The following is a 71,018-nucleotide window of genomic DNA, read 5'->3' on the forward strand; positions in this document are numbered from 1 at the left end:
TCCCACTACCAAGAGTAGGAGCCGAGGCTGACTAGCACAAACTAGCCTAGGGTCACTGCAGAATGATCAAAATCAGGAACTTCAGCTGATCTTGACACACAAACTCAGACCATGAAGCTCAATTCTACTTTTCCCAAATGAAGTTTCTGTGCTTTGTCCTTTGAGTTGCTGTCGCTCTCAGCTCTTTAACCTGACAATGTAAGCAGCAGCCAGTTAGGCAGCGAATTGTATGTGCTCTCCTATATGGTATTCCTGATGTCCCATTTAATCCCAAAGGACAATTTATATTCAACAGTTTGTTTCATTGAAAGGTACAACCATCACAATCTATCTCTGGATGCAGTACGTATCTGCAAGTATTCACACAAAATCAGTCAAACAGAGCTCTATGTTCCCAGCATTGTTCCTTCCTTACAGCAAACCTAATTACCATTGTGATCCTGGCTGGTGGAAAGTGCGGTCTCTCAAAGTGTGTCACTCGCTACTTGGTGGCCATGGCAACATCCGATCTACTGGTCATTATCATCGATCTGATCTTGAGGCACATTCCAATTCTTTATTATGACCGTTTTTTCCCTCTGCTTTACCTCCCTGTGTGTAATATCCATGCTGTCCTGCTGTATGCAGCCACAGACTGTTCTGTCTGGTTCACTGTCATGTTCACCTTTGATCGGTTCGTGGCCATTTGTTGCCAGAAGGTGAAAAATAGCTACTGCACAGAGAAAACGGCAGCTGTGGTTCTTGGAACTGTGTCTGTGCTGAGCGCTTTGAAAAACATCTTCTGGTATTTTATGTTTACAGGTCAATACTATATGGATAATACCCCTTGGTTTTGTGACACAGCACACGGTGCTCTGTTTTCAATTGTATGGTCAGCAATTGAACTTGTTCATTATGTTATAACCCCTGGGATCCCCTTTTTACTGATTCTACTGCTCAATGTTTTAACTGTCAGATATATTGTATTGGCTAGCAAAGCCCGCAAGAGAATACGCTGTCAAAACAGTGGAAAGGGTCAAGAGATGGACCAAGAGATGGAAAGCCGAAGGAAATCCATCATTTTACTGTTTGTGATCTCATCAAATTTCATACTGTTATGGTCCATGTTTACGCTGTATTTTATATGGAATAGAGTACAATTTTTGGGAGACCGGGCTGTATGGGTGCATCGTTTTGTGCAAGAAATAGGATTCATGCTGCAGCTCCTGAGTTGCTGCACAAACACCTGCATTTATGCCGTGACCCAAACCAAATTCAGAGGGCAGTTGAAGAATCGTTTTAAATATCCTTATGCTGCAATTATAAATTTGATTAAATGCTGAGAAGAACCAAACATTTCCTGCATCATAGGTCACCTCATTATCCTGTGGGCATGCTCCCCTGTATTTGACCACTTTCTCCCCCGCTTGCCCTTTATCACCTCACTTTCAATCTCTCTCTTTCCCATCACTCATTCGCTCTCTCTCCTAGGTTGCTTCACCTCTCTTTCATTCATTCTTTACCATCGCTCGCATATTTCAACCAGAATTTTACTGTCCCCCCCACCAAGAGAATCGAAGTGCGAGAGGGGCAGACCATGGAAAGGTCCCTTGACCTTGAGTGGGATTTTACGGTTTCGGGATGAGCAAAGCTGTAAATTCCCACCCATAGTCACTCCCACTTAGGATCATAGAATCATAGAATCCCTGCAGTGCAGAAAGAGGCCATTTGCCCCATCAAGTCGATACTGACTCTTCAAACATCACCTGACCCAGGCCCTGTCCCAAAGTATTTTGCCTGCAATCCCCCTAGCCTACACATCTTGAGACACTAAGGGACAATTTAGCATGGCCAATCGACCTCATCTACACATCTTTAGAATGTGGGAGGAAACCCACACAGATAAAGGGAGAACATATAAACTGTACACAGTCACCCAATGCCTTAATCAAACCCGGGTCCCTGGCGCTGTGAGGCAGCAGTGCTAATCGCTTGTACGCATCATTTTTCTTGCTAATTAATGCTTATTTTACACCCTTGGCCACAGGACTGGCTGGTGAGTCACAGTTGATTGGACATTAATGTACCATATCTGAACAGTTCAATGTCAGCAGAAATCTAGCAGCTTGTGTATGAAGGCTGTATGCTGCATCAGAATGAAAAGACAAACATGGAAACAGAATCTCGGAGACCCAGGAATCAGCAGATCCAAAGCCACACAACTGACCCATAATTAAAAGAGAAGATGCGGGAAATACCAGCACGCCTGGCAGCATCTGTGAGAGAGACACAGAATTAAAGCTTCAAGTCCAATCGGACTCTATTGTTCTTCTAGCATTTTCTTCTCTTTCAGATTTCCAGCATCTGCAGAATTTTGCTTTTGGAATTACGGCCACCGTGTTATTTTGTTTGAGCCAGCCACAGTTTTTCCAATGTAATCCTGCTAATCAGGGCCCGATGGTACAATGAAACACGGACAATTCCATTCATCCGGAGACACTGACCTGGTTTGAATGGGGAAATGGATCAAGGAGATTTATTGCAGGGCGGTAATTATTGGCTTCCATCAGTGTCCCTTTTCTGTGTAAATAAAGCACAAGAGGAAATTCCTCCAGCGTGGAAATTGTCGGGATATTAGCTACATGTTAACTGATATGATGGCTCCTGGGGCGTGAGCGAGGAGTACTTACATGGAGAATGGGAACACATGGAGAATGGGAACGCTGCTCTGCTTTGATATCTCACTGACATTCATAAAGTCTTACTGATACTGAATAAAATATACACACTTTCACCAAAAGAATCATCACCATTGTGAATCTTTTCAGAACTCGGTGTGGGGTTTAAGGAGTTAATTGACCCCAAATCGCCAAAATGTCAACAAGTGGCGAGTCAGAAAGGAGTGGTAAATCAGTCAGATTTGAAGTTAATATTCTCTTCAGTGTAAATGAGATCCCAGAGTGCGAGGCCTTTTAGCAAGTGTCCGAGGAGGGGAAATCGATCAACGCCCTAGGGGTTACCATTGACCAGAAACCAAAATGGACGTCAGATTAATACTGGGGTTGGAAGAGCAGGTCAGAGGCTAGAATCCTGCAGCGAGGAACTCACCTCCTGACTCCCCAAAGCCGGTCCATCATTGACAAGGCACAAGTCAGGAGTGTGATGGAACACTCTCCACTTGCCTGGATGGGTGCAGCTCCAACAACACTCAAGAACAGGACAAAGCAGCCCACTGGATTGCACCCCCCAACCTCCCTGCCCATCCACAAGCATTTACTCCCTCCACCACCGACACAGTGGCAGCCGTGACTGTCACCATCTAGAAGTCTCACAACACCAGGTTAAAGTCCAACAGGTTTATTTGGTATCACAAGCTTTCAGAGCACTGCTCTTTCCTCAGGTGAGTGGGGCCACTCACTGTGCCTTCACTGTCGCTGGGTTAAAATCCTGGAACATCCCTAACAGCACGGCAGGTGTATCTACACCACAGGGACTGCAATGGTTCAGGAAGGCAGGTCACCACCACCTTCTGGAGGGCAAATAGGGATGGGGAATAAGTTCCGGCCTTGGGTCACTGTCTGTTTGGAGTTTCCACATTCTCTCCGTGTCTCCGTGGGTTTCCTCCCACAGTCCAAGGATGTGCAGGTTAGGTGGATTGGCCATGCTAAATTGTCCCTTACTGTCAGGGGGATTAGCAGGGTAAATAGGTGGGGTTATGGGGATAGGGCCTGGCTGGGATTGTTGTTGGTGCATGCTAAATGGGGTGAATGGCCTCCTTCACTGTAGGGTTTCTATGTTTCTAAATGCTGGCCGAGCCAGCAAGACCCATATCCTAAAAATGATTTTTTTTAAATCTAGGGATATTTTATCAACCAGTAGTGCAACAGTCAGAACCCGGGTTCAAATCCCGCCACGGCAGATGATGGAATTTGAATTCAATAAATATCTGGAATTAAGAATCTACTGATGACCATGAAACCATTGTCGATTGTTAGAAAAACCCATGTGGTTCACCAATGTCCTTCAGGGAAGGAAATCTGCTGTCCGTACCCGGTCTGGCCTACATGTGACCCCAGAGCCACAGCAATGTGGTTGACCCTCAACTGCCCTCGGGCAACTAGGGATGGACAACAAATGCTGGCCCAGCCAGCGATGCCCACATCCCAAGAATGAATCATAAAATTTATATTTGGGAAATGGAGGTGTCCAATGAGGTACTAGACCAAGGTGTGCACACAGTATGGAGTCTTGCTGTGCAGTGAGAACAATCTCCATGATGAGAAGGAGAGGCTGAATATATACTTTGTGAATTCTGAGAGTTAGGAAACGTTAACTCAGCTGTGACAAACTAACATTATGGGCGGAATTGTCCCAGAAATGGGCAAAGGCCGATGTTGAGCAGGAGGAACGGTGCTGAAGCCATGGACAGAATGGTGGCTTTTTCTGCCGTGTACTCTCACACTAAAGACGGGATTTTCCAGCCCCAGTCATGGTGGAAGAGACAACCCACTGCCAGTGACAGGGCACTGCTGGTCCCACTGCTGTCATTGTTCACACCCTCTGTGGGTCACTGCCCTCCAGTCCCATCACATAACGCTGGCCGGGCAGCATCTGATTCGCCAGTCCCCCAAAGATTGGGATGTCATTTATAAAGTCGATCCCAGTGTGGATGCCTCAGAACTGCCTGGGTGCTGCTCCAGTGTAACCCTCTCCCACCTCAGCACTGTGCTCACTGGAATCCCTCTGGGAGTTCTGCTCTGCGGGTGCTCACCTTGGGAGATCAGTTGTTATTCACTCTGTTCTGCTCTCACACTGACGTGAATGCGGTGATGATTCAGCCGTAGCGATCTGATCCACTCAAATGATACTTCTGACATTGTGTCTGGAAACACACCCCAGCACTGACGGGGGAGGGAGCAACCGCAACTCCTGTTTACATCAGTGGGATTTGGGAATTCTCCTGAGGTTTTTCGCTCATATCACTGAAACCACCCGGAAAAAACGGGAATGGAGAATCGCAGCCTGTGATTTTGAGCAGAGAGGTCATGTTGGGGTCGGAGAGAACAAGACACAGCAACAGCAGTTCATTCATTACACCGTTTCCTCAGTCTGAGCAACAACTTACATTCACAGCCGGGGGTCCCCGGAGAGGGAGGATTATTTCATGTTTATTCATTCACTAGTCACAAGTAAGGCTTACATTAACACTGCAATGAAGTTATTGTGAAATTCCCCTACACACACTGGCGCCTATTTGGGTCAATGCACCCTAACCAGCACGTCTTTCAGAATGTGGGAGGAAACCCACAGACAGTGACCCAAGCCGGGAATCGAACCCGGGTCCCTGGCGTTGTGAAGCAGCAGTGCTAACCACGGTGCCATCGTGCTCCCATTCTATTGGATGGGAAATCACATGGTCTGAGATTTGCCTAACCTCGGCTGATAAAGTCACATGATCACCAGGGTTCACCACAGCATTGGTATCAAACTGGTTGGTATGGAGGGGATGGTTTACACTTGACCCAGATGTTAGGGCCACTGTTATTCCTGCCAGGCTCATGATGGACATTTGATTTATTAGAATACACTGAAAAGTATTGCTTTTTGCACACTCTATAGAAAGCATACTGTAGATAGAGAAGGAAAGGAGAGAGTGCAGAATGTGTTACAGTCATAGCTAGGGTGTAGAGAAAGATCAGCTTAGTGCAAGGTAGGTCCATTCAAAAGTCTGACAGCAGCAGGGAAGAAGCTGTTCTTGAATCATTTGGTATGTGACCTCAGACTGAGCTTGGAGCGAGAATGCTACTCACTTGAGGAAAAGGAATAATACTCACTTGGGCAGCACGGTGGCAGTGGTTAGCACTGCAGCCTCACAGCACCAGGGTCCCAGGTTTGATTCCTGGCTTGGGTCACTGTCTGTGCAGTCTGCATGGGTGTTCTGGGTGCTCCAATTTCCTCTCAGTCTGAAAGACATGCTGGTTAGATGCATTGACCGGAACAGGTGCCAGAATGTAGCGACTGGGGAAATTTCACTGTAACTTCATTGCAGTGTTAATGTAAGCCTTGCTTGTGACTTCAAAGTGAGGAAGAATCAACTCATCTTAGTCAAAGACCTAGTAGGATTTGTTTAAATATATTAAGCACTGCTGAGGTTTGATGGGAAGGATGTAGGAGCCTTTTTCATTTCAGTTGAGAAAATAGATAAACAATTAAAATGGCCACAGACCATGTGGGTATTGTTGGTTTAAAGAAAGTTGATAGGTGGAGCTAGTGAGGTGTTGCATCACTATCAGAGGAGGTATCTGAGGATTATGATGTGAGAGAGAGGCCATCTTAAGTGCTTATCAACTAGTGCCAGAAGCCTACAGACAGAAGTTTAGGAATCTAAGGAAGGAAGGAAGTCAGATGTTGGTAGAATTTGAGAGAATCAAAGTAATTTGGACAGGTGGATAAGAGGATTGAAAAATCAACCTGTTACACGATGTTTTCAGGGAGATGATTGTTTTGGAGGGATTTTAAAATTCCCTCCCTCTGCCATTTCTATGCCCCAGTCTCCAATCTATTGATATTCTGTTCTATCTCTGACAATCCCAGTACTATCAGCAACTGCACCAATCTTCAGGTCATCCGCAAACATATTAAATCAGACCACCCGCATTTTCCACCAGATCATTTATATATCCTACAAACAGCAGTTCCAGCACTGATCCCTGCAGAACACAACTAGCTACAGATCTCCATTCTGAAAAACACTCTTCCACCACTACCGTCTTCTATAACCAAGCCAGTTCTGTATCCATCTAGCCAGCCCACTCTGAATCCCACGTGGATTTGAGTTTTTGTATCAGTCTGCCATGTGGGACCTTGTCAAACAACTTACTAAAGTCCAGATAAACTACATGCACAGCCCTTCCCTCAACTTTCTTTGTCACCTCTTCAAAAATCTCAATCAAGTCCAAGGGTGGAAGAGAGGTAAGAAGCATTAAATGTTTTCATTTTAATAAAGTTGGACACCAAGTCAGTGTTGGTGGCTTAAGAAAAGTACTGGGAAGATGGACGTAGTAAAACAGGGCAAGACAGTGGAGTTTGTTTAATTGGCAAAGGAAAGCCCAGTTGAAGCTGAAGAGATGCCAATGTACAACCTGTTCAGAGGATGAAAAGAATGTCCATCACGTAAACCAGCCTCCCATCCATTGACTCAGTCTACAATTACCGCTGCCTCGGCAAAGCAGCCAGCATAATTAAGGACCCCACACACCCCGGACATTCTCTCTTCCACCTTTATCCGTCAGGGAAAAAAAGAAATAAAATCTGAGGTCACGTACCGACCGACTCAGGAGCAGCTTCTTCCCTGCTGCCATCAGACTTTATGGACCTACCTCGCATTAAGTTGATCTTTCGACACACTAGCTATGACTGTAACACTACATTCTGCACACTCTCCTTTCCTTCTCTATGAACGGTCTGCTTAGCGCACAAGAAACAATAATTTTCACTGTCTACTAATACATGCGACAATAATCAAATCAAAGCCTGTTCAGAGAATGAAAAGAGTGTACAACCTGTTCAGAGGGTGATTGATAAGCAGGTGTCAGATTTTTAAAAAGATTTTATTTGCATGGGTAAGTTTTACTTTGTGTACAAGGAGTCGTCGGTAAAGAGGTTAAGATCTTAAAGCATACAGGGACAAGTCAATCTTGAGTGATGGAGATATGTAGTTTGGAAGGACCATTGCCAGGAATGGTGGCAATATGTAGAATTAGCGGTGAAGGGAGTAGCCTTTTGTTATGCAAGGTACCTCTTTCTGGGACACATTATAATCCTGGGTAGCGCTACAGATGGGAGCTATGGAAAAATGGGGAGTTCCCAATACCATCAATGAAAACTGCTGAGGTTCCTGGGTATGAGTGGTTGCTACAGGAAACTTGTGCCAAATTTTAAACTGAGGTTTCTTGACTGACTGAAGTGCTGAAAAAGCACAGGAAATTTCAGTGGATGCCAGAAAGCTGTTAACCACTGCAGATTTTAATGCTGAATTATGCAAAGCAATTCAAGGTGGCCATTGATGTGGGACTGTTACAGAGAAGAGAGAGTAGAAAGATCTATTGGCTATTTTTCCAGAAAATTAAATATTCAAAAGAAATATTCAACCATCCAGAATGAGAAATTGTATTATTTTAACATTGATGTTCCCAGCAATTGAGAGAATTATTTACACTGACCATAATCGAGGTTTCTGGAGAAGATAAACATGTGTTTAGATAGAGCTTATTGTTACAGCCATTTAATCTGATTGTACACGTGGCAGGAGAACAGGATTGGAGATGCATTCTCATGACTTTGATACGCAAAAGGATCAAGTGCTCAACATTGTAGTTCTGTATCTTTTCCACTGTTAAAGTTGCATTGCTTACATACAAGATAAATATCTCAAAACTAGAGGCTTTAGAAAAATGAAGCCACCTTTAATTTTGGTAAATTTTCTTTTAAAAAAGGGGAGGTATGATGACAGATGCTGTTTTTATGTTTAAAAACATCAGCTTCATGCTACAGGCAGTCAGCGTGGCTGGAAGGAATGCAACTTAGATGAAGACAGCAAGATTCTGCAGGCTTTTGGAACTTCCAGAAAGTATATTTATGGTTGGGAATTATATTTAAACTAACTACTCAGTTGGATTGTCCCTGAAAGTATCCTCTTCTCACATTTATGCCAATACAAGAAGTTCTCATTTTCAGTCTTGCAGCCTAACCCGACTTGGATTTTTGATCTGGAACCCCAACAGTTAGATTAATTAATCCTGTCTTGTTACATATTCCAGCTTCCACCCCCCCCCAGATATGTTCAGCAAACTTTCCTCAAGCTTCCTTTGCCAATGTGATTGCATGAATATTAAAATTAATCATGATTACTGAAGCACCTTTCTGCCAGGCTCAGTTTGACAGACTCTAATGCAGCTTGTTTAGGGTCACACTCCCATCACCAAGTTCTTTCTATTGTCATTCTGAGCTGCAGATCAATTCACCATCTTGACTTCCAAGCCAGTACAAATGGAATTGGATTCAATTATCTGACTTGAAATTGATGCATGGCATTAGGTTACAGGGTGTTACTTGTTATGAAGTATTTTCCCCAAAACTGCTGTTCCAGTGAACCAGCTTCTTCCAGAAACTTGAGTGGGAGATAGATTTGGATTCTTCTTCAAGCATGAAGTTACCACAATTGAGGAATAGATTGAACTAGAATGGGGTCACTGATAAAAAGGCAGCAGTGATACTTGCTAGTTTCACTGCCTGGCTAATGCAGGCTGCTCACGCCCCAGGAAAGACTGGAGGGAACTTGTCCAATCAGTGCTTAAAACAGATTAGTTTTCTATTCTGCACCTGTAATGGAGGAGCAGAGTTACTCAACATCTTTCCCAATGATAGGGGAGTCTCAATCTCAAGGGCATAGGTTAGGTAAGGGGTGAGATATAAAAGAGTGCAGAGGGGCATTTCCACAGGGTGTTGAATGTAGATAGAATCCCTACAGTGTAGAAGGCAGCCATTTGGACCACCAAGGCTGCAGCAACCACAATCCCACCCAGGCCCTATCCCCATCACACCAAGGGGCAATTTAGCATGACCAATCCACTGAACCAGCACATCTTTGGTTTGGGATGAAACCCACAGACATGGGGATAGTGAACTCCAGAGACCCAACCTGTGAATTGAACCTGGGTCCCTGGTGCTGAGGCAGCAGTGCTAACCACTTGTCAGGAATAAGTTGTAATTTTGTCTCTTGCATTTGGACTGATATTAGGGGAGAGGGAAATGGGCCAAGTGCAAGCAACTGGGACTAGCTTAATGGTAAAAATTGGATGCCATGGACAAGTTGGGTCAAAGGGCCTGTTTAAATGCTGTCCCCCTCTGACTCCATCCTGGGGTATTTATGAATACAGTAGAATATCTAAGTGCTGTACTTGTACCTCCATCTTGAATCTCCAATTCCAAATTGGACACTTTTCCAGCAGAAACAAATCTCAATCTATAGAGCACTGAGCAAGCAGTCAGTAAAATGCATTTACAACAGCGCACACACAATGGTGATGTGAGTTGGAGCACTACCTGGCTGAAAGATCCCGAGTAATCCCAGTACAACACCAACAAGACAAAGGAGAATCAAGTGACCTGGAGCACATTTTGGGTTGGGCCCTGGCAGAAGTTAAAGTGTGAAGGCTCATGGTATAAAGGTCTTCAGGTGACTAGCTTTGATCATGGAAAAGTCACGTGGGCTCAGATCAGTAAATGAGCTGGTCACAGAGTTCTCAGGTGCTAAACAAAAACAAATTCACTTCAAATTAACACTTGGCCGTGTGGGTGACAACCACTAGTCACAAACCTTCCAATAGACTGGGCCCACTCCAGGGGGGTGAGCATCACCATTGGAGAGGAGGCAGTCCCAGCAGCCAGACTGAGTGGCACAAGGACATCCCCAGACCTGATCACACCCCCTCCCCACACTGGGCTCTGAAACAGACAGAAAACCAGCAGCCATCCCATCAAATCCAGAGAGTTAGTGTTTCTCAAAAATCAGTGAACCAATCATTCAGGAGGCCCAGTTCTGTGCTGGGATTGGCTCACCCCAGCCATCAGTCCCATGGAGCCATTGAACTAACATGGAGGATGCATTGACCAATCAGCACCCAGACACTAGAAACAAGGAGTCAGTGCTTTATTGATCATTTGATGACTGGTTGAACAGAGTTTGTTTGTGTTTCCTGTACAGGAACAAGGTGATCAATGAAGCAGAGATCAGAGAGACAGCTGTCACAGTCAGGGTCACAATCAGGACCACCTCAGACTCCACACCTACAAAGCAATGAGAAACCAATGGTTAGTGAAGCTAACACTGAGGGGGAAATGGAAACCAGCAGCCAGCCAACTCACCCCCTGGAGACCTCTCCTGTATCCTTCCCTCAGCCTCATTCAGGGAGGCTGTTGCCAGGTTGGTCACATCAGGATCCAGAATGAGCAGGGGTCCAAGTGAGGCCTCAGCCTCCCACTTCAATCCAGCTTCACTCTCTGCAATATCAACCATTCCAGTTAGAGAGGGGAAAGGGGGAAGCTCCCACATCTAGAGGATCAATGTCCTACCAGCTTCAGCTACAAGATCTCTCCTTCCTCTGGATCCAAATCCCAAATCCCTTGTGGCCCCACAGTTCCCCACATGGCAACAGGCACAAATGTCAAAGCTCGATTCCTCCAATGGGCTCCAGCTAAACAAGAGAATTCAGTCAGTCAATCCACCAGGTTGTTCATCACTTCTCCACACAAACACTTCCCTGAGGGAGAGAGGGAACTTACACATTCTGCATCTTCTGCCAAGTACAAGCTTTGTTCCTGGAATCTCTCTGATCCACTGGAGCAACTTTCAGGTGACAGGTGATGAAAATCTGAGGGACACATTCAACACAAGTGGTTATTTAGTGACTCCCTCCCAACATGGAGACCCCAATGATCAGCTTCCTCTTACCAAGGGACGCTCATCTCCAAAGAAACGGAAGGCATCCAGGTCAAAGCGGAGCTTGTCCGGCTCCCGCTCCTCTCCTGGCAACACAAAGGTTGAAAAGGAGTCCTCAGCTTTGCTGTCCAGGAGGCAACTGAAGAAAGATGGAAAAAGGGACAAGTGAATCCAGAGAAGCCATTGAGATGGGAGCAGCTGGAGCAAGCTCAGAGCTCCTTACCCATTGTAATCAATGATGCTGTATCTCGGGGTGGAGTCCTGGCCTGGCCTCAATGTAGCTACACAGCGGTCAATGTAGAGCTTCAGGGCCATGTGGTTGCTCATTGAAACAGAGGCCTCAATGTGAATGAGCTCACCCAGGTAGTAGACAGTCGAAGTGCGCTCTGTAAGCCAGTCACCTGAAGGACAAGAGGACAAGGGTTGGAAACAGTGGGTGTAACTCCCAGTGAGTGAGGACAGGAAATCGCTCACCATCCACCCATCACATACCATTCATTAGGCACAGTGAGAATGACAGATGCCCTTCTCCAGACCTGGTGGAGCTGAATGGGATCCAGGTGGGCTTGATGGGGTTACTGCTCACATTGCCCTTCCTGGAAAAACAATGGAGCCATTTTAGGACAAGGTCAGAGGTCACTAGCAGCTGGAGATCTTATTGACAATCGATTAAAGATTCTCACCTAAAATAACGACACTCAATGGGAACGACAGCTCCATTGGTTCTCACAATAACAGATCCATGATACTCTGGCCTGTGGGTCAGGTGGGTGCTGTAGATCAGGAAATCTCCAGTCATCTGAAAGAAAGCAGTTTAAGGAATAAGGAACTTATCTGAAGTGAGAATGTTCTACATTGGGGTTAACAAGGAACTCATCCCATTAAAACAATTCTTCAGGGGGATTGACAGGGTCATTGTGAAGAGGCTGCTTCCCCCAAGCTGGAGAGACTATTAGAGGAGAGTCATCTCAGGACAGGGGTCAGTCATTTAGGATTAATGTGATGAGGAATTTCTTCATTCAGCTGTTGATGAATCTTTGGAATTCTCTCCAGCCCCACAGAGCTGGGAATGGTCACTCAGAGGATATTCAGGAGGGATTTATTTCCAGCCATCGAGGGAATCATGTTGTGGACAGGAACATGGAGGCTGTGGGAAGCTCAGTCCTGATTGTCATGACTGGGGAACAGGCTGCAGGGGCTGAATGGCCTCATCTGGTTAGCTGTGTTGCTATGCAACCTCAGCCCTTACGACAAGAGATTAGCACAAGACCAGAATCAACTAAACAGGGAAGTGATGCAATAAAAGCTTCAGTTAACAGGAAGGAGCCACAAGTTGTCAGTAATTTGGAGCATGGGAATAGAACAGTTTGGAATCAGAGCCCCATTTATTCCACTGACTGGGAAAGAGAGAAGTGTGGAGTTACTCTTTCGTCCCATCCATCTCAATTCCCATTTCATTCAGACTCAATCCAATTGGGTTAAACTGGACTGAAACTCAACCCTCAGTTGAGTGGATTGGAATGAGGCGAAATCAAACTGAAAATCCTCAAAACAAGAGGGAAAGCTTGGAGGAAGCAAAGAGAACTTCCAGAACAATGGGTTAAAGAGACACAGACCAGTGAAAGCAAAGTACAATCCAGAATAGAAAGCTAGTTTGGGGTTTATAAAGCAGGAGACAGCCATCTCCTCAATATCAATGACATCTCACCAAGTGTTGGAGTGAAGAATGGGGAACAACCTACAGCCCAAGCTCAGAGGCAGATTTTGAGGATTCACATTACCTGCAATCTGCTGCCACACTCATGGAGTCCATAGTCAAAGAGGACAGTGTGGTTCTGAGAGTAGATCCTGGTTGGCCGACAACCTGCTGTCCCCAGGGTCAGATCAGCAGCTTTAACCAGGTGCCTGGTTCCAAATAAATCCAGCTGGACCCTGACCAGCAGCTTGTCCTCTCCACACTGCACCCTCACACTCTGCACTGGAGACACACGGAAATGGGAACCAAAGGGAGGGCCAGGAGGAGGGACTGTCTGAGGCCTAGGGGTGGCTTTGGCTATCCATGGAAACCTCTGGCCCCAAGACTGTTGCCAAGGATCAGAGCAACAAACAGCTCCAACTAACACCAGCACTGGGAAGAAAACCCTGACTCCAAAATCCCCCATCATCCCAAACAACTGAACCATCCCTTCAGGCACCAAGCAACACCTTTTATACACACAGCCCACACTCAGCTGACAGCAATCATTCCAGAAACAAGAACAACAATTGAACCAATTAACCAGCCCCAATCTCCACAATTCGCACCAATCACACAGCATGTGGATTTATTACTGTTTTGTTTGGACCAAAAGGAGTGGCTCCAATGGGGAGAGTTGTGGAAGAACAGAAGGGAAGCTGTGTGATTGGGTGGAGGGCGGAGAGATGAAATGATGAAAGGTTTTACGGGACAAAAGATAAAGACAGTGGGAATGGGGAAAGTGAAGAAACGGAATGGGTGTGATTTTCCCGGCCCGCTGCGCTGCTCGGGTAGCTCAGTGAGCCGGGGAATGTCAGCGGGAGGGAAACAAACGGGATTGGTGACCAGTGTGGGGTCAGTGGCGATCTTCCCAGTCCATTTGAAGCAGCCTGGCTCCGGGGACCAGCGTGAGGCTGATTACAATATGCAGAAGCTGCTCTGTATCTATTTAGCGAGCCCAGGACCTGATTGTCCGGGCTTGCAAAGGTTTCCCACCCTGCCAGTGCGGGTCCACACCAGTGGGGATCACGTCTGCTCTCCTATCAATGGGGACCAGGCGCGATGGTCTCGCTGGTGGGACTAGAGACCATTGAGACCCCCTGGGGGGTTCGGGGGCAGGGGGTGTCCCAGGGAGATCAGTGCACACACAGTGGGACCCTCAGCACGCTGCTACCCGCCTCTCAAGTGGGATTAACCCCCCCCCACACCTACCGGTGTAAATCCCCTGACGGCCTCTGTGCTGTACAGAGTGCCGGAAATTCATTAAACTAAACTCGCCCACAACACAGTGCCAAAAACTGCCTTATTCCTGCACATTGGGCACTGGCACGCTGGTTAGCACTGCTGCCTCACAGTGCCAGGGACCCGGGTTCCATTCACAGCCGAGGTCACTGTCTGTGCAGAGTCTGCACGTTCTCCTCGTGTCTGCGTGGGTTTCCTCCGGGTGCTCCGGTTTCCTCCCACATTCTGAAAGACAGGCTGGTTAGGTGCATTGATCCGAACAGATGCCGGACTGTGGCGACTTGGGGAATTTCACAGTAACTTCATTGCAGTGTGGATGTAAGCCTTACTTGTGACTAATAAATAAACTTTATACTTTAATTGGTTAGCACAAAACTGATATGTTCACATGCGTGCTGGGTTTTTAACATTTTAACACATCTGGACAGAGATCCATACAGACACCTGTCTCATATAACCACCTCCAGAGAGCGATCCCCAAACAGCAGAATCTCAGTAAGAGATTTAGTTCCTGGCGGATTACATTCTCCAACTCCAAAATGGGAAAGAGAGACAGAGAGAGTGACCTCTCGCTAAAGATTCCAAAGAGCAAACTGCTCTTCACTTCTCTGTGTAAGCCGAGCTCCACCCAGACACCCAGTCAATCAACCCAATCAAAACCTATTCTGCTAAATCCCTGGGGAAAATATTAGAAAATATTAGAACCCTGCATTATTGCAGATTAAAATAAACATTGTCGCAATACTGAGCAATTATGCTGCTGTCAAATACAGACAGACTCAGTAGTTCAGAGTGTATAGAACTGCGAAAACAGACATGGATTGGAATGTTCCAACAATGGACAGGAGTTTTACTGAGGAATTAACCATCTTGTTTGGGAGACTGAGTGGATGACATAAACACAGAGAATTTATGGACAATTTAAGTGTGAGGTGATGCACTTTGGAAGAAGAAACAAGATGAGGGAATATTTAATGAATGACAGGACACTGGGAAGCTCACAGGAACAAATGGATCTTGGGGTATTTAATCATACATCATTGAAGTCAGCAGAGCAGAGACATCGGATAGTTAAGAAGGCAGGTGGGACACTTGCTTTTATCAGTCATGGCATGGAGTATAAGAGCAAGGAGGTAATGTTGGAGCCGTACAGAATGTTGGCTCGACCACAGCTGGAGTACTGTGTGCAGTTCTGATCACCTCACTACAGGAAGGATGTGATGGCTCTAGGGGGGGTACAGAGGAGGTTCTCCAGGATGTTGCTGGGATGGAGCACTTGAGCTATAAGGAGAGACTGGATAGGCTTGGATTGTTTTCTCTAGAGCAGAGAAGGCTGAGGGGGGACATGATTGAGGTGAATAAGATTATGAGAGGTATGGACAGCGTGAGTAGGGAGCAGCTGTTCCCCTTGGTTGAGGGGCCAATCACAAGGGGGTATAGTTTTAGCGTGAGGGTCAGGAGATTCAGAGGGGATTTGGGAAAACAAAACTCACCCAGAGGATGGTGGCAATCTGGAATGTGCTGCCTGGGAAGATAATGGAGGCCGGAAACCTTACAACCTTTAAAAAATATTTGGATGAGCACTTGAAATATCATCACATTTACGGATATGGGACCAGTGTAGGAAAATGGGATGAGGGCGCATTTAAACAAAGAACAAAGAACAATACAGCACAGGAACAGGCCCTTCGGCCCTCCAAGTCCGCGCCGCTCCCTGGTCCAAACTAGACCATCCTTTTGTATCCCCCCATTCCCACTCCGTTCATGTGGCTATCTAGATAAGTCTTAAACGTTCCCAGTGTGTCCGCCTCCACCACCTTGCCCGGCAGCGCATTCCAGGCCCCCACCACCCTCTGTGTAAAATACGTCCTTCTGATATCCGTGTTAAACCTCCCCCCCTCACCTTGAACCTATGACCCCTCGTGAACGTCACCAACGACCTGGGAAAAAGCTTCCCACCGTTCACCCTATCTATGGCTTTCATCATTTTATACACCTCTATTAGGTCACCCCTCATCCTCCGTCTTTCCAGGGAGAACAACCCCAGTTTACCCAATCTCTCCTCATAACTAAGCCCTTCCATACCAGGCAACATCCTGGTAAACCTCCTCTGCACTCTCTCTAAAGCCTCCACGTCCTTCTGGTCGTGTGGCGACCAGAACTGGGCGCAGTATTCCAAATGCGGCTGAACCAACGTTCTATACAAATGCAACATCGGACCCCAACTTTTATACTCTATGCCCTGTCCTATAAAGGCAAGCATGACATGTGCCTTATTCACTACCTTCTCCACCTGTGACTTCACCTTCAAGGATCTGTGGACTTGCACACACAGGTCCCTCTGCGTATCTACACCCTTTATGGTTCTGCTGTTTATCGTATAGCTCCCCCCTACGTTAGTTCTACCAAAATGCATCACTTTGCATTTATCAGGATTGAACTCCATCTGCCATTTCTTTGCCCAAATCTCCAGCCTATCTATATCCTTCTGTAGCCTCTGACAATGTTCCTCACTATCTGCAAGTCCAGCCATTTTCGTGTCGTCCGCAAACTTACTGATCACCCCAGTTTCACCTTCTTCCAGATCGTTTATATAAATCACAAACAGCAGAGGTCCCAATACAGAGCCCTTCAGAACACCACTAGTCACAGGCATCCAGCCAGAAAAAGACCCTTCCACTACCACCCTCTGTCTTCTGTGACCAAGCCAGTTCTCCACCCATCTAGCCACATCCCCCTTTATCCCATGAGATCCAACCTTTTGCACCAACCTACCATGAGGGACTTTGTCAAACGCTTGACTAAAGTCCATATAGACGACATCCACGGCCCTTCCCTCGTCAACGATTCTAGTCACTTCTTCAAAAAACTCCACCAGGTTAGTGAGGCATGACCTCCCTCTCACAAAACCATGCTGACTATCGTGAATGAGTTTATTCCTTTCTAAATGCGCATACATCCTACCTCTAAGAATCCTCTCCAACAACCTCCCTACCACAGACGTCAAGCTCACCGGCCTATAATTTCCAGGGTTATCCTTTCTACCCTTCTTAAATAACGGGACCACATTAGCTATCCTCCAATCCTCTGGGACCTCACCTGTGTCCAGTGACGAGACAAAGATTTGCGTCAGAGGCCCAACGATTTCATCTCTCGTCTCCCTGAGCAGCCTTGGATAGATTCCATCAGGCCCTGGGGATTTGTCAGTCTTTATATTCCCTAAAAAACCTAACACTTCCTCCCTTGTAATGGAGATTTTCGCTAACGGGTCAACACTCCCCTCCGAGACACTCCCAGTCAACACATCCCTCTCCTTTGTGAATACCGATGCAAAGTATTCATTTAGGATCTCCCCTGCTTCTTTGGGCTCCAAGCATAATTCCCCACTTTTGTCCCTGAGAGGTCCGGTTTTTCCCTGACAACTCTTTTGTTCCTAACGTTTGAATAAAATGCCTTGGGATTCTCCTTAATCCTGTCTGCCAAGGACATTTCGTGACCCCTTTTTGCCCTTCTAATTCCTCGTTTGAGTTCTTCCCTACTTTCCTTGTATTTCTCCAGAACTCCCTCCGTTTTTAGCTGCCTGGACCTAACGTACACCTCTCTTTTCTTTTTGACCAATCCCTCAATTTCCCTGGTTATCCACTGTTCTCGAATCCTACCCTTCCTATCCTTCTTTTTTACAGGCACATGCCTATCCTGCAGCCCTAACAACTGTTTCTTAAAAGACTCCCACATACCAGATTACCCTCAAACAGCCTCTCCCAATCAACAGCTGCCAATTTCTACCTAATCCCACTAAAGTTAGCCTTCCCCCAATCCAAAACCTTACCCTTGGGACACCACTCATCCTTTTCCATCACTATCCTAAAGCTAACAGAATTGTGGTCACTATTTGCCACATGTTCCCCTACCGAAACTTTGAAGACCTGACCGGGCTCATTCCCCAGTACTAGGTCCAGTATAGCCCCCTCTCTAGTCGGCCTATCTACATATTGTTCCAAAGAACCTTCCTGTACGCATTTTACAAATTCCTCCCCATTCAGACTCCCAGCCCTACGCGATTTCCAGTCTATACCAGGGAAATTGAAGTCTCCCACGATAACAACCCTATTTTTCCTGCACCTATCCATTATCTCCTGACATATCCGTTCTTCCACTTCCCTTGGGCTGTTGGGGGGCCTGTAGTATACCCCCAACATAGTGACTGCACCCTTCCTGTTTCTGAGCTCCACGCACAGTGACTCGTTACACGACCCCTCTGAATTGTCCTCCCTCTGCACCGCTGTAATATGTTCTCTAACTAATACTGCTACTCCCCCACCTCTTTTGGCCCCTCCTCTGTCTCGCCTAAAACACTTGTACCCCGGAATATTCAGTTGCCAGTCCTGTCCCTCTTTCAACCAAGTCTCTGTCACCGCAACCACATCCAAATTCCTCGTAAGCATTAAGGCCCTAAGTTCATCTGTCTTACCTGCTACGCTCCTTGCATTGAAGTAGATGCACTCCAGACCTCCAGGCCCAGTGAGGTCATCCTCCCCCAGAGTGCTCTTCTTCTTTTCCAGCCTTGTCCTGGCCCCAAGCTCGTCCCCAGCCTCTACACTTGTAGACATAATTTTTTGATCCCCACCCCCCTGCCATATTAGTTTAAACCCACCTGAACTGCACTAGCAAAACTCCCAGCCAGGATATTCGTGCCCTTCCAATTAAGTTGTGACCTGTCCTTCTTGTACAGGTGCCCGCCTCTCTTGAAAACTTCCCAGTGATCCAGGAATATGAAGCCCTCCCTCCTGGACCAGTCCTTTAGCCAAGCGTTCAATTGTACTATCTCCCTATTCCTAGCCTCACTGGCCCTAGGCATTGGGAGCAGCCCAGAGATTGCCACCCTGGGGGCCCTACTTTTTAGCCTATTTCCCAACTCCCTGAATTGCTCTCGTAGGATCCCCCTGCTCTTCCTATCTACGTCATTTGCACCAATGTGTACAATGACATCCATTTCTTTATCCTCCCCTTTTAATATGCCTCCTATCCGCTCGGAGACATCCAGTACCCCAGCACCAGGTAGGCAGACTATCATCCTGGAGTCCTGTTCGCACCCACAGAATCGCCTGTCCGTGCCTCTAACCGACGCGTCCCCCACCACTATTGCTCTCCTAATCCCTCTCTTTCCTTTCCGGGCCACAGAGCCTGACTGTGTCCCAGTGACCTGGTCACTGTGGCTTACCCCTGGAGAGTCATCCTCCTCCACACTATCCAAAACAATATACTTGTTTTGGAGGGGGACAACCACAGGTGACCCCACCACTAATTGCTCACTCCCCTCCCCTCTCACACCTGTCGCCGAGCCCTTCCTATTATGAGAGAAAGCCACTGGAATACTCTCTGGTACGTTACCCTTATGACCTTTACTCCTCCTAACTGTGACCCACGTGTCTTCCCCCTGAGGCCCCGGTGTAACTACTTGCCTATAACTCATGTCTATTTGTCTCTCATTCTCCCTGACTAGACTAAGGTCATCAAGCCGCTGCTCCAGTTCCCTGACGCGGTCCCTCAGGAGCTGCAGTTCCACGCTCCTGGCGCAAATGTGAACCTCCGGGCGGCTAGGTGTTTCCAGGAACTCCCACATGCCACACCGAAAGCAACAAACTGGCCTATCACTCATAGCTACCCTTTTCCTTTATAGGAATGGAAAAAAAAACTTACCCCGCTTCGCCCTTTCCCCCGAAGCCCTGTGAGCCAAAGCCCTTACAGCTCACACTCTGCTCCCTGCTCACTCTACTGCCCGCTCCCGACGCTGCCCGCTCAAAAGTGCGGCCTGCTTTTAAAGCCTCCAAAAAACCTTCCCAGGCTTCTCCTGGGCCTACTTCCGGTTTTGGAAAAAAAACACTCCGATTTTTAACAGAAATTTAACTGAAAAATAAATACATAAATCAAATGCAGAAACATACTCCCTTACCCTCAGCCTGCTCCTGTGGAATTTAGTGGGAGTTATTGACAGTACAGACTCGATGGGCCAAAGGGCCTTTTCTGCACTGTACAACACTGTGATGAACAAGGGGGTGAAAGGTTATCAGGGGTAGACAGGAATGTGGGATTGATGTTATCAGATCAGCCATGATCTTATTGAATGGGGGAGCAGGCTCGAGGGGCCGAAAGGCCTCCTCCTGTTCCTAATTCATATGTATGTTCTGTTTTACACTCGCTCCCCCCTCTGTTTCTCCGCACTCACCCTTTCTCTCTGTCTATCTCTTTCCTCTCTTCCCCCATTTCTCTTATTCAGGGAGAAAGATGGAGAGAAACACACAATCAAAACCACAGTGAACTGGATTCAAATGTCTTTTCATTTAACCATCAAATTAATTACACTAAAACACAGGCATTCATTATTGGGCAATTATATCAGATTCCAATTCAGGGCTTTAGAATTCCAGCCCCTCTCGAGGCTTCACAGTCGATAATTCATTTTTAAACTGTAGTCACTATTGTCATTTTATTGCTGCTGTTTGATGTACCAGGATGGTCGAGTGGCTAAGGTGTTGGACTGAAGATCCAATGGATGTGTGTGTGGGTTCAGACCCCATTCCTGCTAGTTGTGTTTTTCTGATGTTCCTGTTCCTCTTGCAGCTCAATGGAAGGTCAGTATTAGGAGCAGGAGTCGAGCACAAGGCCCCTCGAGGCTGCTCTGTCCCTCAGGAAGGTCGGCCCTGATCTGGGTGGAGCTAGGCTTACACAGAGAAGTAAAGAGCAGTTTGCTCTTTGGAATCTTTAGCGAGAGGTCACTCTCTCTGTCTCTCTTTCCCATTCTGGAGTTGGAGAATGTAATCAGCCAGGAAATAAATCTCTTACTCTGAGATTCTGCTGTTTGGGGATCGCTCTCTGGAGGTGGTTATATGAGACAGGTGTCTGTATGGATCTTTGCTCAGATGGGTTAAAATGTTTAAAAACCTAGCACCCATGCGAACCTATCAATTTTGTGCTAACCAATTGAAGTTTGAAGTTTATTTATTAGTCACAAGTAAGGCTTACATTAACACTGCAATGAAGTTACTGTGAAATTCCCCGAGTCGCCACAGTCCAGCGCCTGTTCGGGTCAATGCATGATGCGATTAGGCAAGAATTAGGGGGCATAAGTTGGGAACAGAAACTGTCAGAGAAAGGAACGAATGAAAAGTGGAACTTTTTCAAGGAACAAATACTGGATGTCCTTGATAGGTATGTTCCTGTCAGGCAGGGAGGAAATGGCCGAGTGAGGGAACCATGGTTCACAAAAGAGGTGGAATGTCTTGTGAAAAGGAAGAGGGAAGCTTATGTAGGGATGAGGAAACAAGGTTCAGATGGCTCGATTGAGGGTTACAAGTTAGCAAGGAATGAGCTGAAAAAGAGGCTTAGGAGAGCTAGGAGGGGACATGAGAAGTCCTTGGTGGGTCGGATCAAGGAAAACCCCAAGGCTTTTTACTCTTATGTGAGGAATAAAAGAATGACCAGGGTAAGGTTAGGGCCGGTCAAGGACAGTAGTGGGAACTTGTGTATGGAGTCAGTAGAGATAGGCGAGGTGATGAATGAATACTTTTCTTCAGTGTTCACCAAGGAGAGGGGCCATGTTTTTGAGGAAGAGAAGGTGTTACAGGCTAATAGGCTGGAGGAAATAGATGTTCGGAGGGAGGATGTCTTGGCAGTTTTGAATAAACTGAAGGTCGATAAGTCCCCTGGGCCTGATGAAATGTATCCTAGGATTCTGTGGGAGGCAAGGGATGAGATTGCAGAGCCTTTGGCGTTGATCTTTGGGTCCTCACTGTCCACGGGGATGGTGCCAGAGGACTGGAGAATGGCGAATGTTGTTCCTCTGTTTAAGAAAGGGAATAGAAATGACCCTGGTAATTATAGACCGGTTAGTCTTACTTCGGTGGTTGGTAAATTGATGGAAAGGGTCCTTAGGGATGGGATTTACGACCATTTAGAAAGATGCGGATTAATCCGGGATAGTCAGCACGGATTTGTGAAGGGCAAATCGTGCCTCACAAATTTGATAGAATTTTTTGAGGAGGTAACTAGGTGTGTTGATGAAGGTAGGGCGGTTGATGTCATATACATGGATTTTAGTAAGGCGTTTGATAAGGTCCCCCATGGTCGGCTTATGATGAAAGTAAGGAGGTGTGGGATAGAGGGAAAGTTGGCCGATTGGATAGGTAACTGGCTGTCTGATCGAAGACAGAGGGTGGTGGTGGATGGAAAATTTTCGGACTGGAGGCAGGTTGCTAGCGGAGTGCCGCAGGGATCGGTGCTTGGTCCTCTGCTCTTTGTGATTTTTATTAATGACTTAGAGGAGGGGGCTGAAGGGTGGATCAGTAAATTTGCTGATGACACCAAGATTGGTGGAGTAGTGGATGAGGTGGAGGGGTGTTGTAGGCTGCAAAGAGACATAGATAGGATGCAAAGCTGGGCTGAAAAATGGCAAATGGAGTTTAACCCTGATAAATGTGAGGTGATTCATTTTGGTAGGACAAATTTAAATGTGGATTACAGGGTCAAAGGTAGGGTTCTGAAGACTGTGGAGGAACAGAGAGATCTTGGGGTCCATATCCACAGATCTCTAAAGGTTGCCAGTCAAGTGGATAGAGCTGTGAAGAAGGCCTATAGTGTGTTAGCTTTTATGAACAGGGGGTTGGAGTTTAAGAGCTGTGGGGTTATGCTGCAACTGTACAGGACCTTGGTGAGACCACATTTGGAATATTGTGTGCAGTTCTGGTCACCTCACTATAAGAAGGATGTGGAAGCGCTGGAAAGAGTGCAGAGGAGATTTACCAGGATGCTGCCTGGTTTGGAGGGTAGGTCATATGAGGAAAGGTTGAGGGAGCTAGGGCTGTTCTCTCTGGAGCGGAGGAGGCTGAGGGGAGACTTAATAGAGGTGTATAAAATGATGAAGGGGATAGATAGAGTGAACGTTCAAAGACTATTTCCTCGGGTGGATGGAGCTATTACAAGGGGGCATAACTATAGGGTTCGTGGTGGGAGATACAGGACGGATATCAGAGGTAGGTTCTTTACGCAGAGAGTGGTTGGGGTGTGGAATGGACTGCCTGCAGTGATAGTGGAGTCAGACACTTTAGAAACATTTAAGCGGTTATTGGATAGGCACATGGAGCACACCAGGATGATAGGGAGTGGCATAGCTTGATCTTGGTTTCAGATAAAGCTCGGCACAACATCGTGGGCCGAAGGGCCTGTTCTGTGCTGTACTGTTCTATGTAACCAGCACGTCTTTCAGAATGTGGGAGGAAACCGGAGCACCCGGACGAAACCCACGCAGAAACAGGGAGAACGTGCAGACTCTGCGCAGACAGTGACCAACCCCATGAATGGAACCCGGGTCCCTGGCGCTGTGAGGCAGTAGTGCCACCCACTGTGCCACCGCGCCACCCAAACTCTGAAGAAGCATGTATTTGTGGTGATATTTTTTCACATTGGAACAATAGAGATGGATAGATGTGAAGAATTATAGTTTGTCATGTTTAAACATTTGAATTGGTAAAAGTAATGCCAATTCTTTTTATTATATTCTAACTGTGCTTCAAATAAAGTTTGTTTTGATAAAAGCTTCCTCGTGGATCACTTGAATCATACCTGGTGTGAAACATACTCTGCTAAACCTAATGCCAAATTCAAAAGGAAAACTTCGGGTCCAGACTAACGTTATAAAATACCTTGGAGTTTCTGATCTGGTGCCTAACACTCTGAAGAAGCCATTTAAAAACTTGATGAAGTTTCACAGGTTTTGGTAAAGCAGAACAGATTATTAGTGATAATGGTTCACAGTTTATTTCACAGGAGTTTGAGGATTATCTCAAATAAATTGTTGTGGGAAAAATCCACCAGTAGTCAGACTTCGAGATTCAGAAAATACGATTTATTAAACGGAGCTCTGTGGAGAAGGGCGCTATGTTCATAGAACACCTTTTCTCAATTGTATACCGGGAGCGGTTCAATTTTATACCCTTTACACAATGGGTAGACCGGTGATTCGAAGATTATCACATTTACAAGTATTTAACATTTCATGAATGGGTACATTTCCCCATATTTACAAGAATACAAACAGGTATAGACATTTAGCATTTTATGAATGGGTCTATCAATGGCTAGTTTCGTCTTGTGCGGGTGCTAATCGGTTCCCTCGCATTCATATTTCCCGCCTTCCTCTAGCATTAATCTAAACAGTCACAAGTCGTGGTACACATTGGTACCAACGACATAGGTAAGAGAAGGGACGGGGATTTAAAACAGGAATTTCGGGAGCTCGGCTGGAAGCTGAGAGCAAAGACAAAACATGTGGTCATCTCTGGTACGCTACCGGTGCCACGTGATAGCGAGTTGAGGAACAGGGAGAGAGTGCACTTAAACATGTGGTTGCAGGGATGGTGCAGGAGGGAGGGTTTCAGATACGTGGATAATTGGAACACGTTCTGGGGAAGGTGGGACCTCTACAAACAGGACGGGGTGCACCTGAACCAGAGGGGCACCAATATCCTGGGAGGGAAATTTGCTACGGCTCTTCAGGGGGATTTAAACTAATTTGTCAGGGGAGTGGGAAAAGGAGTTGTAGTCCAGAAGTCAGTGTTGAGGGTGGTGAGGTATTGGGGAAGGTATCAAGGTCAAGGGTGGGTACCGGTAGACAGGAAGATGGGTTGAAGTGTGTCTACTTCAATGCAAGGAGCATCCGGAACAAGGTGGATGAACTTGGGGCGTGGATTGCTACTTGGGACTACGATGTTGTGGCCATTACGGAGACGTGGGTAGAACAAGGACAGGAATGGTTGTTGGACGTTCCGGGGTATAGATGTTTCAGTAAGTGTAGGGAAGCTGGTAAAAGAGGTGGAGGAGTAGCATTGTTAATCAAGGATAGTTTAACGGCTGCGGAAAAGCACTTTGAGGGGGATATGCACACTGAGGTAATATGGGCTGCAGTTAGAAACAGGAAAGGAGCGGTCACGTTGCTAGGAGTTTACTATAGGCCCCCAAATAGTAATAGAGATGTGGAGGAAGAAATTGCTAAGCAGATTATGGATACGTGTGGGGGTCACAGGGTAGTTGTCATGGGGGACTTTAACTTTCCAAATATTGATTGGAACCTTTGTAGGTCAAATAGTTTGGATGGGGCACTTTTTGTGTAGTGTGTGCAGGAGGGTTTCCTGACACAATATGTGGATAGGCCGACAAGGGGTGAGGCCACATTGGATTTGGTACTGGGAAATGAACCGGGCCAAGTGTTAGATTTGGTTGTGGGAGAGAACTTTGGAGATAGTGACCACAATTCGGTGTCTTTTGTTATTGCAATGGAGAGGGATAGGGCCGGACGGCAGGGCAAGGCTTACAATTGGGGGAGAGGTAATTATGATGCGATTAGGCAAGAATTAGGGGGCATAAGATGGGAACAGAAACTGTCAGGGAAAGGCACTGATGAAAAGTGGAACTTTTTCAAGGAACAAATACTGGGTGTCCTTGATAGGTATGTCCCTGTCAGGCAGGGAGGAAATGGCCGAGTGAGGGAACCGTGGTTCACAAAAGAGGTGGAATGTCTTGTGAAAAGGAAGAGGGAAGCTTATGTAGGGATGAGGAAACAAGGTTCAGATGGCTCGACTGAGGGTTACAAGTTAGCAAGGAACGAGCTGAAAAAGGGGCTGAGGAGAGCTAGGAGGGGACATGAGAAGTCCTTGGCGGGTCGGATCAAGGAAAACCCCAAGGCTTTTTACTCTTATGTGAGGAATAAAAGAGTGACCAGGGTGAGGTTAGGGCCGGTCAAGGACAGTGGTGGGAACTTGTGTATGGAATCAGTAGAGATAGGCGAGGTGATGAATGAATACTTTTCTTCAGTGTTCACCAAGGAGAGGGGCCATGTTTTTCAGGAAGAGAAGGTGTTACAGGCTAATAGGCTGGAGGAAATAGATGTTCGGAGGGAGGATGTATTGGCAGTTTTGAATAAACTGAAGGTCGATAAGTCCCCTGGGCCTGATGAAATGTATCCTAGGATTCTTTGGGAGGCGAGGGATGAGATTGCAGAGTCTTTGGCTTTGATCTTTGGGTCCTCGCTGTCCACGGGGATGGTGCCAGAGGACTGGAGAGTGGCAAATGTTGTTCCTCTGTTTAAGAAAGGGAATAGAAATGACCCTGGTAATTATAGACCGGTTAGTCTGACTTTGGTGGTTGGTAAATTGATGGAAAAGGTCCTTAGGGATGGGATTTACGACCATTTAGAAAGATGCGGATTAATCCGGGATAGTCAGCACGGATTTGTGAAGGGCAAATCGTGCCTCACAAATTTGATAGAATTTTTTGAGGAGGTAACTAGGTGTGTTGATGAAGGTAGGGCGGTTGATGTCATATACATGGATTTTAGTAAGGCGTTTGATAAGGTCCCCCATGGTCGGCTTATGATGAAAGTAAGGAGGTGTGGGATAGAGGGAAAGTTGGCCGATTGGATAGGTAACTGGCTGTCTGATCGAAGACAGAGGGTGGTGGTGGATGGAAAATTTTCGGACTGGAGGCAGGTTGCTAGCGGAGTGCCGCAGGGATCGGTGCTTGGTCCTCTGCTCTTTGTGATTTTTATTAATGACTCAGAGGAGGGGGCTGAAGGGTGGATCAGTAAATTTGCTGATGACACCAAGATTGGTGGAGTAGTGGATGAGGTGGAGGGGTGTTGTAGGCTGCAAAGAGACATAGATAGGATGCAAAGCTGGGCTGAAAAATGGCAAATGGAGTTTAACCCTGATAAATGTGAGGTGATTCATTTTGGTAGGACTAATTTAAATGTGGATTACAGGGTCAAAGGTAGGGTTCTGAAGACTGTGGAGGAACAGAGAGATCTTGGGGTCCATATCCACAGATCTCTAAAGGTTGCCACTCAAGTGGATAGAGCTGTGAAGAAGGCATATAGTGTGTTAGCTTTTATTAACAGGGGGTTGGAGTTTAAGAGCCGTGGGGTTATGCTGCAACTGTACAGGACCTTGGTGAGACCGCATTTGGAATATTGCGTGCAGTTCTGGTCACCTCACTATAAGAAGGATGTGGAAGCGCTGGAAAGAGTGCAGAGGAGATTTACCAGGATGCTGCCTGGTTTGGAGTGTCGGTCTTATGAGGAAAGGTTGAGGGAGCTGGGGCTGTTCTCTCTGGAGCGGAGGAGATTGAGGGGAGACTTAATAGAGGTTTATAAAATGATGAAGGGGATAGATCGAGTGAACGTTCAAAGACTATTTCCTCGGGTGGATGGAGCTATTACGAGGGGGCATAACTATAGGGTTCATGGTGGGAGATATAGGAAGGATATCAGAGGTAGGTTCTTCACGCAGAGAGTGGTTGGGGTGTGGAATGGACTGCCTGCAGTGATAGTGGAGTCAGACACTTTAGGAACATTTAAGCGGTTATTGGATAGGCACATGGAGCACACCAGGATGGTAGGGAGTGGGATAGCTTGATCTTGGTTTCAGATGAAGGTCGGCACAACATCGTGGGCCGAAGGGCCTGTTCTGTGCTGTACTGTTCTATGTTCTATAAACTCTTTGTTTAGGGGTTTCCTTATCTTAAAGATGTTTCGACCCTTGGCTTTGGCTTCCTGAGGTGTTTGTTTGCTATGAGTCACTGTCTGTACTTTGTAAGTGGTTTGTCTGTCAGGATTTTGGCTTGACGTTATTTCTGAAAAGCGGGAGCCTGTGGCTGTTTTTCTGGCTTCTTTCCCAGTTAACCCTGTGTGTGCCAGGCAGCCATTTCAGAGTGTGCTTTCTTGTGCTGCCATTTTAAAGTGTGCCCCCCTTGTATTTTCCCCTTACAGTCCCTCCTGTTGGTCGGATTATAGCTTGGACAATCCTCAGACCACCAATCATACATTCACATATACAGGTTCTCTTTCTTCTCTCCTTCTTTGCTTCTTTTGATGTCTTTATTTCTTCCAGTATCTTCATTTCTTCTGACGTCTTCGGGGATCTTCATTAGGGGTTCTTCTTCGATGTACACACTGGCTCCTGGCACAATTCTTGTCAACATTATTTTAAAACAGGCTTTAAGGCATCCCACAGTCAGACAACAGACAAGTATAATGACAATGAGTATAATCAACCCATGTAACAGGTACGATTCCCAGGATTCTCCCACCAGCCAACTACTTCCTCTTTTGGGTCCCTGTCTAAAGTTATCAAGTTGCGTCCTGATGTCATTGATGACCTGTGTAATATTGTAAGACTCATCTGTGACATGGGTTATGCATTTGTTGCCTATGATTACACATACTCCCCCTTGTTGTGCTAACTGGTAGTCCACTGCGTATCGTGTCTGCTGAGCATACAATCTTAATTCAGCCATTTCTTGGTTGACAGCCTCCAATGCTTTTGAAGTGCTGTTTCCCAGGATTGTTAGCCCACAAACAATATGGTTTCTATTCTTAGCTCCAATTACCCCGGCTGACCCTCCTAGAGATAAAGCTCCGAGGAACCCATACCCCAGTGAGGATCCCAGTGTACTCGGGGTTTCCCAGTCAGCGCAGAATTCCCTGCTAATAGCCCGGGTCACTATTCTCCTCCGAATGTACCCCTTCTGAGGGCATGGAACAGTCAGTGGCCCGATTGTTCCTACCGCAAAACGGTCTGGGAGGTTTGGTGTTTCTGTCATGTAGGTACCATTGAAGAGGAATACATACCCCTTCTTAGCCCGGTAACATTTAGTGTCCCGATTGTGAGTTTGCTCATACTGCCAATTATTCAATTTACTTGGCTTCCCATTTGATCCCACCACCTGGTAAGTGTCAAAGGGGTATGTCCATTTGGCTGAGCTTACGTGAGTCCCATTACATTGCCTGCAAATAAGCTGTCTTCCCGCGGTTATATTTAAACATTTTCGTTTGTCACAAATACAAATAATCTGTCCTTTGTTGATCCGACAATGTTGACGGACACACTGTTTCTGTACACAAGAATCATTCTTAGGGACTAAGGCATAGGCACATCCCCATCCCTGCCCCATGAAACAAAGCGGATAGCTTGCAGTGTCTGGGCAAGCTTTTCCTCCCTCCTGTTGGGACCCCTCGCATGTAGGATTTGTGGGGTTTACAAGTCCCACACATCTCCCCTGTAAACCTCTTTTATATTTGCCAATTTGTCCCTTACAGGGTGTCTCTGATGTATCTATAGTATATAAGTCATGAGGGGTCCACCCAGGGGTGGCTACAAATAGGGCTTCTACAGATTGTGTTAATGGGTAACATACAGTTCGATTCCCATGTAAATGTATGTGGGCTTTGTAAAACAAGTTGTCTTCTAGCCCAGTCAGATTTACGGTTACCACAACACAAAATAATACAATTACATACGCGATTACATACATTTTCGCAACAGTTGTAACTTAATATTACACTTTTAATCTTTTACAGTTTATTTTGTTTATTAACCCACGCCGGCTCTTGCTTGCAGTCTTTGCCTGTGTCGAGGAAAGCAGTTCTGTTAGTTCATCAATTTAGCTTACTTATCTCCTTTGTATAATTTCAGCTGTGTCCAGTGCTTCCAGACACCTTTCCCTCTTATGTCTATACAGGCACAGGTGTCCCCACTAATTATAATTTCATATGGCCCATTCCACTTTGGTGCAAACCCTGGTTTGTCGGGTAGTGTTTTCACTAGGACGCGACTTCCCACTGTTGGGACGTCAGGGAGCGTTTCCAGCTCTCTCTCTGCGTCTTTTATTTCCTGATTATCTTTTACCAATTTGCGCATCCCTTTTAGCTGGGTGCTCAGGTCCAGAACGTATCTCTTGATTTTATCTTTTAGTGGACCGACATCGGTCCCACCTGTTATGATGCTTTCTGGTAACTGCATCGCCCGTCCTGTCATTAGTTCATAAGGGGTTAATCCGGTGGTCCGGTTCATGGTCGCCCTTAATTTCATTAGTATGGTGGGCAATACCTCTGTCCACCTTCTTCCTGATGTCTGCATGGCCTTAGCAAGTGCATTTTTTAGTGTTCTGTTCATACGTTCTACCATTCCAGAGCTCTGCGGGTGGTAGGGGATGTGAAATTTTTGTTTTATCCCCATTAATTGGCACACTGTTTTTATTACCTTTCCAGTGAAGTGCGTTCCCTGGTCCGAATCAACTTGTAGGGGTACCCCCCATCTTGGGATTACCTCTTCTGCCAATATTCTGGCCACTGTGGTGGCCGTGCAGTTTGAAGTTGGGAATGCTTCCACCCACCGGGTGAATTGGTCTATGATGACCAGACAGTAAGTTTTGCCATGGGACTGTGGCAGTGGTCCTGTAAAATCCAGTTGTAGATGTTCCCAGGGTCCCTTGGGTCTCGGCTGGTGTCCCATTTTAATTTTTATGGGTCTGCCAGGGTTGTGTTACGCGCACGTCACGCATCGGTGACAGTGTCGGGCAATATCCTTTCCCATTCCCTTCCACCACCACTCCTTTCCGATATTAGTGATCATGGTTTGGTGGCACGGTAGCACAGTGGTTAGCACTGCTGCTTCACAGCTCCAGGGTCCCGGGTTCGATTCCCAGCTCGGGTCACTGTCTGTGTGGAGTTTGCACATTCTCCTCGTGTTTGCGTGGGTTTCCTCCGGGTGCTCCGGTTTCCTCCCACAGTCCAAAGATGTGCGGGTTAGGTTGATTGGCCAGGTTAAAAAAAAAAAATTGCCCCTTAGAGTCCTGAGATGCGTAGGTTAGCGGGATTAGCGGGTAAAATATGTGGGGGTAGGGCCTGGGTGGGATTGTGGTCGGTGCAGACTCGATGGGCCGAATGGCCTCCTTCTGCACTGTAGGGTTTCTATGGTTTCTTCTATGGTTTCTATGGCCTCTCTACCCACATGTGAGAGTCCATGATGTAATCCCAATAGGGTGTTTTGTATGCACTCTGGTGTTATTACCTTATCTTCTCGTCTCCAAATGTTATCTGTCCCCTTGACTGCTCCCTGCGCTTCCCACTTCTCTTTTTCTTCCTTTGGGGTATCCTCATGTAAACCCTGAATGTCTACTTCGGCTTCTGTTGGTTCTATTGTTGCTATGGGTAATTCATCAATCGTTTCCTGCTCTAGGGCTATCTGTGCTGCCCTATCTGCGGTTTGGTTTCCTTTGAAATTTAGCCAGTCGGGGCTATCTCTTCCGGGTTCCTTCTGGTGCGCTTTAATTTTTATTACTGCGGCTTCTCTAGATCTCTCACTAGCTCTTAATAATGCCTCAATTCTCTGTTGGTGCTTGATAGGGGTTCCCCCTGTCGTTATGAACCCCCTCCTTCCCCAAGCTGTCATATAATCATGTATGACTCCGAAGGCATAGCGGCTGTCTGAATAAATGTTTACCGCTTTACCCTCGGACAACTCAAGTGCCTGGGTGAGTGCCACCAGTTCTGCCACTTGTGCAGACAAGCTTCCGTCAATTCTTCCTGACCTCACTGTTTCTAGCTTACTATTTACGACTGCCCATCCTGTTCGGGGTGATCCCTCCACATATTTACGTGACCCATCCACAAAGAGGGTCTCTTCCGCTGTTACCAGGGGCATGTCCTTTATCCTTCCTTCTCCTTCTCCTGCATCCACATCCCCACAATTGTGGGGTTCTCCTCCATCTAAGATTCCTTCTGCTGGGTTATTTCCCGTATCCCTTATTATTGTTACGGACTTACTGGGAGGTAAGAGGACAGCTTCCCATTTAGCCCTTCTCATGTTGGAGACTGACTTTAGTTTTCCTGTGTTTAACATTTCCACCAAGGTGTGTTTGGTGTAGAGGATTATGTTCCCTGTCATGATTACTGGTTCGCTAACCTTTACAGCCCATGCGGCGCAATCCAAGGCGGCTATGCACCTTGGCAGTCCAGTGACTACCGGCCCCTCTGCGGTGGAATAATACCCTATGGGTCTCCTTCTGTCGCCATGGTCCTGTGTCACTATTGCGGAATAGAACCCTTCCTCATTATTACAATAAATGTGGGAGTCTTTGTTAAGATCGGGTAAGCCTAGTCCGGGGGCTGATATTAGTTCTGTTTTTAATTTAGTGTAAGCTTCTTCTTGCTCGGGTCCCCACTCTACAGGGTCTAAAGCTGGCTTCCCCCCTTTAACGAGTCTTTGTATGGGTTCTGCGAGTTTTGTGAACCCTGGGATGAAACTCCGACTGTAGTTGAATAGTCCTAGCACCTTTCTAACCCCTCTTATATTAACCGGCCGCGGCATCTGTTGTATTGCCTCTTTCCTGTCCGCCGGCATTTCTTTAAGTCCTTGGGATATAAGGTGCCCTAGGTATAGGACCTGTGACTTCCCGATCTGCGCCTTTTTGGGGCTGACTTTTAACCCTGCGGCTTTTAATTCGCTCAGTACTAGGTATAGGGCTTCTTGATGTCCTGACTTGGACTCTGAAGCTATTAGGATGTCGTCTACATATTGTAAGGTCGTGTTACCCTCTGGCAGTTCTACCCTATTTAGGATGTCACTCATCACTCGATGGAATATAGCGGGGCTGTTGTGGAATCCCTGTGGTAAACGGGTCCAGGTGTACTGCTTGTCCCCTACTGTAAATGCAAATTTGTCTTGGGATTCAGGATCCAAGGGTAAGGACCAGAATCCATTAGCTATGTCCAGTACTGTAAATATTTTATGCTCCTGTGACAGTCCATTCAGGATTGTCGAAGGGCTTGCTACAATGGGGTGCAGTTTGGACGTGACTTTATTAAGTCCAGTGTAATCTATCGTGAGCCTATAGCTCCCGTCAGATTTACTCACTGGCCATGTTGGGGGGTTAGTGGTGCTCGTGGCTTCTCTCAGGATCCCCTTTTTCACTAACCCTTTCACAATCTCTACTACAGCTTTCTCTGCTTCTGGTTTAATTGGGTACTGCCTGTGTGGCTTATGCTCTGGTCCCGGTACCTTTATTGGGTCTGTTTTGGTTAACCCGGTATCTAACTTTGTCTCAGCCCATACTCCGGGAACGGAAGCACAAATGGCTCCGAACCCTCCTGTCTCTAACTCCCATTTTCTGGTGGTGACTGTGGCCACCTTAATGGTCTCGAGGTGGCTTGTGAGTTTCCCTATTTTAATTTTTCGACCGTCCTGTCTTGGCCAAATCAATTCTCCCTTCCCACAATCTATCAAGATCTCATATTCTTTCATTAAACCATTCCCCATTATGGTTCCCTCGTTATTTCTGCACACATAGAACTTCATTGGGATATATAGATTGTTTATTTCTACTAACGTGGTCTCGCTAAGGTAGGCGGGGGTTTTGTTCCCTCCTATCCCGGTCAGATAAATCATTTTATTCGTAGTGGGTAAGGGTAGGTCGGTAACGGATATGGATGCCCCTGTGTCCACTAGCATCTCGCATTGTCTGCCCCCTACCAGTGCTGACACATAAATCCTTCCCTCCTTTTTACCCTTGTGGACGGGGGCTGCAGACCGTCAATCTTGCTGACCCTGGGTGTCCTTTTGTTCCTGGGGTTCAGCTGGGGACGTGGATTGGGCTGGGGGTCTCCCATGCTTATGCCAACATACGGCTTCCGTATGTCCGTGTCTTTTACAGTGGCTGCAATGCTTACCACTGTTCCTAGTTTTGCTCTTTCTCCGTGGAGTCCCGCAATCCCTCGCAAAGTGCCCCTGTCGTCCACAATTGTGGCAGATCAATCTGGGTTTTGTTTCACTCTCATTACTGTAGGCTGCTACCCTTTCTAACCTTGCTCTTGCCTGTGGTTTCTCTTCCGCTGGGACGCCGCCAGCCCACTCCACCAGCTCATCGTAATTTTGGGACATGATCACTCCCATTTTTAGGATGATCTGGTGGGCACTAGAGAGTCCATCCTTAAAAGCTTGGATGAATGCTCGATCTCCTCGCCCTGGGTCCACTTGTCCTGAGCACTCTTGGTATATTCGGAACAATCGTTCCCCGTACTCAGAGGCTCCTTCCCCTTTAAGCTGCTTTGTGGTGGTGATTCTGCTCCAATTAGTGGGGGCATTCCCTAAGACCCTCTGAATTTCTTCCTTAAACCGTAAGAAGGGTGGTTGTTGGGTATCTATTTCTGCTGTTAGGGGGATTACATGTGTCCACCATCCCCCACTATAATCCTGCGCTATAGGGGAAGCGGGTCCACCTACTACCTGTCTCCATTTATCCGCTGGACAGGCTGCCCTGACCAGTTGGTGTATGTCTCTTAGGTGTAATTGATGTCCTACCCAGATTGTGTCTAATTCCTCCCAGAATGTGGTGTTCGCGCTTCTGGTTTGTAATTTGCCCAGGGAAGCCATTATCTGCTGTCTTTCCCCTGGGGTAAAGGGTTTATAATTTGCCTTGGGTCGCGCTGCGGTCCCCCCTCTAGTTATGGGCGCTAAGTTATGTTCCAGCTGTTCCCACTCTCCTGAGGGTGCCGTTGGCCCTTGCTGGGTGGACTCATAAGAAGGTAGAGGATCAGTTTCTCCTCCCCCTTGCCTTTCTAAAACCTGATTTCGTTTTTCCAATTCCCTCACTTGGGATTCTAGTTCTCTAATTCTTTCTTTGTTCTCTCTCCATTTCCTTGTAGAGGCAATTGTTTGTTCAATTAGACCTGCTAACTGATGTGTTAACATTATTCCTATTTTCTTCGTTCTGTTTCTTTTTACTTTATCTATCCACTTTCTCTGCTGCTCTAAGGTTTGAGAAGTATCCCAGCCATCCTTTTGCATTCTCTTTATTAACTCCTTCCTGTCTGTCATGTAGATTTCAATCAGGGAACCTGCAGATCCCCTTTTAACTTCACTATCTGCCATTTCGCAGATTTCACTAACCCCGGCCACGATTATTCTTTCGTAAAGTGTGCTAACTACCGTAGGGACTTCACTACCCCCGGCCACTATTACTACTCTTAGCAAAGCGTGCTAACTACCATAGGGACTTCACTACCCCCGGCCACTATTGCTATTCTCACACCGTGTTTTATTGCCGTTACAGGGTTTTAAGTTATACTCACGGCTTCCACGATTACCACTTCGGCAATGTGCTTCTCCACCGGATTTCGGTTTAGGTCAGAGTTGATCAAACTCCTGTTCCGCCCCGCTTTTCACCACATTGACAGTACAGTTTCCAACTTTTCAATAACTTTCATGCAATCAGCTGGCACCTCTGCGTCTGTTCGCCACTACAGAGGGTGATGTTAAACCGACTTCTGCCCTTTTGTGCTTCACAATCCTTTAGTGCCCTTGGTGTCTCTCACTCACTTCAATTCCTGACCTTCACGTGGCAGATTTCTGCTCTTAATAGCCAGTCTAAGGCAGAGGTTTTGAGACAGGCACTACCTTGTCCTTTTGTTGATCAGCACAAATCACAGTCATTCTTATTCCTATCAGCAGTTAGTACTTATCACTATAACAAATATTATCACAAATAAACAGAACAAATGTTTCCCCCTTGTAAACCGTATTTCCTGATCCAGTCTGACTGTCACAGATTCCCGGTTGCGACCGTGGCCAATCGATCTCACCAGTAATAGGATCCTAGCCGACTACGCCAATTGTTGTGGGAAAAATCCACCAGTAGTCAGACTTCGAGATTCAGAAAATACGATTTATTAAACGGAGCTCCGTGGAGAAGGGCGCTATGTTCATAGAACACCTTTTCTCAATTGTATACCGGGAGCGGTTCAGTTTTATACCCTTTACACAATGGGTAGACCGGTGATTCGAAGATTATCACATTTACAAGTATTTAACATTTCATGAATGGGTACATTTCCCCATATTTACAAGAATACAAACAGGTATAGACATTTAGCATTTTATGAATGGGTCTATCAATGGCTAGTTTCGTCTTGTGCGGGTGCTAATCGGTTCCCTCGCATTCATATTTCCCGCCTTCCTCTAGCATTAATCTAAACTTTTTGTTTAGGGGTTTCCTTATCTTAAAGATGTTTCGACCCTTGGCTTTGGCTTCCTGAGGTGTTTGTTTGCTATGAGTCACTGTCTGTACTTTGTAAGTGGTTTGTCTGTCAGGATTCTGGCTTGACGTTATTTCTGAAAAGCGGGAGCCTGTGGCTGTTTTTCTGGCTTCTTTCCCAGTTAACCCTGTGTGTGCCAGGCAGCCATTTCAGAGTGTGCTTTCTTGTGCTGCCATTTTAAAGTGTGCCCCCCTTGTATTTTCCCCTTACAAAATGATAAACAGCATATAAAATCCACACTTTATCATCAATCAACCAATTATACAAACTATAAAACATCCTTTAAAAACTTCAAAAGAGCAAGGTTCATTATCACATTGTGTGAATAGCTTTAGCATCTTACACAAACACTGATCATATTACAACCCAAAGTACAGCTGCAATACTAATCTTAAAGAGAAAGTTCTGAAATACATTTGATTTATTATTACCTCCAGAAACTTCAGAGACATATATCCTAGATTTTATATGCTGTTTATCATTTATTTGAGATAATCCTCAAACTCCCGTGAAATAAACTGTGAACCATTATCACTAATAATCTGTTCTGCTTTACCAAAACCTGTGAAACTTCATCAAGTTTTTAAATGGCTTCTTCAGAGTGTTAGGCACCAGATCAGAAACTCCAAGGTATTTTATAACGTTAGTCTGGACCCGAACTTTTCCTTTTGAATTTGGCATTAGGTTTAGCAGAGTATGTTTCACACCAGGTATGATTCAAGTGATCCACTGGGAAGCTTTTATCAAAACAAACTTTATTTGAAGCACAGTTAGAATATAATAAAAAGAATTGGCATTACTTTTACCAATTCAAATGTTTAAACATGACAAACTATAATTCTTCACAGCTATCCATCTCTATTGTTCCAATGTGAAAAAATATCACCACAAATACATGCTTCTTCAGAGTTTGGGTGGCGCGGTGGCACAGTGGGTGGCACTGCTGCCTCACAGCGCCAGGGACCCGGGTTCCATTCATGGGGTTGGTCACTGTCTGCGCAGAGTCTGCACGTTCTCCCTGTGTCTGCGTGGGTTTCGTCCGGGTGCTCCGGTTTCCTCCCACATTCTGAAAGACGTGCTGGTTGGGTGCATTGACCCGAACAGGCGCTGGACTGTGGCGACTAGGGGAATTTCACAGTAACTTCATTGCAGTGTTAATGTAAGCCTTACTTGTGACTAATAAATAAACTTCAAACTTCAATTGGTTAGCACAAAATTGATATGTTCGCATGGGTGCTAGGTTTTTAAACATTTTAACCCATCTGAGCAAAGATCCATACAGACACCTGTCTCATATAACCACCTCCAGAGAGCGATCCCCAAACAACAGAATATAGGACCCTGGTCAGACCCCACTTGGAGTACTGTGCTCAGTTCTGGTCGCCTCATTACAGGAAGGCTGTGGAAGCCATAGACAGGGTGCAGAGGAGATTTACAAGGATGTTGCCTGGGTTGGGGGGCATGCCTTATGAGGATAGGTTGAGTGAGCTCGGCCTTTTCTCCTTGGAGAGACGAAGGATGAGGGATGACCTGATAGAGGTGTATAAGATGTTGAGAGGTATTGATCAAGTGGACAGTCAGAGGCTTTTTCCGAGGACTGAAATGGTTGCCACAAGAGGACACAGGTTTAAGGTGCTGGGCGGTAGGTACAGAGGAGATGTCAGGGGTAGGTTTTTCTCTCAGAAGGTGGTGGGTGCGTGGAATGGGTTGCCAGCAAGGGTGGTGGAGGCAGATTCGATATGGTCTTTTAAGAGACTTTTAGATAGGTACATGGAAATGAGTAAGATAGAGGGTTATAGGTAAGCCTAGTAATCGCTAAGGTAAGGACATGTTCGGCACAACTTTGTGGGCTGAAGGGCCTGTATTGTGCTGTAATTTTTCTATGTTTCTATGACAGTAAAGCTCAACAAGAGTCTCAAGTTGCTGCAGGAGAAGTGAGAGTGAACCCTCACTCATTTCAACCAGGAGATCGAGTGTTAGTGCGTAATTACACCTCGAGTGAGAAATGGGTACCAGCCATCGTTTTAGCAAAAACAGGTCCGATTTCCCACACGGTTCAAACTGACAATCAAAGCCATAGAATCATAAAATTCCTACAGTGCAGAAGGAGGCCATTCAACCCAACCAGTCTGCTCTGACTCTCTGACAGAGCATCTTAACCAGGGTCCATCCTCCTGTCCTATTCACATATTTACCCCTCCAATCCCCACAACCTGCAGACCTTTGCACTGTGGCAGGAAACGGGAGCTCCCGGAGGAAACCCACGTAGACACGGGGAGAACATACAAACTCCACACAGTCACATAAGGCTGGAATCAAACTCATGTCCTTGTCATTGTGAGGCAGCAGTGCGAACCACTGCGCCACCGTGCCACATCTGCTGACCAATTGTTATAATCTCAAACTGATTTCCCAGAATCACCTCCAGAAGTCTCAAGTTGCTGGTGCTGTGGATATCACTACGGAAGGTTTAGTTGTATCTGAGCTGATTGTGTCTCTGCTGCTTTACTGAGGGAGAAGGATATAGAATTAGTTCCAAGGGAAGAGACGTCCACTGAAATTCCAAATCATCCTTCCAGGGTCAAGGACATCCAAATCCCAGAACATTGCAAACAACCAAAGAGGAATAGACGTCTTCCTGATCACCTTTCTTATTGACGGTGTATAATGATTAATGATGCACAGTACTGCGTCCAGAGTATTATTGATCCTACGTATAACACTGGAGTCATTTGTAATCATGACCACAGAGGTAAAAGGGAGGGATGTTATATATTTAAAAATAGGGTGCAGGCTCCTTTAACAGCTGATCACATGTTTTGATAGTGATGTCATTAGGCTGTTGTTTTACTTTCAGTTTTGGAGTTGACGCAGTGCAGAGAGCAGCTCCTCAATAAAATCCATTGTGTGTTGTTTGATTCCAAGTGTGCAAACCACATTCTTTTCTTCCTGGTAAAACCCACAACCCCTAACATAGTTAGGAAATGAGAGTAATGATCCCGTGAGGATGATGCCTTCAACCCAGCCCTCATGGTGAAAGAGAAGCTGATAAACTCCATCTGATCTTTGAGTCTGAGCATTGACCCTCCATTAAATTCAATCATTGGTGGACAAGAATTGAACACAAGTGGTTTTAAAGAATGGAGGGGATAGGGAATAAGGATTTAGATCCAGGTCCACAGAGAATGGGATTGGAAAGGTCCGACAGGAGTAGATGGGATAACTATAGATAAGGAAGGAATATGGACAAAGAGAGGAGAAGACTTTGGACACTGATTGGCTTGAATTTTCTATTGAGTACAATGCTCACAATGTGCTCTGCTCTACATTGGGGAGTTCAGATACAGACTGGGTTTCCGCTTTGAGCAACACGTCCATTCCTTCCACAGACATGACCCTGAGCTTCCTGTGGTTTGTCATTTTAATCTTCCACCTTGCTGGCACTCTGACCTTTCTGTCCTTGTCCTGCGACAGTGTTGGACTGAAGCTCAACGCAAGCTGGAGGAACAGCAGCTCCTCTTTCAAATGGACTGTCAGCAGCATTCTGGACTCAGCTCTGAGTTCAACAATTTCACATCAGACTCTCCACCTTCATTCCGGCTTTTCTGCTGCTTTCATTTTGTCTCATTGCTTTCTTTATTCCTTCCTGTTACGTTCCGACAGTTGCTAGGCAACCAGTCACACCTGGAGACATCTGGGGCGCAATTGTCCCAAAGAAAAATGAAGTTTAAATTCAGTTATTAGTGTCACAAGTAGGCTTTCCTTAACTCTGCAATGAAGTTACTGTGAAAATCCCCTAGTCGCCACACTCCAGCACCTGTTCGGGCCAAGGCACACTAACCAGCAAGTCTTTCAGACTGTGGGAGGAAACCGGAGCACCCGGAGGAAACCCACGCAGACACGGGGAGAACGTGCAGACTCCGCACAGACAGTGACCCAAGCCAGGAATCGAACCAGGGTCCGTGGCGCTGTGGGGCAGCAGTGCTAACCATTGTGCCACTGTGGAAGTGTCCAACGGGCATGAATACAGTAGTTGTTGGCACCCATGTTGTGGGCGAGTTTAGTTTAATGAATTTCCGGCACTCTGTACGGCACAGAGGCCGTCAGGGGATTTATGGCGGTAGGTGTGGGGGGGCTAATCCACTCGAGAGGCGGGCAGCAGCGTGCTGAGGGTCCCACTGTGTGTGCACTGATCTCCCTGAGACACCCCTTGCCCCCGAACCCCCTGGGGGGCCTCAATGGCCTCTAGTCCCACCAGCGAGACCATCGCGCCTGGTCCCCATTGATGGGAGAGCAGACGTGATCCCCACTGGTGTGGACCCGCACTGGCAGGGTGGGAAACCTTTGCAAGCCCGGACGATTGGGTCCTGGGCTCGCTAAATAGATACAGAGCAGCTTCTGCATATTGTAATCAGCCTCAAGCTGGTCCCTGGAGCCAGGCTGCTTCAAATGGACCGGGAAGATCGCCACTGACCCCACGCTGGTCACCAATCCCGTTTGTTTCCCTCCCGCTGACATTCCCCGGTTCACTGGGCTACCCGAGCAGCGCAGCGGGCCGGGAAAATCACACACATTCCGTTTCTTCACTTTCCCCATTCCCACTGTCTTTATCTTTTGTCCCGTAAAACCTTTCATCATTTCATCTCTCCACCCTCCACCCAATCACACAGCTTCCCTTCTGTTCTTCCACAACTCTCCCCATTGGAGCCACTCCTATTGGTCCAAACAAAACAGTAATAAATCCACATGCTGTGTGATTGGTGCGAATTGTGGAGATTGGGGCTGGTTAATTGGTTCAATTGTTGTTCTTGTTTCTGGAATGATTGCTGTCAGCTGAGTGTGGGCTGTGTGTATAAAAGGTGTTGCTTGGTGCCTGAAGGGATGGTTCAGTTGTTTGGGATGATGGGGGATTTTGGAGTGAGGGTTTTCTTCCCAGTGCTGGTGTTAGTTGGAGCTGTTTGTTGCTCTGATACTTGGCAACAGTCTCTGGGCCAGAGGTTTCCATGGATAGCCAAAGCCACCCCTAGGCCTCAGACAGTCCGTCCTCCTGGCCCTCCCTTTGGTTCCCATTTCCGTGTGTCTCCAGTGCAGAGTGTGAGGGTGCAGTGTGGAGAGGACAAGCTGCTGGTCAGGGTCCAGCTGGATTTATTTGGAACCAGGCACCTGGTTAAAGCTGCTGACCTGACCCTGGGGACAGCAGGTTGTCGGCCAACCAGGATCTACTCTCAGAACCACACTGTCCTCTTTGACTATGGGCTCCATGAGTGTGGCAGCAGATTGCAGGTAATGTGAATCCTCAAACTCTGCCTCTGAGCTTGGGCTGTAGGTTGTTCCCTGCTCTTCACTCCAACACTTGGTGAGATGTCATTGATATTGAGGAGATAGCTGTCTCCTGCTTTATATACTCCAAACTAGCTTTCTATTCTGGATTGTACTTTGCTTTCACTGGTCTGTGTCTCTTTAACCCCATTGTTCTGGAAGCTTCTCTTTGCTTCCTCCAAGCTTTCCCTCTTGTTTTGAGGATTTTCAGTTTGATTTCGCCTCATTCCAATCCACTCAACTGAGGGTTGAGTTTCAGTCCAGTTTCACCCAATTGGATTGAGTCTGAATGAAATGGGAATTGAGATGGATGGGACTAAAGAGTAACTCCACACTTTCCACTTTCCCAGTCAGTGGGATAAATGGGGCTGTGATTCCAAACTGTTCTATTCCCATGCTCCAAATTACTGACAACTTGTGGCTCCTTTTCCTGTTAACTGAAGCTTTTATTGCATCACTTCCCTGTTAATTGATTCTGGTCTTGTGCTAATATCTCCTTGTCGTAAGGGCTGAGGTTGCATAGCAACACAGCTCACCAGATGAGGCCATTCGGCCCCTGCAGCCTGTTCCCCAGTCATTACAATCAGGACTGAGCTTCCCACAGCCTCCATGTTCCTGTCCTCACATGATTCCCTCAATGGCCAGAAATACATCCCTCTGTCCTGAATATCCTCAGTGAGTGACCATTCCCAGCTCTGTGGGGCTGGATGAAGAAATTCCTCATCACATTAATCCTAAATGACTGACCCCTGTCCTGAGATGACCCCCCCTAATAGACTCTCCAGCTTGGGGAAGCACCCTCTTCACACTTACCCTGTCAATCCCCCTGAAGAATTGTTTTAATGGGATGAGTTCCTTGTTAACCCCTGGTGTAGAACATTCTCATTTCAGATCAGTTCTTCATTCCTTAAGCTGCTGTCTTTCAGATGACTGGAGATTTCCTGATCTACAGCACCCACCTGACCCACAGCCCAGAGTATCATGGATCTGTTATTGTGAGAACCAATGGAGCTGTCGTCCCCATTGAGTGTCGTTATTTTAGGTGAGAATCTTTACTTGATTGTCAATAAGATCTCCAGCTGCTAGTGACCTCTGACCTTGTCCTAAAATGGCTCCACTGTCTTTCCAGGAAGGGCAATGTGAGCAGTAACCCCATCAAGCCCACCTGGATCCCATTCAGCTCCACCAGATCTGGAGAAGGGCATCTGTCATTCTCACTGCGCCTAATGAATGGTATGTGATGGGTGGATGGTGTGATTTCCTGTCCTCACTCACTGGGAGTTACACCCACTGTCTCCAACCCTTGTCCTCTTGTACTTCAGGTGACTGGCTTACAGAGCGCACTTCGACTGTCTACTACCTGGGTGAACTCATTCACATTGAGGCCTCTGTTTCAATGAGCAACCACATGGCCCTGAAGCTCTACATTGACCGCTGTGTAGCTACATTGAGGCCAGACCCGGACTCCAGCCCGAGATACAGCATCATTGACTACAATGGGTAAGGAGCTCTCTGCTTTCTCCAGCTGCTCCCATCTCAATGGTGTCTCTGGATTCACTACTTGTCCCTTTTTCCATCTTTCTTCAGTTGCCTCCTGGACAGCAAAGCTGAGGACTCCTTTTCAACCTTTGTGTTGCCAGGAGAGGAGCGGGAGCCGGACAAGCTCCGCTTTGACCTGGATGCCTTCCGTTTCTTTGGAGATGAGCGTTCCTTGGTAAGTGGAAGCTGATCATTGGGGTCTCCATGTTGGGAGGGAGTCACTGAATAACCACTTGTGTTGAATGTGTCCCTCAGATTTTCATCACCTGTCACTTGAAAGTTGTTCCAGTGGACTGGAGAGATTCCAGGAACAAAGCTTGTACTTGGCAGAAGATGCAGAATGTGTAAGTTCTCCCTCAGGGATGTGTTTGTGTGGAGAAGTGATGCACAACCTGGTGGATTGACTGACTGAATTCTCTTGTTTAGCTGGAGCCCATTGGAGGAATCGAGCTTTGACATTTGTGCCTGTTGCCATGTGGGGAACTGTGGGGCCACAAGGGATTTGGGATTTGGATCCAGAGGAAGGAGAGATCGTGCAGCTGAAGCTGGTAGGACATTGATCCTCTAAATGTGGGAGCTTCCCCCTTTCCCCTCTCTAACTGGAATGGTTGATATTGCAGAGAGTGAAGTTGGATTGAAGCGGGAGGCTGAGGCCTCACTTGGACCCCTGCTCATTCTGGATACTGATGTGACCAACCTGGCAACAGCCTCCCTGAATGGGGCTGAGGGAAGGATACAGGAGAGGTCTCCAGGGGGTGAGTTGGCTGGCTGCTGGTTTCCATTTCCCCCTCAGTGTTAGCGTCACTAACCATTGGTTTCTCATTGCTTTGTAGGTGTGGAGTCTGGGGTGGTCCTGATTGTGACCCTGACTGTGACAGCTGTCTCTCTGATCTCTGCTTCATTGATCACCTTGTTCCTGTACAGGAAACACAAACAAACTCTGTTCAACCAGTCATCAAATGATCAATAAAGCACTGACTCCTTGTTTCTAGTGTCTGGGAGCTGATTGGTCAATACATCCACCATGTTAGTTCAATGGCTCCATGGGACTGTTGGCTGGGGTGAGCCAATCCCAGCACAGAGCTGGGCCTCCTGAATGATTGGTTTACTGAGGATTGAGAGAAACACTAACTCTCTGGATTTGATGGGGCTGCTGCTGGTTTTCTTGCCGTTTCAGAGCCCAGTGTGGGGGAGGGGGGGTGTGATCAGGTCTGGGGTTCTCCTTGAGCTGAGCCTGGCTGCTGGGGCTGCCTCCTTCTCTCCCATGGTGATGCTCACCCCCTGGAGAGGGGCAGACTGTGTATTGGAATGTTTGGGCTTTGCTGGACCCAGTGGGTGTTGCCCACATGGCAAACAGGATGTGAATTTGATCAGAATCATTCTGCATTTGTTCAAGTTGTCTGATTTGGTCATTGCCTCTGTGATTAGCCAGTTGACTAAGGCCTGTCTATTGTGGGGAATAGTGAATCTGTGGCTCAAACAGAAGGTGATCTGAGAGCCAGTGTGGCTTTCAGTGGATGGGACTGAACTGTCCTTCATTGGAGGTCACAGTGAGGTTTCTGTATGGACTGCCAGAATCTCAACCTTGTCCAGGACAGATCAGCTCATTGATTGACATCCCTGCACCCCTGACACACAGTGGCAGCAGTTTGTACCATTTGATAAGATGCATTGCAAGTCACAAAGGTTCCTTGGACAGCACCTTCCAAACTCTCAATCACGAAACAGATCAAGGCAGCATTCGTGTGGGAACACATCAGCAGGAATTTCTTCCAAGTCACCCACCATCCTGACCTGGAAATATATCACTATTTCTTGCATCTTAATTCTGCATCTCCATGTATCAGCACTGTGGGTGTACCTACACCACATGAACTGCAGTTTAAGGCTGTTACCCACCAGTGCAATTGTGGATGAGCCATGAATGTTGAACTAGCTAGTGACCCCACATTGTGTAAATGATATAAAAGATAACTACCTTTTCTCTAATGGGAACATTCATGTACCAGAAATGTTGGAGAGTACAAGATTTGGTGAGGGAAGAACTGCAGGAGATCAGTATTCATAGAGGAATGGTGCTGGGAACATTGGGATTCACAGTGGATAAATCCCCAGGGCCTGATCATCTACATCCCAGAGTACTTGAGGAAGTGGCTCTAGAAATAGTGGATGCATTGGTGGTCACCCAGGATTCTATCATCTCGGAACACTCCCTGCTGATTGGAGGGTCACTAATGCCACTCCAGTGTTCAAAAAGGAGGTAGAGAGAGCAGGGATTTATAGATCAGTCAGCTTAACTTTATTTATTGTCACATGTATTAGCATATAGTGAAAAGCATTTTTTTGCATGCTATACAGACAGCATACTGTTCACAGAACTAAAGTGCAGAATGTAGCATCAGTCGTAGTTAAGGTATAGAGAGATCAACTTAATGCAGGGTAGGTCCATTCAAAAGTCAGCTGGAAAGAAGCTGTTCTTGATTGGTACGTCACCTCAGACTTGTATCTTTTTCCGAATGGAATAGAATGTCTGGGGTGTGTGGGGTCCTTAATTATGCTGGCTGTTTTGCCAAGGCAGTGCAAAGTGTAGACGGGGTCAATGGATGGGAGGTTGGTTTGAGCGATGGATTGGGCTACATTCACAACCTTGTATTTGTTGCAGTCATGAGCAGAGCAGGAGCTATACCAAGCTGTGATGCACCATAGAAAGCGTTCTTTCTGGTTGTATCTGTCAAGGTTGGTGAGTTGTAGCTGACATGTCAAATTTCCTTCATCTTCTGAGGCATCAGTGGACTTTGTAACTAGTGTTGGCATGGGAGGCTGCTGGAGATATGGACATGTAAACTTGAAGCTCCTGACCCTTTTCTACTTTGTCCTTGTTGATGTAGACAGGGACATGTCCTCTATGCTTCCTGAAGCCAATGGCAATCCTCTGTTTTGTTGACATTGAGGGAGAGATTACATCAGTTAGTGGAGCATTTAGAAAGCATTGGCAGGATCAGACAGTCAGCATGGATTTATGAAGGGGAAGTCATGCTTCACAAATCTATTGGAATTCTTTGAAGATGGAACTAGTAGAGTTGACGAGGGGGAGCCAGACGATGTGGTAGGTTTGGCCTTTCAGAAAGTGCTACACAAAGTTCTACATAAGAGATTATCATGTGGGATTGAGGGAAGTGTATTGAGATGGATGGAAAACTGGTTGGTAGATAGGAAACAACAGGAATTAATGGGGCCTTTTCAAATTGGCAGACAGTAACTAGTGGGGTGCCATGGGTCTGTGCTGAGACCTCAGCTCTTCACTATATATATATAGATTTGAATGAGGGAACAAAATGTAACATCTCAAAGTTTGCAGATGCTACCAAGTTGGGTGGGAGGGTGAACTGTGAGGATGCAGAGATCCTTCAGAATCCTTTAGATTGGTGGAGTAGTGGATGAGGTGGAGGGCTGTTGTAGGCTGCAAAGAGACATAGATAGGATGCAAAGCTGGGCTGAAAAATGGCAAATGGAGTTTAACCCTGATAAATGTGAGGTGATTCATTTTGGTAGGACTAATTTAAATGTGGATTACAGGGTCAAAGGTAGGGTTCTGAAGACTGTAGGAACAGATCTTGGGGTCCATATCCACAGATATCTCAAGGTTGCCACTCGAGTGGATAGAGCTGTGAAGAAGGCCTATAGTGTGTTAGCTTTTATTAACAGGGGGTTGGAGTTTAAGAGCCATGGGGTTATGCTGCAACTGTACAGGACCTTGGTGAGACCACATTCGGAATATTGTGTGCAGTTCTGGTCACCTCACTATAAGAAGGATGTGGAAGCGCTGGAAAGAGTGCAGAGGAGATTTACCAGGATGTTGCCTGGTTTGGAGGGTAGGTCTTATGAGGAAAGGTTGAGGGAGCTCAGGCTGTTCTCTCTGGAGCGGAGGAGGCTGAGGGGAGACTTAATAGAGGTTTATAAAATGATGAAGGGGATAGATAGTGAATGTTCAAAGACTATTTCCTCGGGTGGATGGAGCTATTACAAGGGGGCATAACTATAGGGTTCATGGTGGGAGATATAGGAAGGATATCAGGGGTAGGTTCTTTACGCAGAGAGTGGTTGGGGTGTGGAATAGACTGCCTGCAGTGATAGTGGAGTCAGACACTTTAGGAACATTTAAGCGGTTATTGGATAGGCACTTGGAGCACACCAGGATGATAGGGAGTGGGATAGCTTGATCTTGGTTTCAGATAAAGCTTGGCACAACATCATGGGCCGAAGGGCCTGTTCTGTGCTGTACTGTTCTATGTTCTAGAATGATCTGGACAGGTTGGATGAGTGGGCAAATCAATGGCAGATGCAGTATAATTTGGATTAATGTGGGGGTATTCACTTTAGAAGCAAAAACAAGGCAGCAGATTACTACCTGAATGGCTGTAAATTGGGAGAGGGGAGTGTGCAGTGGGACCTGGGTCTCCTTGTGCACCAGTCACTGAAGGTAAGCATGCAGGTGCAGCAGGTGGTAAAGAAGGCAAATGATATGTTGGCCTTCATTGTGAGGTTTCAAATAGAGGACCAGGGATGTGTTGCAATGATACAGGACCTTGGTGAGGCCACAGCTAGAATATTGTGGTGTTTTTGGTCTCCTTTTCTGAGGAAGGGTGATCTTGCTCTTGAGGGAGTGCAGTGAAGGTTTACCAGACTGATTCTGGGGATGGTGGGATTGATGTATGAGGAGAGATTGACTAGGGTTGGGACTGTTTTCACTGAGTTCAGATGAATGAGGAGACTTATAAAATTCTGACAGGGTAGATGCAGGGAGGATGTTTCCAATGGTGGGGGAGTCCAGAACCAGGGGTCACAGTCTGAGGATTCAGGATAGACCATTTAGGACACAGGTGAGGAGACATTTCTTCACCCAAAGAGTGGTGAGCTGTGGAATTCATTACCACAGGAAGTAGCTGATGAAAAACATGGAATGTGTTCAAGAGGCAGCTGGATATAGCACTTGGGAGCAAATGGGGAGAAAGCAGGATTAGGCTATTGAGTTGGATCAGCCATGATCCTGATGGATGGTCGAGGAGGCTTGAAGGGCCAAATGGCCTCCTGCTCCTATCTTCTAGTTTGATGTTAACACATAACAGATATAAAGTTGCCATGTTCCTTGAGCCTGTTGACCTGTATTCTAGCATCCTAAAACAAGTGGCTGCACAGAGTTTGTGAGTTCTAATCTTCCCAAATACACACTTCAGGCAAATGTAACTCTCCTATCCTGGAAAGGATGGAGACAGATCAGGAAATCTTGGACCAGTTAGCCTCCCTTCTGTCATTAAGGAAAATGCTGCAATCCATGACTCAGGAAGTTTAGAGAATTAAAATATAATCAGGCAGAGTCCAGATGGCTTTGTGGAAAGTAAAATGTGTTTGACAAATGTTAAAAGTTAATTTATTAGCCACAAGTAGACTGACTTTTACGCTGCACTGAATTTACTGAAAATCCCCCAGTCACCACACTCTGGCACCTATTCGGGTATACTGAGGGAGAATGTAGAATGGCCAATGCACCTAACCAGCATGTCTTTGGACTGTGGGAGGAAACCCACGCAGACAGGGAGAATGTGCATACTCTGCACAGGCATTGACCCAAGCCAGGTCCCTGGCACTGAGGCAGTAGTACTAACCACTGTGCCACCATGCTGCTCCTGGCACGGTGTAAATTTTAATGTTGTAAATTATTGGAGGATGTAACCAGGGTGGATAAAGGACTCTGTAGATGTGGTGTATTTAAATTTCTAATAGACATTTGATCAGGTGTGAAGTGAGTTCACAAGTTAACAGTTTCTAATATTTAGGAGCAGTAATTAAACAGGGATAGTTTTGTGTAACTGAAGGAAACAGAGCCAGGATAAAATCACAATACTGCAATCTGAAACAAACAATGCTGGAAAATCACAGCAGGTCTGACTGTCTATGGAGTGAGAATAGAGCTAATGTTTCAAGTCTGGATGACCCTTTATCAGATCCAGGGTAATTAGCTCATGTTCAAATTGACAAACTGTAACTAAAGGAGTGCCTCAGGAATCTGTGCTGTTCTCCACTATTTACAATCTGTTTGAAAGACTTGGATGAAGGGAGTGAGTTTATTGAAGCTAAATTTGATCCAAAGATAGACTGGAAAGCAGGTTGTGAGGGCACTCGGTCTCTGTAAAGGGTGAGAGATTGGTTAAGTGAGTCAGCAAAGATTTAGCAGATGGAGTGAAAGGTGAGGTCACTTTGGCAGGAAGCGCAGAATGTTCCAGACAGGAGAGAGACAAACTGAACTCCTTTCTTTATCTTGCCCTCTGTCTGTTAGTACAGGTGCTTCAGTTCCTGAACAAGAATGTGGCGCCTTTCCCCAAAACCTTCTGTTTGGGAAATCAGTTTGAAAGTGACTCTCAGCAAACTCCTCTGTTTAGGATTAAATCAGAAATAGTGGGAATTTTCCATTCCGGTTTCCAAGAAAATTCCAGCACAGGAACAGGCCCTTCAGACCTCCAAGCCTGCACTGACCATGCTGCCCATCTGAACTGAAGCCCCCTCTTCCGGGCACCATATCCCTCTTTCCATCCTATTCATGTATTTGTCAAGGCGCCCCTTACAATAGTGACTTATCTGCTTCTACTACCTCCCCTGGCAGCGGGTTCCAGGCACCCACCACCCTCTGTATTTAAAAAAAAACTTGCCTCATACACCGCAAAGTTTGCCCCTCGCACCTTAAACCTGTGCCCCCTACTAAGTGACTCTTCCAAATTGGGGAAAAAGCTTCTGACTATCCACTCTGTCCATGCCCCTCATAATCTTGTAGACTTCTATCAGGTTGCTCCCTCAACTTCCATCGTTCCAGTGAGAACAAACAAAGCTTCTCTGCTCTCCTCATAGCTAATGCCCTCTACCAGGCAACATCCTGGTAAATCATTTCTGTACCCTCTCCAATGCCTCCATATCCTGCTGGTAGTGTGGTGACCAGAATTGTACACAATATTCCTAATGAGGCCTAACTCAGGTTCTGTACAGCTGCAGCATAACCTGCCAACTTTTATACTCCATGCCCTGACTGATGAAGTCAAGCATGCCATGTGCCTTCTCGATTACCTTATCCACCTGTATTGCTACTTTCAGTGATTGGTGGACATGTTCACCCAGATCTCTCTACCTGTCAAGACTCGAAGGGTTCTACCATTTACTGTATAATTCCGACATGCATTGGACCTCCCAAAATGCATGACCTCATTTGTCCGTGGCAGGAAATGCAGGGAGAAGACCCAAAATGGCTTTATGTTCTTGGGATTTTCCCACTCGATTGTCCCCATGGAGGACATGATGGGAACCCTGACTTTAAAAGTTGGATATGTTGGAAACCTACCAGCATGACCTCGTGGGACCCACCTCTTGGTTTAGTTTGACAATTCCTTTAAAGTTGGTGATGCAGCAAGATGGGATTGGTTTCCAGAGACTTGGTCCACTCTACAGGCAATTGCTGGAATCTTCCAGAGAACTAACCTTTGAGGAGCTTTAGACATGGGGCAGGATTTGTTGTCAGCCGAGAGTCCTGCTTTGGTGTTGACAGAATGGATGTTAACAGTCGACTGCTGCAGGAGCAGCAATACAGAGGAGGAGCCATTGCAGTGACAATGCAGCAGTGGGCACAGTGTGCGTGCCCTGCCCCTGATACCAGCTGGCCACAGGCCAGGGTTGCCACATGTTCTGCTTTTGACACCCTAATGGGGGGCTGCACTGTTCCTGGAGGCACTGCAAGACCAGGCGATGCATGAGGTGGAGGGAGAAACCTTCCCACTGCCCAGTCTGAAAAATCCATGAAATAATTGGTCCCCAGATTGGGAGGGGATGTATCAGATATTAAACTGATAACAGATTGTGTTTGGGGAAAAATACACTTGATTCATCAAATATGGGAAAGGCAGTGGGTCTGAGATAAACACTGACTCGATAGCGATGGGGGTGAGGGGTAATGTTGGGGATTGGGATGGAATGCCGGAGTGATGAATGACAGAACGCATGACGGTACAAAGGGATCAGCCGTTCCAAATGGAGATGAGGAGGAATTTCTTCTCTCAGACCGTGGTGAATCTTTGAAATTCTCCATCCCAGAGTGCAGTGGAGACTGTCATTGAATCTACTCGGGACTGAGTCAGACACATTCTAGAACAAGAGGAGTGGCACGGCTTGTGGGGAACAGGGAGGAAAGTGGATTTCAGACCAGGATCAGATCAGCTCCAACCTTCCTGAGGGACAGAACAGCCTTGAGGGGCCTTGTGCTCAACTCCTGCTCCTAATACTGACCTTCCATTGAGCAGCAAGAGGAACATCAGAAAAACACAGCTAGCAGGAGTGGGGTTTGAACCCCCACACACACGTCCATTGGATCTTCAGTCCAACACCTTAACCACTCGACCATCGTGGTACATTAAACAGCAGCAATAAAATGACAATAGTGACTACAGTTTAAAAATGAATTCATCGACTGTGAAGCCCTCGAGAGGGGCTGGAATTCTGAAGCCCTGAATTGGAATGTGGTATAATTGGCCAATAATGAATGTCTGTGTTTTAGTGTAATTAATTTGATGGTTAAATGAAAAGACATTTGAATCCAGTTCACTGTGGTTCTGATTGTGTGTTTCTCTCCATCTTTCTCCCTGAATAAGAGAAATGGGGGAAGAGAGGAAAGAGATAGACAGAGAGAAAGGGTGAGTGCGGAGAAACAGAGGGGGGAGCGAGTGTAAAACAGAACATACATATGAATGAGGAACAGGAGGAGGCCTTTCGGCCCCTTGAGCCTGCTTCCCCCATCCAATCGAGCCTGCACCCACAGTAACTGCCACTGAAGGTGCGCTTATCCCATTTTCCTCCATTGGTCCCATATCCGTGAATGTTATGATATTTCAAGTGCTCATCCAAATATTTTTTTAAGGGTGTAACGTTTCCAGCCTCAAGTATCTTCCCAGGCAGCGCATTCCAGATTCCCACCTCTGGGTGAGTTTTGTTTTCCCAAATCCCCTCTGATTCCCCTGCCCCTTACCCTAAAACTATGCCCCCTTGTGATTGGCCCCTCAACCAAGGGGAACAGCTGCTCCCTACTCATGCTGTCCACACCTCTCATAATCTTATTCATCTCAATCATTTCCCCCCTCAGCCTTCTCTGCTCCAGAGAAAACAATCCAAGTCTATCCAGTCTCTCCTTATAGCTCAAATGCTCCATCCCAGGCAACATCCTGGTGAACCTCCTCTGTACCCCCTCTCGTGCAATCACTTCCTTCCTGAAGTGAGGTGGTCAGAACTGCACACAGTACTCCAGCTGTGGTCGAGCCAACATTCTGTACGGCTCCAACATTATATCCCTGCTCTTATACTCATGATGTGGATGTCTTGGCACTCTACACCAGCATCCCCCACGATGATGGCATTGCTGCAACTGCCTCAGTACTCAATGCCAACAACTGCCAGTTTTCAGATGCAATTTTACAACTCATCCGCTTCATCCTGGATCACAATGTCTTCACCCTCAACAAGCAGTTCTTCATCCAGACACACGGAACAGCCATGGGGACCAAATTCGCACCTTAATATGCCAACATCTTCATGCACAGGTTCAAACAAGACTTCTTCACCGCACAGGACCTTCAACTGATGCTCTACACTCGATACATCGATGATATTTTCTTCCTTTGGACTCATGGTGAACAATCACTGAAACAACTATATGATGACATAAACAAGTCCCATCCCACCATCAGACTCACCATGGACTACTCTCTGGAATCGGTTGCATTCTTGGACACACGCATCTCCATTAAGGACGGTCACCTCAGCACCTCACTGTACCGCAAGCTCACGGATAACCTCACGATGCTCCACTTCTCCAGCTTCCACCCGAAACACGTTAAAGAAGCCATCCCCTACGGACAAGCCTTCCGCATACACAGGATCTGCTCAGATGAGGAGGATCGCAACAGCCACCTCCAGACGCTGAAAGGTGCCCTCACAAGAACAGGATATGGCGCTGGACTCATCGACAGTTCCGACGTGCCACAGCGAAAAACCGCACCAACCTCCTCAGAAGACAAACACGGGACACGGTGGACAGAGTACCCTTCGTCGTCCAGTACTTCCCCGGAGCGGAGAAGCTACGACATCTCCTCTGGAGCCTTCAACATGTCATTGATGGAGACGAACATCTCGCCAAGGCCATCCCCACACCCCCACTTCTTGCCTTCAAACAACCACACGACCTCAAACAGACCATTGTCCGCAGCAAACTACCCAGCCTTCAGGAGAAGTGACCATGGCACCACACAAGCCTGCCACAGCAACCTCTGCAGGACGTGCCGGATCATCGACATGGATGCCATCATTTCACGTGAGAACACCATCCACCAGGTACACGATACATACTCTTGCAACTCGGCCAAAGTTGTCTACCTGATACGCTGCAGGAAAGGATGTCCCGAGGCATGGTACATTGGGGAAACTATGCAGACGCTACGACAACAGATGAATGAACACCACTCGACAATCGCCAGGCAAGACTGTTCTCTTCCTGTTGGGGAACACTTCAGCGGTCACGGGCATTCGGCCTCTGATCTTTGGGTAAGCGTTCTCCAAGGCGGCCTTCATGTCACACGACAGTGCAGAGTCGCTGAGCAGAGACTGATAGCCAAGTTCCGCACACATGAGGACGGCCTCAACTGGGATCTTGGGTTCATGTCACACTATCTGTAACCCCCACGACTTGCCTGGACTTGCAAAATCTCACTAACTGTCCTGTCTGGAGACAATACACATCTCTTTAACCTGTGCTTAACGCTCTCTCCACTCACATTGTCTGTACCTTTAAGACTTAATTACCTGTAAAGACTCGCATTCAAATCATTATTTTGTAAATTGAGTTTGTGTGTTTATGTGCCCTGTTTGTGATCAGATCTCCCACTCACCTGACGAAGGAGCAGCGCTCCGAAAGCTAGTGGCGTTTGCGACCAAATAAACCTGTTGGGCTTTAACCTGGTGTTGTGAGACATCTTACTGCTTATACTCCATGCCATGACTGATAGAAGCAAGTGTCCCATCTGCCTTCTTAACTATCCTATGTATCTGCTCTGCTGACTTCAATGATGTATGATTAAATACCCCAAGATCCATTTGTTCCTGTGAGCTTCTCAGTGTCCTGTCATTAATTAAATATTCCCTTGTCTTGTTTCTTCTTCCAAAGTGCACCACCTCACACTCAAGTAGTCCATAAATTCTCCATGTTAATGTCATCCGCTCAGTCTCCCAAACAAGATGGTTAATTGCTCAGTAAAACTCCTGTCCATTGTTGGAACATTCCAATCCACATCTGTTTTCGCAGTTGTATACACTCTCAACCGTGAGGTCTGTGTGTATTCGGCAGCAGCATAATTGATCAATATTGCGACAATGTTTGTTTTAATCTGGAAAAAATGCAGGGTTCTAATATTTTGCATTTTCCCCTGGGAGTTAGCAGAGTAGGTCTTGATTGGGTTGATTGACTGGGTGTCTGGGTGGAGCTAGGCTTACACAGAGAAGTAAAGAGCAGTTTGCTCTTTGGAATCTTTAGCGAGAGGTCACTCTCTCTCTCTGTCTCTCTTTCCCATTCTGGAGTTGGAGAATGTAATCTGCCAGGAAATAAATCTCTTACTCTGAGATTCTGCTGTTCAGGGATCGCTCTCTGGAGGTGGTTATATGAGACGGGTGTCTGTATGGATCTCTGTTCAGATGTGTTAAAATGCTAAAAACCTGGCACCCATGTGAAAATATCAGTTTTGCTAACCAATTAAAGTTTATTTATTCGTGACAAGGCTTACATTAACACTGCAATGAAGTTACTGTGAAATTCCCCGAGTCGCCACAGTCCAGCGCCTGTTCGGGTCAATGCACCCCAACCAGCACGTCTTTCAGAATGTGGGAGGAAACCAGAGCACCCGGAGGAAACCCATGCAGACACGGGGAGAACGTGTAGACTCTGCACAGACAGTGACCAAATCCATGAATGGAACCCGGGTCCCTGGCGCTGTGAGGCAGCAGTGCCACCCACTGTGCCACCGCGCCACCCAAACTCTGAAGAAGCATGTATTTGTGGCGATATTTTTCCACATTGGAACAATAGAGATGGATAGCTGTGAAGAATTATAGTTTGTCATGTTTAAACGTTTGAATTGGTAAAAGTAATGCCAATTCTTTTTATTATATTCTAACTGTGCTTCAAATAAAGTTTGTTTTGATAAAAGCTTCCGAGTGGGTCACTTGAATCATACCTGGAATGAAACATACTCTGCTAAACCTAATGCCAAATTCAAAAGGAAAACTTCGGGTCCAGACTAACGTTATAAAATACCTTGGAGTTTCTGATCTGGTGCCTAACACTCTGAAGAAGCCATTTAAAAACTTGAAGTTTCACAGGTTTTGGTAAAGCAGAACAGACTGTTAGTGATAATGGTTCACAGTTTATTTCACAAGAGTTTGAGGATTATCTCAAATAAATGACAAACAGCATATAAAATCCACACTTTATCATCAATCAACCAATTATACAAACTATAAAACATCCTTCAAAAACTTCAAAAGAGCAAGGTTCATTATCACATTGTGTGAATAGCTTTAGCATCTTACACAAATACTGATCATAATACAACCCAAAGTACAGCTGCAATACTAATCTTAAAGAGAATGTTCTGAAATACATTTGATTTGTTATTACCTCCAGAAACTTCAGAGACAGTAAAGCGTCAACAAGAGTCAAGTTGCTGCAGGAGAAGTGAGAGTGAACCCTCGCTCATTTCAACCAGGAGTTCGAGTGTTAGTGCGTAATTACACCTCGAGTGAGAAATGGGTACCAGCCATCGTTTTAGCAAAAACAGGTCCGTTTTCCCACACGGTTCAAACTGACAATCAAAGCCATAGAATCATAAAATTCCTAGTGCAGAAGGAGGCCATTCAACCCTTCCAGTCTGCTCTGACAGAGCATCTTAACCAGGGTCCATCGTCCTGTCCTATTCACGTAACTCCACATATTTACTCCTCCAATCCCCCCAACCTGCAGATCTTTGCACTGTGGCAGGAAACGGGAGCTCCCGGAGGAAACCCACGTAGACACGGGGAGAACATACAAACTCCACAAAGTCACATAAGGCTAGAATCGAACCTGCGTCCCTGTCATTGTGAGGCAGCAGTGCTAACCACTGCGCCACCGTGCCACTCTGCTGACCAATTGTTATAATCTCGAACTGATTTCCCAGAATCAACTCCAGAAGTTTCAAGTTGCTGGTGTTGTGAATATTACTATGGAAGCTTTAGTTGTATCTGAGCTGATTGTGTCTCTGCTGCTTTACTGAGTGAGAAGGACACAGAATTAATTCCAAGGGAAGAGACATCCACTGAAATTCCAAATCATACTTCCAGGATCAAGGACATCCAAATCCCAGAACATTGCAAACAACTAAAGAGGAATAGACGTCTTCCTGATCACCTTTCTTATTGACGGTGTATAATGATTAATGATGCACAGTACTGCGTCCAGAATATTATTGATCCTGTGTATAACATTGGAGTAATTTGTAAACATGACCACAGAAGTAAAATGTTATATATTTATAAATAGGGTGCAGGCTCCTTTAACAGCCGATCACATAGTTTGATAGTGATGTCATTAGGCTGTTGTTTTACTTTCGGTTTTGGACTTGACGCAGCGCAGAGAGCAGCTTCTCAATAAAATGTGTTGTGTGTTGTTTGAATCCAAGTGTGCAAACCACATTCTTTTCTTTCTGGTAAATCCCAATCAAAGCATAATTAGTAAATGAGAGTAATGATCCCGTGAGGATGATGCCTTCAACCCAGCCCTCATGGTGAAAGAGACATGGACAAAGAGAGGAGAAGACTTTGGACACTGATTGTCTTGAACTTTCTACTGAGTATACTCTATTCAATGCTCACAATGTGCTCTGCTCTACATTGGGAAGTTCAGATACAGACTGGGTTTCCGCTTTGAGTAACACGTCCATTCCTTCCACAGACCTGACCCTGAGCTTCCTGTGGTTTGTCATTTTAATCTTCCACCTTGCTGGCACTCTGACCTTTCTGTCCTTGTCCTGCGACAGTGTTGGAATGAAGCTCAATGCAAGCTGGAGGAACAGCAGCTCCTCTTTCGAATGGACTCTCAGCAGCATTCTGGACTCAGCTCTGAGTTCAACAATTTCACATCAGACTCTCCACCTTCATTCCGGCTTTTCTGCTGCTTTCATTTTGTCTCATTGCTTTCTTTATTCTTTCCTGTTACATTCCGACAGTTGCTAGGCAACCAGTCACACCTGGAGACATCTGGGGCTCAATTGTCCCAAAGAAAAATGAAGTTTAAATTCAGTTATTATTGTCACAAGTAGGCTTACCTAAACACTGCAATGAAGTTACTGTGAAATTCCCCTCGTTGCCACACTCCGCCGCCGGTTCGGGTCAATGTACCCTAAACAGCACGTCTTTCAGACTGTGGGAGGAAACTGGAGCACCCGGAGGAAACCCACGCAGACACGGGGAGAACGTGCAGACTCCGCACAGACAGTGACCCAAGCCGGGAATCCAATCAGGGTCCTTGGCGCTGTGGGGCAGCAGTGCTAACCATTGCGCCACTGTGGAAGTGTCCAACGGGCATGAATACAGTAGTTGTTGGCACCCATGTTGTGGGCGAGTTTAGTTTAATGAATTTCCGGCACTCTGTACGGCACAGAGGCCGTGAGGGGATTTACGCCGGTGTGGGGGGGCTAATCCCACTCGAGAGGCAGGCAGCAGCGTGCTGAGGGTCTCACTGTGTGTGCACTGATCTCCCTGGGACACTCCCTGCCCCGAACCCCCTGGGGAGCCTCAATGGCCTCTAGTCCCACCAGCGAGACCATCGCGCCTGGTCCCCATTGATGGGAGAGCAGACGTGATCCCCACTGGTGTGGACCCGCACTGGCAGGGTGGGAAACCTTTGCAAGCCCGGACGATTGGGTCCTGGGCTCGCTAAATAGATACAGAGCAGCTTCTGCATATTGTAATCAGCCTCACGCTGGTCCCCGGAGCCAGGCTGCTTCAAATGGACCGGGAAGATCGCCACTGACCCCACGCTGGTTGCCAATCCCGTTTCTTTCCCTCCCGCTAACATTCCCCGGCTCACTGAGCTACTCGAGCAGCGCAGCGGGCCGGGAAAATCGCACCCATTCTGTTTCTTCACTTTCCCCATTCCCACTGTCTTTATCTTTTGTCCCGTAAAACCTTTCATCATTTCATCTCTCCGCCCTCCACCCTATCACACAGCTTCCCTTCTGTTCTTCCACAACTCTCCCCATTGGAGCCACTCCTATTGGTCCAAACAAAACAGTAATAAATCCACATGCTGTGTGATTGGTGCGAATTGTGGAGATTGGGGCTGGTTAATTGGTTCGCTTGTTGTTCTTGTTTCTGGAATGATTGCTGTCAGCTGAGTGTGGGCTGTGTGTATAAAAGGTGTTGCTTGGTGCCTGAAGGGATGGTTCAGTTGTTTGGTATGATGGGAGATTTTGGAGTGAGGGTTTTCTTCCCAGTGCTGGTGTTAGTTGGAGCTGTTTGTTGCTCTGATACTTGGCAACAGTCTCGAGGCCAGAGGTTTCCATGGATAGTCAAAGCCACCCCTAGGACTCAGACAGTCCCTCCTCCTGGCCCTCCCTTTGATTCCCATTTCCGTGTGTCTCCAGTGCAGAGTGTGAGGGTGCAGTGTGGAGAGGACAAGCTGCTGGTCAGGGTCCAGCTGGATTTATTTGGAACCAGGCACCTGGTTAAAGCTGCTGATCTGACCCTGGGGACAGCAGGTTGTCGGCCAACCAGGATCTACTCTCAGAACCACACTGTCCTCTTTGACTATGGACTCCATGAGTGTGGCAGCAGATTGCAGGTAATGTGAATCCTCAAACTCTGCCTCTGAGCTTGGGCTGTAGGTTGTTCCCCACCCTTCACTCCAACAATTGGTGAGATGTCATTGATATTGAGGAGATGGCTGTCTCCTGCTTTACAAACCCCAAACTAGCTTTCTATTCTGGATTGTACTTTGCTTTCACTGGTCTGTGTCTCTTTAACCCATTGTTCTGGAAGCTTCTCTTTGCTTCCTCTAAGCTTTTCCTCTTGTTTTGAGGATTTTCAGTTTGATTTCCCCTCATTCAAATCAACTCAACTGAGGGTTGGGTTTCAGTCCAGTTTCACCCAATTGGATCGAGTCTGAATGAAATGGGAATTGAGATGGATGGGACTAAAGAGTAACTCCACACTTCCCACTTTCCCAGTCATTGGAATAAACGGGACCCTGATTCCAAACTGTTCTATTCCCATGCTCCAAATTACTGACAACTTGTGGCTCCTTTTCCTGTTAACTGAAGCTTTTATTGCATCACTTCCCTGTTAATTGATTCTGGTCTTGTGCTAATGATCTCTCCTTGCAGCAAGGGCTGAGGTTGCATAGCAACACGGCGAACCAGATGAGGCCATTCAGCCCCTGCAGCCTGTTCCCCAGTCATTACAATCAGGACAGTCCAAAAATGTGTGGGTTAGGTTGATTGGCCATGCTAAAAATTTCCCCTTGGAGCCCTGAGATGCGTAGGTTAGTGGGATTAGTGGGTAAATATGTAGGGATATGGGGGTAGGGCCTGGGTGGGATTGTGGTCGGTGCAGACTCGATGGGCCGAATGGCGGCCTCCTGCACTGGAGGGTTTCTATGATTTCTATGACTGAGCTTCCCACAGTCCCCATGTTCCTGTCCTCTCAACATTATTCCCTCAATGTCTGGAAATATTGAATTGAATTGATTGAATTTTTTTTTTGAATTAACCAAGTGTTCATGAAGGTAGGGCAGTTGATGTCATATACATGGATTTTAGTAAGGCGTTTGATAAGGTCCCCCCATGGTCGGCTTATGATGAAAGTGAGGAGGTGTGGGATCGAGGGAAAGTTGGCCGATTGGATAGGTAACTGGCTGTCTGATCAAAGACAGAGGGTGGTGGTGGATGGAAATTTTTCAGACTGGAGGCAGGTTGCTAGTGGAGTGCCACAGGGATCAGTGCTTGGCCCTCTGCTCGTTGTGATTTTTTTTTTATTAATGACTTAGAAGAGGGGGCTGAAGGGTGGATCAGTAAATTTGCTGATGACACCAAGATTGGTGGAGTAGTGGATGAGGTGGAGGGCTGTTGTAGGCTGCAAAGAGACATAGATAGGATGCAAAGCTGGGCTGAAAAATGGCAAATGGAGTTTAACCCTGATAAATGTGAGGTGATTCATTTTGGTAGGACTAATTTAAATGTGGATTACAGAGTCAAAGGTAGGGTTCTGAAGACTGTGGAGGAACAGAGAGATCTTGTGGTCTATATCCACAGATCTCTAAAGGTTGCCACTCAAGTGGATAGAGCTGTGAAGGCGGCCTATAGTGTGTTAGCTTTTATTAACAGGGAGTTGGAGTTTAAGAGCCGTGGGGTTATGCTGCAACTGTACAGGACCTTGGTGAGACCACATTTGGAATATTGTGTGCAGTTCTGGTCACCTCACTATAAGAAGGATGTGGAAGCGCTGGAAAGAGTGCAGACGAGATTTACCAGGATGCTGCCTGGTTTGGAGGGGAGGTCTTGTGAGGAAAGGTTGAGGGAGCTAGGGCTGTTCTCTCTGGAGCGGAGGAGGCTGAGGGGAGACTTAATAGAGGTTTATAAAATGATGAAGGGGATAGATAGAGTGAACGTTCAAAGACTATTTCCTTGGGTGGATGGAGCTATTACAAGGGGGCATAACTATAGGGTTCATGGTGGGAGATATAGGAAGGATATCAGAGGTAGGTTCTTTACGCAGAGAGTGGTTGGGGTGTGGAATGGACTGCCTGCAGTGATAGTGGAGTCAGACACTTTAGGAACATTTAAGCGGTTATTGGATAGGCACATGGAGCACAGCAGGATGATAGGGAGTGGGATAGCTTGATCTTGGTTTCAGATAAAGCTCGGCACACCATCGTGGGCCGAAGGGCCTGTTCTGTGCTGGACTGTTCTACGTTCTAATAAATCCCTCTGTCCTGAATATCCTTTGCGAGTGACCATTCCCAGCTCTGTGGGGCTGGATGAAGAAATTCCTCATCGCATTAATCCTAAATGACTGACCCCTGTCCTAAGATGACTCCCCCTAATAGACTCTCCAGCTTGGGGGAGCAGCCTGTTCACACTGACCCTGTCAATCCCCTTGAAGAATTGTTTTAATGGGATGAGTTCCTTGTTAACACCAGTGTAGAACATTCTCATTTCAGATCAGTTCTTCATTCCTTCAGCTGCTGTCTTTCAGATGACTGGAGATATTCTGATCTACAGCACCCACCTGACCCACAGCCCAGAGTATCATGGATCTGTTATTGTGAGAACCAATGGAGCTGTTGTTCCCATTGAGTGTCGTTATTTTAGGTGAGAATCTTTAATCGATTGTCAATAAGATCTCCAGCTGCTAGTGACCTCTGACCTTGTCCTAAAATGGCTCCACTGTCTTTCCAGGAAGGACAATGTGAGCAGTAACCCCATCAAGCCCACCTGGATCCCATTCAGCTCCACCAGGTCTGGAGAAGGACATCTGTCATTCTCACTGCGCCTAATGAATGGTATGTGATGGGTGGATGGTGAGCGATTTCCTGTCCTCACTCACGGAGTTACACCCACTGTCTCCAACCCTTGTCCTCTTGTACTTCAGGTGACTGGCTTACAGAGCGCACTTCGACTGTCTACTACCTGGATGAGCTAATTCACATTGAGGCCTCTGTTTCAATGAGCAACCACATGGCCCTGAAGCTCTACATTGACCGCTGTGTAGCTACATTGAGGCCAGGCCAGGACTCCACCCCGAGAAACAGCATCATTGACTACAATGGGTAAGGAGCTCTCTGCTTTCTCCAGCTGCTCCCATCTCAATGGCTTCTCTGGATTCACTTCATGTCCCTTTTTCTATCTTTCTTCAGTTGCCTCCTGGACAGCAAAGCTGAGGACTCCTTTTCAACCTTTGTGTTGCCAGGAGAGGAGCGGGAGCCGGGCAAGCTCCGCTTTGACCTGGATGCCTTCCGTTTCTTTGGAGATGAGCGTTCCTTGGTAAGAGGAAGCTGATCATTGGGGTCTCTGTTGGGAGGGAGTCATTAAATAACCACTTGTGTTGAATGTGTCCCTCAGATTTTCATCACCTGTCACCTGAAAGTTGCTCCAGTGGATCGGAGAGATTCCGGGAACAAAGCTTGTACTTGGCAGAAGATGCAGAATGTGTAAGTTCCCCCTCTCTCCCTCAGGGATGTGTTTGTGTGGAGAAGTGATGCACAACCTGGTGGATTGACTGACTGAATTCTCTTGTTTAGCTGGAGCCCATTAGAGGAATCGAGCTTTGACATTTGTGCCTGTTGCCATGTGGGCAACTGTGGGGCCACAAGGGATTTGGATCCAGAGGAAGGAGAGATCTTGTAGCTGAAGCTGGTAGGACATTGATCCTCTAGATGTGGGAGCTTCCCCCTTTCCCCTCTCTAACTGGAATGGTTGATATTGCAGAGAGTGAAGCTGGATTGAAGTGGGAAGCTGAGGCCTCACTTGGACCCCTGCTCATTCTGGATCCTGCTGTGATCAACCTGGCAACAGCCTCCCTGAATGAGGCTGAGGGAAGGATACAGAAGAGGTCTCCAGGGGGTGAGTTGGCTGGCTGCTGGTTTCCATTTCCCCCTCGGTGTTAGCTTCACTAACCATTGGTTTCTCATTGCTTTGTAGGTGTGGAGTCTGAGGTGGTCCTGATTGTGACCCTGACTGTCACAGCTGTCTCTCTGATCTCTGCTTCATTGATCACCTTGTTCCTGTACAGGAAACACAATCAAACTGTGTTCAACCAGTCATCAAATGATCAATAAAGCACTGACTGGGAGCTGATTGGTCAATGCATCCTCCATGTTAGTTCAATGGCTCCATGGGACTGATGGTTGGGGTGAGCCAATTCCAGCACAGAACTGGGCCTCCTGAATGATTGGTTTACTGAGTGTTGAGAGAGAAACACTAACTCTGTGGATTTGATGGGAATGCTGCTGGTTTTCTCTGTTTCGGAGCCCAGTGTGGGCGAGGGGGTGTGATCAGGTCTGGGGATCTCCTTGTGGAGCTGAGCCTGGCTGCTGGGGCTGCCTCCTTCTCTCCCATGGTGATGCTCACCCCCTGGAGAGTGGGCCCAGTCTTTTGGAATGTTTGTGACCCGTGGTTGTTACCCACACGGCCAAGTGTTAATTTGCAATGAATTTGTTTTCGTTTAGCACCTGAGAACTCGGTGACCAGCTCATTTACTGATCTGAGCCTACGTGACTTTTCCATGATCTAAGCTAGTCACCTGAAGACATTATAACCATGAGCCTTCACACTTTAACTTCTGCCAGGGCCCAACCCAAAATGTGTTCCAGGTCACTTGATTCTCCTTTGTCTTGTTGGTGTTGTACTGGGATTACTCAGGATCTTTCAGCCAGGTAGTGCTCCAACTCACGTCACCATTGTATGTGCACCGTTGTAAATGCATTTTACTGACTGCTTGCTCAGTGCTCTATAGATTGAGATTTGTGTTTCTGTTGGAAAAGAGCGTGTCCAATTTGGAGTTGGAGATTCAAGATGGAGGAGTCCCAGAGCAGGTACAGCACTTAGATATTCTACTATATTCATAAATACCCCAGGATGGCGTCAGAAGGGGACAGCATTTAAACAGGCCCTTTGACCCAACTTGTCCATGGCATCCAATTTTTACCATTAAGCTAGTCCCAATTGCTTGCATTTGGCCCATTTCCCTCTTTACTAATATCACTGTCTAAATGCAAGAGACAAAATTACAACTTATCCCTGACAAGTGGTTAGCACTGCTGCCTCACAGCACCAGGGACCCAGGTTCAATTCACAGGTTGGGTCTCTGGAGTTTCATCCCAAACCAAAGATGTGCTGGTTCAGTGGATTGGTCATGCTAAATTGCCCCTTGGTGTGATGGGGACCCAGCTCGGGTAATCAGGATAGGGCCTGGGTGGGATTGTGGTTGCTGCAGACTTGATGGTCCAAATGGCTGCCTTCTACACTGTAGGGATTCTATCTACATTCAACGCCCTGTGGAAATGCCCCTCTGCACCCTTTTATATCTCACCCCTTGCCTAACCTATGCCCTCGCGATTGAGACTCCCCTATCATTGGGAAAGATGTTGAGTAACTCTGCCTCATTATAAGTGCAGAATAGAAAACTAATCTGTTTTAAGCACTGATTGGACAAGTTCCCTCCAGTCTTTCCTGGGGCGTGAGCAGCCTGCATTAGCCAGGCAGTGAAACTAGCAAGTATCACTGCTGCCTTATTATCAGTGACCCCATTCTAGTTCAATCTATTCCTCAATTATGGCAACTTCATGGTTGAAGAAGAATCCAAATCCATCGCCCACTCCCAAATTCCTGGAAGAAGCTGGTTAACTGGAACAGCAGTTTTGGGGGAAAATACTTCACAACAAGTAACACCCTGTAACCTAATGCCATGCATCAATTTGAAGTCAGATAATTGAATCCCATTCCATTTTTACTGGCTTGGAAGTCAAGATGGTGAATCGATCTGCAGCTCAGAATGACAATAGAAAGAACTTGGTGATGGGGAGTGTGACCCTAAACAAGCTGCATTAGAGTCTGTCAAACTGAGCCTGGAACAAAGGTGCTTCAATAACCATGACTAATTTTAATATTCATACAGAATCACATTGGCAAAGGAAGCTTGAAGAAAGTTTGCAGAACATATCTTTGGTGGGGGGTGGAATATGTAATAAGACAGGATTAATTAATCTAACTGTTCGGGTTCCAGATCAAAAATCCAAGTCTGGTTCGGCTGCAAGACTGGACCCTGAGAACTTCTTATATTGGCATAAATGTGAGAAGAGGATACTTCCTTCCAGGGACAATCCAACTGAGTAGATAGTTTAAATATAATTCCCAACCATAAATATACTTTCTGGAAGTTCCAAAAGCCTGCAGAATCTGGCTGCCTTCATCTAAGTTGCATTCCTTCCAGCCACACTGACTGCCTGGAGCATGAAGCTGATGTTTTTAAACCAAAAAACAGCAGCTGTCATCATACCTCCCCTTTTTTAAAAAAGAATTTAGCCAAAATTAAAGATGGCTTCATTTTTCTAAAGCCTCTAGTTTTGAGATATTTATCTTGTATGTAAGCAATGCAACTTTCTCAGTGGAAAAGAGACAGAACTACAATGTTGAGCACTCAATCCTTTTGCGTATCAAAGTCATGAGAATGCATCTCCAATCCTGTTCTCCTGCCACGTGTATAATCAGATTAAATGGCTGTAACAATAAGCTCTAACTAAACACATTTTTATCTTCTCCAGAAACCTCGAGATTATGGTCAGTGTAAATAATTCTCTCCTGAATTGCTGGGAACATAAATGTTAAAATAATACAATTTCTCATTCTGGATGGTTGAATATTTCTTTTGAATATTTAATTTTCTGGAAAAATAGCCAATAGATCTTTCGACTCTCTCTTCTCTGTAACAGTCCCACATCAATGGCCACCTTGAATTGCTTTGCATAATTCAGCATTAAAATCTGCAGTGGTTAACAGCTTTCTGGCATCCACTGAAATTTCCTGTGCTTTTTCAGCACTTCAGTCAGTCAAGAAACCTCAGTTTAAAGTTTGGCACAAGTTTCCTGTAGCAACCACTCATACCCAGGAACCTCAGCAGTTTTCATTGATGGTATTGGGAACTCCCCATTTTTCCATAGCTCCCATCTGTAGCGCTACCCAGGATATAATGTGTCCCAGAAAGAGGTACCTTGCATAACAAAAGGCTACTCCCTTCACCACTAATTCTACATATTGCCACCATTCCTGGCAATGGTCCTTCCAAACTACATATCTCCATCACTCAAGATTGACTTGTTCCTGTATGCTTTAAGATCTTAACCTCTTTACCGACGACTCCTTGTACACAAAGTAAAACTTGTCCATGTAAATAAAATCTTTTCAAAAAATCTGACACCTGCTTATCAACCATCCTCTGAACAGGTTGTACACTCTTTTCATTCTCTGAACAGGCTTTGATTTGATTATTGTCGCATGCATTAGTAGACAGTGAAAAGTGATGTTTCTTGTGTGCTATACAGACAAAGCAGACTGTTCATAGAGAAGGAAAGGAGAGAGTGCAGAATGTAGTGTTATAGTCATAGCTAGGGTGTAGAGAAAGATCCGCTTAATGTGAGGTAGGTCCATAAAGTCTGATGGCAGCAGGGAAGAAGCTGCTCTTGAGTCGGTCGCTACGTGACCTCAGATTTTATTTCTTTTTCCTGACGGAAAAAGGTGGAAGAGAATGTCCGGGGTGTGTGGGGTCCTTTAATTATGCTGGCTGCTTTCCTGAGGCAGTGGGAATTGTAGACTGAGTCAATGGATGGGAGGCTGGTTTACGTGATGGACATTCTTTTCATCCTCTGAACAGGTTGTACATTGGCACCTCTTCAGCTTCAACTGGGCTTTCCTTTGCCAATTTAACAAACTCCACTGTCTTGCCCTGTTTTACTACGTCCATCTTCCCAGTACTTTTCTTAAGCCACCAACACTGCAACTTGGTGTCCAATTTATTAACATGAAAACATTTAATGTTTCTTACCTCTCTTCCACCCTTGGACTTGATTGAGTTTTTTGAAGAGGTGACAAAGAAAATTGAGGGAAGGGCTGTGCATGTAGTTTATCTGGACTTTAGTAAGTTGTTTGACAAGGTCCCACATGGCAGACTGGTACAAACTAAAATCACATGGGATTCAGTGGGCTGGCTAGATGGATACAGAAGTGGCTTGGTTATAGAAGACGGTAGCGATGGAAGGGTGTTTTTCAGAATGGAGATCTGTAGCTAGTTGTGTTCTGCAGGGATCAGTGCTGGAACTGCTGTTTGTAGGATATATAAATGATCTGGTGGAAAATGTGGATGGTCTGATTAGTATGTTTGCAGATGACATGAAGATTGGTGCAGTTGCTGATAGTGCTGGGATTGTCAGAGATAGAACAGAATATCAATAGATTGGAGACTGGGGCATAGAAATGGCAGAGGGAGGGAATTTTAAAATCCCTCCAAAACAATCATCTCCCTGAGGACATCGTGTATCAGGTCGATTTTCAATGCTCTTATCCACCTGTCCAAATTACAAAGAAAATTACAGCACAGGAACAGGCCCTTTGGCCCTCCAAGCCTGCACTGACCATGCTGCCTGACTTAACTAAAATCCCCTATGCTTCCGGGGACCATATCCCTCCATTCTCATCTCATTCATGTACTTGTCAAGATGCCCCTTAAAAGTCACTACCATATCCACTTCCACTACCTCCCCTGGCAACAAGTTCCAGGCACCCACCACTCTCTGTGGGGGGGGGGAAAAAAATCTGCCTCGTACATCTCTTTAAAAACTTGCCCCCCCCACCTTAAACCTATGCCTCCTAGTAATTGACTCTTCCACCCTGGGGAAAAAGCTTCTGACTATCCATTCTGTCCATGCCTCTCATAATTTGGTAGACTTCTATCAGGTCTCCCCTCCACCTCAATTGCTCCAGTGAGAACAAACCAAGTTTCTCCAACCTCTCCTCGTAGCTAAAGCCCTCCATACCAGGCAACATCCTGGTAAATCTTTTCTGTACCCTCTCCAAAGCCTCCACATCCTTCTGTTAGTGTGGTGACCAGAATTGAACATTATCTTCCAAATGCGGCCTCACTAAGGTTCTATAAAGCAGCAACATGACTTGCCAATTTTTAAACTCAGTACCCCGGCCAATGAAAGCAAGCATGCCGTATGCCTTCTTGACTACCTTCTCCACCTGCATTGCCACTTTCAGTGACCTGTGTACCTGTACACCCAGATCCCTTTGCCTATCAATACTCCAGGGTTCTGCCATTTACTGTGTATTTCTTATCTGTATTAGACCTTCCAAAATGCATTACCTCACATTTGTCCGGATTAAACTCCACCTGCCATCTCTCCACCCAAGTCTCCAACTGATCTGTATCCTCTGATGGTCCTCATCGCTAGCTGCAAATCCACCAACCTTTTGTGTCCCCTCCATTCAGAAATGCACCCTTCCACTGCTTCCCTCTGTCTTCTTTGACCGAGCCAGTTTTGTATCCACCTTACCAGCTCACCTCTGATCCCTTCACCTTCTGCACCAGTCTGCCATGAGGGACCTTGTCAAAGGTCTTGCTGAAGTCCATGTAGACAACATCCATTGCCCTACCATCAATCATCTTCGTCACTTCCTCAAAACTCGATCAAGTTCGTGAGACACGACCTCCCCTTCACAAAACCATGTTGCCTCTCTAATACGTCCACTTATTTCCAAGTGGGAATAAATCCTGTCTCAAAGAATTCTCTCCAATAATTTCCCTACCACTGATGTAAGGCTCACCGGCCTGTAATTACCTGGATTATTCTTGCTACCCTTCTTAAACAAAGGAACAACAATTGGCTATTTGCCAATCCTCTGGGACCTCCCCTGTGTGACAGCGCAGAGTCGCTGAGCAGAAACTGATAGCCAAGTTCCGCACACACGAGGACGGCCTCAACCGGGATATTGGGTTCATGTCACACTATTTGTAACCCCCACAGTTTGCCTGGACCTGCAGAGTTTCACTGGCTGTCTTGTCTGGAGACAATACACATCTTTTTAGCCTGTCTTGATGCTCTGCCACTCGCGTTGTTTGTTTCTTAAAGACTTGGTTAGCTGTAAGTATTCGCATTCCAACCATTATTCATGTAAATTGAGTCTGTGTCTTTATATGCCCTGTTTGTGAACAGAATTCCCACTCACCTGAAGAAGGGGCTTGGAGTTCCGAAAGCTTGTGTGGCTTTTGCTACTAAATAAATCTGTTGGACTTTAATGTGGTGGTGTTAAACTTCTTACTGTGTTTATCCCAGTCCAACGCCGGCATCTCCACATCATGACCTCCCCTGTAACCAGTGAGGATACAAAGATTTCTCTCAAGGCCCCAGCAATTTCCACTCTTGCCTCTCTTAGTATTCTGGGGTATATCCCATCAGGCCCTGGAGACTTGTCTAACTTGATGTTTCTCAAGAACCCCAATACCACCACCTTTTTGATCTCAACATGACTCAAACTATCTACACATACTTTCCCAGACTCATTATCCACCAAATCCTTCTCTTTGGTGAATACTGACGCAAAGTACTCATTTAATACCTCGCCCATTTCCTCTGGCTCCACACATGGATTCCCTCCCCTGTCCTTGAGTGGGCCAACCCTCTCCTTGGCGACCCTCCTGCTTTTTATGTGTAAAAAGCCTTGGGATTTTCCTTAATCCTGCTGGCCAATGCTTTTTCATGACCCCTTTTTTAGCTCTTCTTACTCCTTGCTGAAGTTTCTTTCTACTTTCCTTGTATTCCACACTTGCTTCATGTGTTCACAGCCTCCTAGCTTTGACAAATGCTTCCTTTTTCTCTTTGACTCGGCTCACAATATCTCTCGTTATCCAAGGTTCCCAAAACTTGCCATGCTTATCCTTCATCCTTACACGAATGTGCCGGTCCTGAATCCCTATCAACTTGCACTTGAAAGCCTCCCACGTGCCAGGTTTTGATTTGCCCTCAAACATCTGCCCCCAATCTACATTCTTTGATTCTTTCAAATTCTATAAACATCTGACTTCCTTCCTTAGATTCCTAGGCTTCTGGCACTAGTTGATAAGCACTTAAGATGGCCTCTCTCACACATCATAATCCTCAGATACCTCCTCTGATAGTGATGCAACACTTCACTAGCTCCACTTATCAACTGTCTTTAAACCAACAATACCCACATGGTCTGTGGCCATTTTAATTGTTTATCTACTTTCTCAAATGAAATGAAAAAGGCTTCTACATCCTTCCCATCAAACCTCAGCAGTGCTTAATATATTTAAACAAATCCCACTAGGTCTTTGACTAAGTTGAGTTGATTCTTCCTCATTTTAAAGTCACAAGGCTTGCATTAACACTGCAATGAAGCTACAGCAAAATTTCCCTAGTCGCCACATTCTGGCACCTGTTCCGCTCAATGCATCTAACCAACATGTCTTTCAGACTGGGAGGAAACTGGAGCACTCAGAGGAAACGCACGCAGACATGGGGGAGAACGTGCAGACTCTGCACAGACAGTGACCCAAGCCAGGAATCAAACCTGGGACCCTGGTGCTGTGAGGCTGCAGTGCTAACCACTGTGCCACCATGCCGCCCAAATGAATATTATTCCTTTTCCTCAAATGAGTAGCAGTCTCACTCCAAGCAAAGTCTGAGGACACATACCAACTGACTCAAGAACAGCTTCTTCCCTGCTGCGGTCAGACTTTTGAATGGACCTACCTCGCATTAAGCTGATCTTTCTCTACACCCTAGCTATGACTGTAACACTACATTCAGTACTCTCTCCTTTCCTTCTCTATGAACGGTATGTTTTGTCTGTATAGTGTGCAAGAAACAATACTTTTCATTGTATTCTAATAAATCAAATCAAATGTCCATCATGAGCCTGGCAGGAATAACAGTGGCCCTAACATCTGCGTCAAGTGTAAACCATCCCCTCCATACCAACCAGTTTGACACCCATGTTGCGGCGAAACCTGGTGATCATGTGACTTTCTCAGCCGAGGTTAGGCAAATCTCAGAGACCATGTGATTTCCCATCCAATAGAATGGGAGCGCGGTGGTACAG

At 46.4% G+C, this 71,018-nt stretch overlaps 3 protein-coding genes and 1 non-coding gene across 4 annotated transcripts; 2 read left to right on the forward strand and 2 right to left on the reverse strand.

Annotated features, from left to right (window-relative positions):
* Positions 1–10,195: 10,195 nt before the first annotated feature.
* LOC144507647 (zona pellucida sperm-binding protein 3-like) lies at positions 10,196–34,234 on the reverse strand. Its single transcript, XM_078234803.1, has 9 exons — positions 34,157–34,234; positions 13,261–13,560; positions 12,163–12,278; positions 11,972–12,075; positions 11,703–11,880; positions 11,492–11,618; positions 11,323–11,411; positions 11,113–11,234; positions 10,196–10,290 (listed from the first exon to the last, which is right to left on the reverse strand). Exons 1-9 carry the CDS (start codon positions 34,232–34,234, stop codon positions 10,196–10,198), a joined length of 1,209 nt encoding a protein of 402 aa, XP_078090929.1.
* Positions 34,235–41,256: 7,022 nt separating this feature from the next.
* Positions 41,257–44,203, forward strand: LOC144507648 (zona pellucida sperm-binding protein 3-like). The gene is made up of 8 exons (XM_078234804.1): positions 41,257–41,658; positions 42,621–42,736; positions 42,824–42,927; positions 43,017–43,194; positions 43,282–43,408; positions 43,489–43,577; positions 43,660–43,781; positions 44,067–44,203. The coding sequence occupies exons 1-8, from the start codon at positions 41,257–41,259 to the stop codon at positions 44,201–44,203; spliced, it is 1,275 nt and encodes a 424-aa protein (XP_078090930.1).
* A 6,775-nt stretch (positions 44,204–50,978) lies between these two features.
* Positions 50,979–51,176, reverse strand: LOC144508135 (U2 spliceosomal RNA). Its single transcript, XR_013500226.1, has one exon. It is a non-coding gene; the product is annotated as a U2 spliceosomal RNA (small nuclear RNA).
* A 7,607-nt stretch (positions 51,177–58,783) lies between these two features.
* LOC144507649 (zona pellucida sperm-binding protein 3-like) lies at positions 58,784–62,747 on the forward strand. Its single transcript, XM_078234806.1, has 7 exons — positions 58,784–59,185; positions 61,597–61,712; positions 61,800–61,903; positions 61,993–62,170; positions 62,258–62,384; positions 62,463–62,551; positions 62,642–62,747. The coding sequence occupies exons 1-7, from the start codon at positions 58,784–58,786 to the stop codon at positions 62,745–62,747; spliced, it is 1,122 nt and encodes a 373-aa protein (XP_078090932.1).
* Positions 62,748–71,018: the final 8,271 nt, after the last annotated feature.

The sequence above is a fragment of the Mustelus asterias genome, chromosome 19, assembly GCF_964213995.1.
Source record: "Mustelus asterias chromosome 19, sMusAst1.hap1.1, whole genome shotgun sequence".
NCBI classification, from domain to species: Eukaryota; Metazoa; Chordata; class Chondrichthyes; order Carcharhiniformes; family Triakidae; genus Mustelus; species Mustelus asterias.

Excerpts from the sequence above, each read along its gene's own strand:
- LOC144507649 (XM_078234806.1), top strand. The coding sequence starts at position 58,784 with ATGGTTCAGTTGTTTGGTATGATGGGAGATTTTGGAGTGAGGGTTTTC. Across the intron at positions 59,186-61,596 it reads AGTGTGGCAGCAGATTGCAG|ATGACTGGAGATATTCTGAT; the intron begins GTAATGTGAATC and ends GCTGTCTTTCAG. Across the intron at positions 61,713-61,799 it reads ATTGAGTGTCGTTATTTTAG|GAAGGACAATGTGAGCAGTA; the intron begins GTGAGAATCTTT and ends CTGTCTTTCCAG.
- LOC144507648 (XM_078234804.1), top strand. The coding sequence starts at position 41,257 with ATGGTTCAGTTGTTTGGGATGATGGGGGATTTTGGAGTGAGGGTTTTC. Across the intron at positions 42,737-42,823 it reads ATTGAGTGTCGTTATTTTAG|GAAGGGCAATGTGAGCAGTA; the intron begins GTGAGAATCTTT and ends CTGTCTTTCCAG. Across the intron at positions 43,782-44,066 it reads AGATCGTGCAGCTGAAGCTG|GTGTGGAGTCTGGGGTGGTC; the intron begins GTAGGACATTGA and ends ATTGCTTTGTAG.
- LOC144507647 (XM_078234803.1), bottom strand. The coding sequence starts at position 34,234 with ATGGGAGTGATCATGTCCCAAAATTACGATGAGCTGGTGGAGTGGGCT. Across the intron at positions 11,412-11,491 it reads TTGGAGATGAGCGTCCCTTG|ATTTTCATCACCTGTCACCT; the intron begins GTAAGAGGAAGC and ends TGTGTCCCTCAG. Across the intron at positions 11,235-11,322 it reads TGGCAGAAGATGCAGAATGT|CTGGAGCCCATTGGAGGAAT; the intron begins GTAAGTTCCCTC and ends TCTCTTGTTTAG.